This window comes from Chelonia mydas, chromosome 4 (assembly GCF_015237465.2).
Source record: "Chelonia mydas isolate rCheMyd1 chromosome 4, rCheMyd1.pri.v2, whole genome shotgun sequence".
NCBI lineage: Eukaryota > Metazoa > Chordata > Testudines > Cheloniidae > Chelonia > Chelonia mydas.
Window position 1 is genome coordinate 75,542,906 of NC_057852.1, and position 72,089 is coordinate 75,614,994.

Below are 72,089 nucleotides of genomic sequence, written 5' to 3' on the forward strand. Positions count from 1 at the left end.
TGTGACAATCCACAATATATACTAGTACAAAATGTAAAGATTTTACAAATCACACAAGAGGAGCATGGGGCACAATACACAGAGTCGAAAATATACAAAGTTAAAAGGACAAGCACAGCAAACTGTTCAAGCTGTAAATATATTCTCAGGGAAAACAAAATAAACAAAAACAAAACAAAAAAACATACAAAAGTGCCCAAACGTGAATATGCCTAACCCAAGTAATCATGTGATCCTATTACTGTAACCCTCATCCCATCTCCATGGCTGACAACCCCAAACATTCAAAAATCATGAGATTGGCCCAGAAACCATGATATATATAAATATATATATATATTTTAAAAAAAAGACATCACATGGTGTTTTGGCAGCTGCCATTTGATTTTTGAACTCCCCATTTGCCCACCCACAACGGATGTGACATTTAGTGTCTCCCACACTCCCAAATGTATAGAGTAAGGTGATTTTGGTCCCCAAATCTGCAGGAGCTCTCCCTGCCTGCCTGAGCCTGCCAGATGGTAAGGAGCTCCAAGCTCCTCCACAAACCCCCAAATTCTAATTAATTAATTTTTCCCCTCAGCCCTCCAATTAATAATTTACCCTCCAGTCCCCACATTAATTAAGCACCCCTCAGACCCCAAATCTGCACTTCTGCCAGCCTCACCTCTGCTCTCTTGCTCCCCCAGGCCTCGGGGCGGCAACTCCTGGGGTTCTTCACTCCCCTCTTCTCCTCTCCATGCCGGTTGTTGCCAGGACAGACAGAGCACAGGGGAAGAAGCAGAGGAGCCATCTTAGTGCTTTTAGAGGGGAATGGAGAGGAACAAATAGTAGAATGATCCATTGTTCACATGAGGGGAGTGCAGAGGAGGGAGCAGAGCCACCCAGAGTTGCTAGATTCTTTCTGCTTCCTCCTAACTACCACCATGAGAATGGTGTGGGCTTCTCGCTTCCCCTAACCCAAAACTTCTTTTGGCTCCTGAGGTGATGGGGAAAGCTCAGCCTGCCTGCTGCAGCAGCCCTGACTGGCTGCTATGCCCCAGGTGTGAACAGGTATGGAAGGCAGCCAATCAGAAGGATCTTTTCCCCCCAGGCAGGGTTGAAACGTCTAGTGTCACTGTGAGACTGGCTCCAATTGGCTCCACATGATGTCATTGTGAGACTGGCCAAACTCAGCAACACTGTATCCCATCCCTCATATCTGTCATCCTTGATTGCTGTGTCAAGTACAAAATGTTTTTTGCTTGGGTGGTTGCGCTCTCGGAGCTTGGGGCAGCAAATTTTTTGCTTTGGGTGGCAAAAAACCTAGAGCCGGCCCTGTGTCTTCCTATGGCTTCTTTGAGTGACCATCACACTTCTGGGCACTGTAAAATAATGAGGGATCTGAAAAAAAGAAAACCAAAATTAAACTGATGAAAGAGAATTCCATCATTGCTTCATCTACTGAATTCAAGTTCTGCTACCATGCTCTTGTATAACTTGCTTATGGAGGTGAAAGTGAAAGTAATAAATAAATAACATTTACCTATGGAAGGCAGCCAGTTCTGTTTAATTTACAGACAGTGTATAAGGAGCTATGAATCATGTCAGAGATTTAAAAGGATTACTGACAGAGAAGAGTGCAACCTTTCTTCTGATACAACAGCTGCACTGAGAAATTTCCATAATAACAGTTGCTTTTAATTACATAAAGAACTGCAAAGCCCTTTTAGCTTCATATCAATAATGCAGCTTTGATTCTAAAGTTGCTAAAGAGATAATCCTGGGCCCTTTTGTCAGGGCCATCTTGTGAATAGCATTATTTAAATCCTAGTGTCTTAAATCTCTTGAAATGGAAAAAGAAATAGTAGGTTCCCCCCCCCCCCATATGGAGGGCATAATTATAAATAAGGGCTAGGAGGTATATTTCTTGTATATGAGATCTCCAAGAAATACTATGGATACCTAAATAAATACAATAAAAATAAAAAACCAAAGACACTCCATAGGTACCAGGCAAGTTTAACCTAAACCACCTATTCCAAATCCTCTGACAAGAAATATGTGCATGTCTAAAATTGGCGCAATTTGTTAATAAAAATGAGTGGTGGTTTTTTTAGGGAGGTCTTTTGTTTGTTTGTTTGGGTTTTTTTGTTTTTGTTTTTAGTAATTTGAGATCCAAAAAGTCAGTGAAAAACCTGCTTGCTTATCTTCCATTCTTCTAGCTCCTCTCTGTGATTGAACAGTGGCCTCTGACTGCCTATTACCTTATTCATTCCTCATTTTCTGGGCAGATCACTAGTTCGTGAAGATAATTAGGGACCCCTGCTATTCCATCTAAGCCTTGAATCTTGAGGCTTATTAAAATGGAGTGCTGTACACATGCAGGCAGCTGATAAAGGCTTGTAGCAAGCACCGAGAACCAGAGTATTCTGGTAACAGAGAGGGAAAAAGAAGGTGTATATGCTAACCAGAAATTGCTATGGACCTCATGGGCAGTGGGTATAATAGGCCAAGGGAGAGGCTTGGGCTGTGGTGGCTCCGCCTCTTCTCCCTGCTCCTCCCCTTCCCCAGCGTCCCCACCGGCTACTGCTGCTTCTCTCTCATCCACTCTCCAGAGGTTCCTGCCGCCCCTTGCTGGGGGAGGGACACACATAGTGAGCGTGAGGGACCAGGGGAGGGGCCTAGGCGTGGGGCAGAGCATGGGGGGAGTGTGAGTGGGGCCATGGGCAGAAAAGGCGGGATGGGGAGCTAGCCTCCCCCAAGGGAAGCTTCACTCCCCACCCTTGATGGACCTCCATGTTTATATTTTGCAATACAATCCCCAGTTGAATATCAATAAAGCTCTATTAAAGTTTGTTGGATCTTATGATATATGTGTGCTGTTACTTTAAATATATGCTTTTCCCCATGGTTTTTCTGGTGAGTCTGAAAGCTCAACCTTTCTATTCCAAGTAGAAACAGCAGATTCTTCATCCAAAGTTCTTCTTCTCCCATCTCTTTGTATTTTCTCTAGAGGATGTTAACCCTCTGATATAGAACATTCAATATAAGTGAACGCAACTCAGAACAGCACTATCATTCACCTGGAATGGTTTGAATATTATGCAAGTTTGCTGCATAGAGTGGTTGCTCCCTGTTTCCGCATCTCTCCAGCTAGCAAAGACTCATTTTTCTATATACTGTCTCTTTCAGCATGCAGATAGCCTGGAGGAGCTGCTTGTTTCTTAAATGGCTTAATATTTTATCCTCTGAATTAAATTATTCCTTTGTTGATTTTATGTGATAGGCTTTTTTCCAAGCATAGGGTATAACTCCTAGTTAATTTGGGTGGCGCTATTGTATGTCAACAAATCAGGGATGCAGCCGGCACTGGATTGGGCCTCAGGATGCAGCAGAAAGTCAGGACGCTACTCACAAAGCTATTCTGTGTGCTTTGTCCATATGTATCCTGTGGACCCTCAGTTTCAATAATTCTGTTGATTGCACCCCAAGGCAGTTGCTCATCACTGTTAGCTTTCCTTCTCCAAATGAATTTACATTGTGACCCTGAATTAGACTATGGCACTGTGAACAACAGGTGGAGGGATCTGTGCTAATGGGCCTGTGGTGAGTCAGATCCCCATCCCAGTCAGAAAGGAGTTAATGAGCTCCTCTGGGCACAGTGAGCACTAACCCCCAGGCAGCTGTGAGGCCTGTCAAGTCTGGAGGAGGCCAGGCCCTTAAAAGGGAGGATCCCTGCTCAATTGTGGGTGATACTCTAAAGGAGCAGGACTGTAACTCAGAGCTTCTGGGCCTCTAGAACATGAGACTGTAGATTAGGGAAATGGCTGAAGGGCTTTGGCCCTCTCAGAAAGGAGAAGAGCTCGTATTCCCCTCACCTCCGCCCCCCTTTAGCTTCTGAAGTCCTAGGACTCTGCTTTTTTGTGGGCCATGTGTAAGGGAACAGATGCCCTGACCATCACAGCTGGAGGTCTGTGCCCTCTGAGATTGGAGCAGTGCCCACCCTCTCCCCAAAGGTGTGTTAGAGAGGTATAGCCTACTACAGGATCCAAGTATCTAAATGCAGGATTGGGAATTTATTTGGGAGGAGAACATGGGGCCTTTGTCACTATTTTTTTTTTTTAATCTTATCTATGTTTGTTCTGAATTTCAAATTATTTTATTTCTAAATCTCATTCAGCTCATGACCACCCATTTTAAAAATTCATTTATAATATTAGAACAAAAGAAACAGTCCTTTGAGGCCTAACACATTTCCAAGAATAATTTTGGAAGCACACATGATCTTGTCTAATATGACGATGCAATTTAAGAAGATCTCTGTCCCCATAAATGAACATTTTAGGACATTCCTCAGGGAATTCATTATGTATTGAGATATTTCCTTTCTTCAGCTCTGCTTTCTAAACCTAGGGAAACTACCTTTAGAATAACATATGGTACGATTCCATTTATAATGACCTGCGATGCTTGGATCCATCCAGTCAAAGATTAAGAATTAGGAATATTAATATATATCTATTAAAATTTTGTCCAGAAACAGCGTTTGTTGTTCTTACCTGACAATTCTCCCAGATTGATTCTCATGCTGCTCTTTCTAATCAGAAAATATAACAGTTTAGGAGTACTCTTTAATAAAAGTAAAATATGATTTTAAAAAGACAAAAGTTACCACAAAAGCAACTGAAACAACCAGAAAAGGCTGGGAGGGTAGGAGGGGAATACTTTCTTTTGATCTCAGGATTACAACCCTGTGTTGAAAGAAAATTAATATCCAAATGCCTCTAGCAACAAGTGGTAGTGCTGTACAATGTTTATTTTTAGAATTTCCCAGGTAATATAGGAACTCTCATTTTGTTTATACTAGAGAAATAACACATTATGTAGTCTGGATAAAAGTGGGATTAACCAGGTCAACTGACCTATTCCAATAACGCTCCTGGAAGGCCCCGGCGCCAGACCATTTAACTACTGAAAGAGCTATATTGAGAATTACAACCCTGGTATAGAGAGACTCTTCAAGTGTGGTTTAAATAGGGAAGTGCCAATATCCTGATTCAAATAAAATTAAGTTGACATAAGATTTGATCATATTTATGAAAGGTGGCTTATGAGGCCCTTACTTATACCCAAGCAAGTTTTAAGTTTATTTCTGAACGAGCAAGTCTTGTCAATTATCAGTTTCAAACAAGATGGATACAGATATTCTGTCTGAGTGTTTTCCTAATGAATCTAAAATGGTAAGGATACAATCAAGCCAGGTTTCAGATCTAATATCTAAAAAGCACTCAGTCTCTTGGGGTTCACACATAACCAAAGCGTGCCAGACTGAATGAACATCAGTTCAAATATCCTAGTTCAGCAAGGGGACAAAGGAGGTTTACATAGCACAGAGGTCCTTTAGGAAATAAGTACGATTCTCAATGTTTGAAAGATAATTCACTGCTAATTATGCCAGTTTTATATGCTAAGGTTACCATACTGAGAACTATCTTGTGAAACAAGAATTGATAAGGATTGCCAGGATGGTTATTGATTTAGTAAAGAAAAGACAGAAGCTGAGGTAGAGACATGACTTATACCTATAAATATGATTAACCCTTTACTTAATACAATAAATTAACATTCCATTACTGACATGTCAATATTTAGGGGTCTGAACAATGTACTCACTACTGGTGAATAAGAAGATCTTTCCGCGCAAGTGTGGTAGCTCTATCCCTGCAAAATTTCTGCAAAATTTAAGATTACACTTTTAAAAAAAAGTACCTGGTTCTCATAATTGACTCATCCATTGGGCCCTACCAAATTCACGGCCATGAAAAACGCATCACGGACTGTGAAATCTGGAGTCCCCCGATGAAATCTGGTCTTTTGTGTCCTTTTACCCTATACTATACCAATTTCCCAGGCAAGACCAGCATTTCTCAAATTGGGGGTCCTGACCCAAAAAGGAATTGCAGGGTGGGTCGCAAGGTTATTTTAGGGGGATCGTGGTATTGCCACCCTTACTTCTGCACTGCTACCTTCAGAGTTTGGTGGCCAAAGAGCGGCGGTTGCTGACTGAGGGCCCAGCTCTTCAGGCAGTAGTGCAGAAGTAAAGCGGCAATACCATAACATGCCATCCTTATTTCTGCATTGCTGCTGGCAGCGACTTTGCCTTCAGAGCTGAACTACTGGCCAGCAGTCACCACTCTCCAGCTGCCCTGCTCTGAAGGTTGCGCCGTCACCAGCAAAGTGCAGAAGTAAGGGTAACAGTACCACAACCCGCCCCCCTACAATAACCTTGTAACCCCCAAAAAACTCCTTTTTGGGTCAGGACCCCTACAATTACAACACTGTGAAATTTCAAATTTAAATAGCTGAAATCATGGAATTTATGATTTTTTAAATCCTATGGTCATGAAATGGACAGTGAATTTGGTAGCACCCTACTCATCTGCATCTCTTCTTCTCCTGCATTTCTTCCTAAAATCGTATATGTCACTATAAAAGATAATACACACAATTTTTATAAATAAATCTTTTCAAAGTGTTTTAGTGGACACATTGGATTTTGGTGTTATTGAACATGTAAAGTTTGATATGTTGCAATCAACCTTTTTTAAAAGATGGAAGAATATAGTTAGTAAGAATTTTTTTAAAACTTTCATTTTTAAGCATAAAAATAATTTGAATAATATTTGCTCGGAGGGTTCAAAAAACTAAAAATTCTTCTGTACTATAATAAATGTGTTCAGAAAATATTTTGGTTAAAAACATTTTTTTAGTGCAGCTATCAGGGGTATGAAGACAGAGTCTGTCATAAAACTGGAGCTGCAATATGAACAATGGAGCCGTTACTGAGTGGTTCCATAATCAGGGTAATTTTTAGTAACCTGTAATTCGGCAACAGTTTGCCCAGTTTTCTACATATATAAAGAAACAGTAGGTGCCTTTCTGTAATTAATCTAGTGCTAAAAATTAAAAGAAAAACAGCACCATTGCTAAATAAACCATACTGCCCTGTACAGTTGTGACTAGAATTTTGGGCTGCTGGCTCCAAAACAAGACATTAAGATATGAGCTATTGTTTATTATTTCTTTTACCATAGTGCCCATGAATACTAGCCGTGGACCAGGATCCCATTGTGCTATCATCATCAGGGACGTAACTTCCTTGCAGTTCAAGCACCATCCAGTTTGATCTTTATCTGTATGTCTATCATTGGCAATCTTATTGTGTCACCAAACCTGTGTGATCGCCGACCATTTGGGGACATTCCTTCATAAATGCTCTTTCCTAATTAGTTGGTCTTCCATCCTAATAATATATTCAAACCAAGAAAGCCACTGAAACCAAACCACTGCTGATGGAGGTTGCTGGTGAGTTCATCTACAAATATCATCATTGCTGATATTATCCTGGCACTTAATATGAAGCAGCTGATGAAGATGACAAGCATTGAAAAGGTCAGTCCAGTGCTTTTTAGCCTTCCTCAGTGTGCACATTTTACTGCCATACAATAGAGCTGTTATAACTGTAATCTAGCTTTGTAGTAAGCTTGATGTCCTGATGCATTCACAGAGCCTGCTGAAGGGCCCAGAACATGGTTCTGGCTGCTGCTAAAACAGCGTCCACATCTTTTGAATATTGTGCTAGGCACTGTGCAAATGAGGTATCCTATCAGTTATAGCAGGACCAAAAGTAGGTTTTGTTAAAACTCTTTGAACGAAACCCTGGCTTCACTGAATTCAATAACAAAACTCATATAGACTTCAATGGAGCCAGGATTTCACCCTAGATATTTAGTAATAATATCAAACCCTTACATATACTGCTTTACTTCTTCAAAGAACTGTACAAACATAAACTAATTAATACTCTTTAAGGAAGGTAAACAAATATTATCCCCATGTTACATATGGGGACTTCAACAGGGAAAAGATTTTACCTAAAGAGCAATAATGACTTGACCAAGGCCACACAGGGAATCACTAGCAGCTGGGATTAGTCCTGCACTGCATCTCAAGTGTTATATTGTTAATCATGAGTCCATAGCTCAAGGAGGTGGTTATGACAACCACAAAATAGGAATAACTTTGTATTACATAACTGAATGCATATTTATGTTGTATGGGTTTCCTTGCGGGCCCTTGATCAGGGTGGATATATAAACCATGACTTTTAAAATTAAAAAAGAAAGTTCTTGTCTTTAATATATCAATTAGAATCCTAAAATTATGTTAATCTGGGGCCAGATATTCAGCAGGTGTAAATTGTGATAACTCCAGTGACTTTAGATTATCGCTGTTGTTTATAATCCATTGATGCAAATGAGTTTTATTATTATCAGTGTAAAGTCATATTGAATATCAGATGATGATATCATGTTAGTTACAGTTACATTTTATCTTGACTGCAACATTTAAAAAATACAGACTAGCCCACACTCAACTTGAAAATCACAACAGAGTTAAACTCTCTATTTCAGCCATAGAGATTTTACTGTAGTTTACTAGGAACTTCCTATCTCCACTTTTTAAAAAATTTATTTTACAATAACAACTGTATTAGCCTTCAACAACAGAGTAAGTCAGAATAGTATAGTTTCTGTAATAGAATTAAAATGGCTTTCCACAAACAGGGGTTCATACCATACATGCTGTCATTCATATTATGGGCTAATAACCAAAGAGTGATTTAACTTTGCATCTCTGTGGACTGTACATAACCTTCAGCCAAGCAGGGCAGGTTCATGGCTCCATGAGCAGGGTAAACTGCTTTAACACCACAACTTTGGATTAATTGCATTAACAGACTTCATTTAGAAGGATTTGGGAATGTTTTTACAAGGTTTAGAAAGGATTTCAGTAGGATTACATGGTATGAAATGTTGTGTGTGTTTCACCCCTCTCATAAGCTCCCTAGGCAACCATGTAATGGATCATGTCAGCCTTGCTTATGCATTCTTATCCAACATTTTTTTTCACCCACATGAATGCCTGGTTTCACTATATACTTTCACCATCCCAGAAGAAAAAAGTTATGGCCATATGAAGGATCTCACTGTTAAAATTGCCTTTATGACTGTTAGGTTTGGAAAAGTCAGTTCTGTGTGTGTTGTTTTCAGAGAAATAGAAGAGATTATAAATTATTTTTAAATGATATTAATTTAGATTTGTTTGTTTCAACACATGTCCCTTTGCTTCTCACTACTTCTTTTTAAACTTTTGATAAATTGTACTTTTTATGGATTTTTAATTGTTTTGTTCTTAGGACATTGATGAACTAGAGAGATTCAAAGTAAGGCAGTGGAAATTATTCCAAGGTTAGAGGAATTATCTGGCTTTATTCTCCACTATGTTACATGAGTTTTATGCCCGTGCTACATCAACATAAAACGTGTACAACAGAGTGGAGAATCAGGCCTCATATATAAATCTTGGGAAACAGACAACAAAAAGGGATACATACATTTTCTATATAAGCCTGGGAAACATGATTTTAAAAAAGAAAAATTGTGTTTTTTTTCCCCAGTGAGCTCATAAATGGGATAAGATACTCAAGGTTTGTTTTCAAAAACCACATGTATGCAATTGTGTGTACAAAAATGTTTGTGCAGTGTATGCCTAATTTCTGCATGCAATTATTACAAATGCCTACACAAATTAGGTAAGTGCATCCAATTTCCAGTTAGATACATAAATGAGTATTTGCACAGTTGCACAATTTTCACACACAGTTACAATAATTGTGTGGAATTGTATGCACATTTGTGGAATTCCTCACTTGCAGATTTAAAAAAGTAAGTCCTAAATGTTTGCTGAAATAGTAAATATTTAGATTTGCCACCAGTTTCCACATCTGTTATCACAGTACCTCTGAATGATGTGGTCCTGCTGATATAAGAGCAGAAAGGAAGGATAGTGTTATGTGAAATGGCCAAACAATTAAACTTGGTATTTAAATTCTGCAAGTAGACTTACCCTTGGGAAGGGCTGTTTCTTTTTTCCACTGGATTTTGCAGAGCCAAAATACAGTGCCCTGTCTCTGTTCACAACAATATTCTACATTTTAACAATGGACCACAGAAAAAGTTGTCAAAGATGTTTTATTTGTATGTTGTTCAACTGTGTTCTGATAATACTAACAATCTGGGGAAAAAAATACCCCCCTCTGTAGCCCAAGTAAATGGCATGGTTAACACTTGAGGACCACAATTTTGAATTTCCTAACATTCAAAAGTATTGCAGTTATCACAGCAGCTAGGATGATTCCACTTATCACCCTGTAAAACACAAACAATTTTACATGTTTGATCTTCATACACCTCCAAGGTAATTAAAAAACTGTATGACTAGTATTTTTGCTCAGCTGCTGTTTATAAAACTGCTGTCATTGATGTACTTGTACTTTTCACCGTGGAACAAAAACACAGAGATTTACAAAGTTCAATATTTAGCATTTGTTTTAAACCCAGCGTCTGTTGCAGTGCTTTTTATTACATCCCTTTCCTTTAAGGTATTTGTATCCTTAAATGTTTCTCTTAATGAGAACAAACTCCAGACTGTTTACAAAGCATCACCAAATAATATAATACTCACTAATAATGGTTTGGATACATCTAGAGTTCAATTAGAAAGGGAATTAAAGTATATCTGAAGGGAGGGTCACTACAGATCACCTTGTTAAAATAAAATTAATTAATGTATGTGAGAAGAGTAAGAAAGTAAAGATATCCTTATTAAATGGTTCTTATTGAAGCCATGGATACACCTACTTCCCCTGTAATTGGATGTGACAGTTAAAACCTGATCTGTTGTAACATGTCACAACAGGATAGTTAGTGCCATTTATAAAATGTCCAATTATAAACTATTTTTCAGGGTGGGGGGAATTACATTTTGATTAGCAAGTAAATGGGAGCTGCTGGTCTCAATACTTTTTAAGATGCTTAAATATTAATTTAGGAGCCTAACTTTTTTTTTGGTAAATCTTGGCTGGAGCCCCAAAGTAGGGTGCAGGGAAAGCAGAGGTGGGGGGAGAGGGGGGACGGGAGGGAGGAAGGGGCCTGAGATTCACACATTAAACATTGGTGGTTGCTTCCTCTGGCTAGTGAGTTTAATTCTTTGGCCAATAATTGTCAATTTGTCAAGCCTTGTTTTTTCAATCAGTAATTAATCTCAATAACTTCTGAATTAGCATGTTTAATAAACAACCAACTATAGATGTACATAGCTATGTATACCACATCATATACTTTTTAATTTTCTGGGCAACATGTTGTATGATTTATTTATAGGGGATATTTTTTATCTTTAGTTGGGCTTTGTATAATATCTGACTATGATATAACGTTGCCTACAATGGCTACATAACCTTGAAGTAAAAGAAAACAGACAGCATAACAAAGTTATCCATATGCTATCTTTTCTGACCTGCTTCTTTTGGAAAGTACTGTACTTAGCAATTTATTCAAGCATCCTTAGAAAATTATAGGTATATGCAGGGGTGTGGAGAGGGTTAACAAGTCTCCTAAGGTATGCACAAATGCATGAGCAGTGTTGCCTCGTGTTTAGCATAGAGGACTAGAAATCAGAATTCTTTAGTTCTGTTCCCAGGTCTTGTGCCAGGTCACATACAGTCCAAATCATGTTAATAGTTTCTAAAGTATATTTTCCCTTAGTGATTATTAAAACATATGTGGGATGCTCCTGAGATTGCCAGGGATTTTTTTTTAAAAAAATACACATTTAAAGTTTGCCTGTCAACACTCTTGATTTGGCTATGAAATTCGCCTTTCCATGCAGGTGTCTCATCTTCTTTTCAGAGGGCCCTGAGATTGTGTGGATAAATACGTGCAATAGCAGTGCTTATGTAACCATTCAGGGATTCGTGTGATAATATCTGGGAATCATTATTTAGGATACACCATTACAATGAAAATAGGAAAGAATTCATGAGAGAGCCACAGATTGGGGGGAGAGGGGGAAGAAATGATGTGTTAGGTCAGTAGCTCCAGTCCTTTTTTCTGGAAGCTTTCATTGTGACAGATCAGCAAATGCCTGAATGGATGTGCCTTCCTCACCATGTCCCACTACAGTTTCCACCTTTTCTCATACTGATGGGGGCCAAGACCCAAAAGCTGGATGCTGGCTGATATGAAGTTCTGGTGATGGGAAATTCAGATCCTGCATTTTGGTTTGTACCTTTACAGAGACAGGGAGCATTTAAAACATTTGGATGCTGGCCTAGATTCCAGCTGGGGCTGAGGGTGTGCAGACTGGGTTAGGCACAGGTTTGGAGTTGAAGCCTATTAGGCCCCTTCATGGGTGATAGGGATGGAGGGATAGGGATCCCATTTGGTCCCTGTGCTCAGATCCAGGGTAGGAAGCCATTTTTGACCATTGCACAAAGATTAGGGTTGCCAGGTGTCCGGTTTCAGACTGGCATGCCCATTCAAAAAGGGACCCTGGTGGCTCCAATCAGCACCGCTGACCGGGCAGTTAAAAGTCCGGTCAGCGGCGCAGCAGGGCGAGAGAAGGCTCCCTGCCTGCCATGGCTCCACGTGGCTCCCGGAAGCAGCAGCATGTCGCCCCTCCAGCTCCTATGCATAGTGGTAACCAGAGGGTTCTGCACGCTGCCCCTCCCCAAGCACCGGCTCTGCAGTTCCCATTGGCTGGGAACCATGGCCAATGGGAGCTGCGGGGGTGGTGCCTGTGGATGGGGCAGCACGCAGAGCCACCTGACTATGCCTCCACGTAGGAGCCAGAAGGGGACATGCCGCTGCTTCCGGTAATCGCCACCTGTAGCCTGCACCCCTGACCCCTCCCCATGCCCAACCCGCGCTGCCCCAGCTCTGATCCCCCTCCCACCCTCTGAGCCCCTCAGTCCCAGCCAGGAGCATCCTCCTGAACCCCAAACCTCTCATCCCCAGCCCCACCCCAGAGCGTTCACCCCCAGCTGGAGCCCTCACCCCCCTGCCCCAGGCCTGATCCCCCTCCTGCCATCTGAACCCCTCAGCTCTAGACCGGAGCCCCCTCCTGCATTCCATCCCCCTCATCCCCAGCCCCACCCCAGAACCCACATCCCTCACCTCCCTGCACCCCAACCCCCTCCTACACCCAAACGCCTCATCCTCAGCTCCACCCTACAGCCCGCACCCCAAGCTAGAGCCCTCACCTACCCTAGCACCCCAATACCCTGCCCCATGAAAATCAGTACTGGGTTTACCATGGTGCCAGAAGGGGCCCCGGCCAGCCCGATCCCCCGGCAGGAAAGCTGCCCCTGCCCCTGTGCCGCCCCCCCCCCCCATTCCCACCCCTGCTCCTCCAAGCCGGGGGAGGAGGTGGAGCGGTGGGGAAGGGGCATGTGATGGGGAAGAGAGGGGGGAAGCAGGGGCAGGGGGGAAGCTGGAGCCCAGCATGTAGCATCCCCTTGGCAGAAGCTGGGGCTCCCGTTAAGCAGGCCCATCGAACCCTCACTCTGAGAAGCCCCACCTCACCTGCATCTGTACCACCCCGATGAGCCCCCCCAGACACTCTCTCCACTGAGCCCCAACCACCTGCACCCCACCACCCAAATGAACCCCACCTCCCCTGCACTGTCCTAGACCCCTCCTGCTGAGCCCAAAAACCTTCACCTGGATCCCTTGCTGAGTGCCATTGCCCCTGCACCTGGAACCCCCGCAATGAGCTTCTGTGCATCCAGATCTCCCACTTAGCCACCTGCATCCAGACTGCCCCACAGAGAACTCTCTTACCCCGACCTGGATCCCCCCACACTAAGTCCCTCTGCACTTGGATCTTGCTGCCAGCCTGAGCCTGCTCACCCACACCTGGTGCACCTGGCACAGGGGGGCAGGGCCCTAGGGTGTTTCAGGGGCAGGCCTGGCCCTTGCACTGTGTCAGGGGCAGGTGTAGCCTCACTGCCAAATCCCTGTCCCAGGGTGGGGTGGGGGGAGGCTGCAGGGTAATCTCCCACCTCCATGCAACCAGTAGCCTGTGCTCCCCACTGCTATGTTGCTGCCTCCACATTTATTTATTGACAAATAAAATTTGCAGAATTTTAAAATATTGTGCACAGAATTTTTAATTTTTTGGTGCAGAGCCCCCCTCAGGAATATGGAGTGCTGTGCGGCTGTGATGGTGGGACTGTGAGGAAGGTGGTGGGCGGTGGGGAGGTCTATGGGTGGGGGGTGCTAGGCGAGCAGTGTGGTGTGCAGGGTGCTGTGCAGTTGTGGTGGGAGGCCAGTGTCAGGGAGGTCTCTGGGAGGGGTGTGGGCTGGGCATAGAGCTCTGTGGTGGAGGTCTCTGTGCCAGGGGGCGCTGGGCATAAGGATGGGGCGCTGGGCGGGGGGGCAGTGTGGGTGCTTGCCCGTCCTCAAGGGGAAGGGGCCTGCTGGCAGCACAGGGATGGGCAGGCCAGTGGGTGTCTGGCAGCTGCTGGTTTGTAAACAGTGCCCTCCTGCTGGGCTGCCCAGAGCAGGGCTGTTCCTGCCATGCCCTTGCCTCATTGCCCCCCAGCCCGCCCTCCACGCTGGAGACTGACCATCCTACCCCTTGGGGGCCCACAGATATGTTTAGTGCTAGGTCCACAAAAAGTTAACCCTGCCCTGATGAAAATGAGTGAGGGGGTTGGAGGGGTGAGAGCAGGTGGGGGACATGGAGTGAGCAGGGAGTGGCGACTCGGAGGAGGGGCGGGGCAAGGGTGTTTAGCCTGGGGCAAGTAGAAAGTTGGGAGGTTCCCTAACAGAAATAGGGGATGCGGCTGCGTGTGTCTCATCTAGAGGGATCAGGCGGGCGTCCCGCTTGGCCCCACCCAGTCCCAGGCCGCGGCCCTCCTCCTCCTCCTGCAGGCGCTGCGGAGACAGGGGCGGGGCAGCCACTGAGCGGGAGATTTGAGCGGCTCCGGAATGGTGGAAGGTCCTGGCTGCGCCCTACACGGGGAGAGGATCCGGGCCCGGGTGCGCCAGGGCCAAGCAGTGCGGGGCGTGCGGGGCAGCGCGCTGCTGCCAGCCCGGCCTGCGGCCCTGGGCCCCGCCGCCTGCACCGGGGTGAGCAGCGGCTGCGGCGGGAGCAGCTCGGGCGGCGCGCGCCAGACGGTAACAGCTGCCCCAGAGCGGGGGGGGGCGGCACAGCACAGCTGCTCGGCCCCCCAGGAGGGAGGCGGCAGCCACACGCCAGATTGCAAAGGGGACTGGTGGGGCCACCCCTGGCTGAGCCCCGCATCGTGGGAGCAGCTAAAAGGGGGAGCGACGCGATGTTTATAGACGCGGGGGGAGCTCCTGCCAATCCCTCTGGCCCCCTATGTAAATAAAGTACAGCGGGAGCGGCTGTCCCTTGCTGCACTTGTGCATGGCTCTGGCGCTTTTCAGTGTCCTCATTGACTTCCTTTGACTCTTTCGAGCGCCGAGCCCAAGCGCTGGGCATTTTACCACACATAACATACACGCCCTTACACAAGTTTCTGAATTTTTTCATGGAATGCTGAGCCTTGTTCCAAGGTCTCAGGACGTGCTGCTCCCTGGCACTTGAGGAGAATCTATGGTGCTTATGCAAGAAAGCCTGATTTCATCCCCCAAGTGTAAATCTTCTCTATGGCTCCTCCAAACAGTCATTGTTTTAATAGCGCCCTCCATCTGTCTTTGGGCACAGAAAAGAAAAGGCATTGCAGCATTGTAATCTTTCAAGTAGGCTGATACAAGGACTAATTCTTTTGCTGCTTCCCCACTAAATACAGTCAGGGTAAAAAGAAAAGGAGTACTTGTGGCACCTTAGAGACTAACCAATTTATTTGAGCATAAGCTTTCTTGAGCTACAGCTCACTTCATCTGATGCATATTGTAGAAAATACAGAAGATGTTTTTATACACACAGACCATGAAAAAAAATGGGTGTTTATCACTACAAAAGGTTTTCTCTCTCCCCACCCTACTCTCCTGCTGGTAATAGCTTATCTAAAGTGATCACTTTCCTTATTAGGCTCTAAGGTGCCACAAGTACTCCTTTTCTTTTTGCGAATACAGACTAACACGGCTGTTACTCTGAAACCAGTCAGGGTAAAGTTTTCAAAAGTACATGTTCATTTTCAAAAGAGATTTAGGCACTTTAAGGGCCAGATTCTTAAAAGAATTCGGGCACCTGAAGATGTGGAGAGATATCTAGTGGGGTTTTTGAAAGTGTCTGTACCCCTGATGGACCATTAAAATTATTTCAGTGGGAATTACATTCCTAGGTGTCTTTTGAAAATTCCACTGGGTGCCTATCTGCATCTTTAGGTACCTAAATACTTTTCAAAATCTTGCCCTATGTGCCTAAATCCTTTAAAAATGAAGGTCAGGCTCCTAAGCCACTTAGTCACTTTTGAAAACTTTACCTTCTCTGTTTAATGCTAGGAAACCAGATTAAGTGGACTTAATTTTAAATAAATGTTGAGAAGGCATTTGTTGCAATACTGTGCTGTATCTGATATAAAGGTTTTACACCAATACAAGTGATGCAGTTGACATTCCTTTTAAGCGTTGAAAGAATGCAAGAGAGCTTTACTAGATTTATAAAAATTCTCTTATAGTTTTGGGGATGATAAAATGTGCCTGACTGATCTGAACTTCAAGCAAGATCATTAGTGTAGCTGACATACTTTGCTTCTGCAAAAATCATTGCAGAGTTAACTACAGCAGAGGTTTCTGGCAGTTGTTTGAGATTTTTCACATTTTTTTTTTTTAAATCAGTGTACCATAATATATTCTTGTCATCAATATAATAAATCAGCCACAGCAAATCTGATGAATTTGAAGAGAAAGAGCAGGAGAAACATGAACCCGTGTAGGAAATAATGAAGGAAATCTTTTCAAGTCACTTTTTTGTCTAATCAAAAAGATGGCAATTGTTTTAATATCATTTGAGTTCAGGAAACCTACAAGGAAAATTGTAGAAGTTGTTGCTGGCATTGGTTGCTTTTTAATTATATAGGGTTCAGAAGTGTACAATAAAAAGCTTAGAAGGAGAATGATACACATTAGCCCACAGAAAAAATACTTCCAGAATTACTTAGTTTTTTAAAAAACACATTAACTAGACAAACTACCATATATACTCGTTCATTAGCCTGTTCGTTTATAAGCCGACCCCCCACGATGGTTAGGTAAAAATAGCTAAAACTGTCTGACCCTTTCATAAGCCGACCCTATATTTCAGGGGTTGGCAAACTTTGGCTCCTGGCCCGTTAGGGTAAGCCACTGCTGGATCGGGACATTTTGTTTACTTGGAGCATCTGCAGGCATGGAGCCCCTCAGCTCCCTGTGGCCGCAGTTTGTCATTCCCAACCAGTGGGAGCTGCGGGAAGTGGTGCACTTCCCACAGCTTCCATTGGCTGGGAATGGTGAACCGCGGCCACAGGGAGCTGAGGGGCTCCATGCCTGCAGACACTCCAGGTAAACAAAATGACAGTGTATTAGATATTAGTTTAAAATGATCAAATTTTGGTGTAGACCCATTTATAAGCCAACCCCTGCTCTTTGATGTGTCATTTTTTACCAAAAATATTCGGCTTATGAATGAGCATATACGGTATTTAACCAAATAAAGAATGGGGTATCTGCTTTCCACGTACTCAGTATGTAATATCTCTGCTAATTTTTATCCATTTTTGTTGCCAATATAAAACTATTCAACAGCATACAAGTTGTGGGGTTTTTGGGATCTTTTGGAGAAAAACCCCACAAGTTGTATGCTATTGAATCTTTTTGTAGAAAAAGATGTTAAAATATACATGACCAGATCTGGTTAATGAGATGTGAAGATTCAGTACTCCATTCCTGATTGCGGAGTTGGCTTTTTTTTGTCAGTTTCTGCACAAGTGTGGGAAACTTGGTGCTTCCCTTACGTTCTAAGCAACGGTAAAGTCACAGAAGGATTTTTTTCTTATGTTTGATATGTAAGCCTACACACAGATTAATGTTCTGTATTAAGGTTCCACGGCAGTGCTCTTGCCCATAACTTTAAAAAGAATGTAGTGCAGGAGATCATGTAATCAATTAATTCTTATAACCTTCTGGTTTCAGGACTTAAATAGTATTTTTACTTTTTGAATAAATTATGCTCTCATGAGTTTAGCAAAGGGGAAAAATAGTAACAGTCATATTCTCAGCTGGTGAAATTCATCTCAGGATGAATTTTCTCTCTGGGCAGAGGACCATCACAAGGTCTGTTCTCCACTTAGTCCTTGTGATGGTCCTCTGCTTCGTGGCCCATGCAAGGACTTAAGTGAGGCATAAAGGGCCTCTGCTTTGGGAAGAATGGAAGGCCTTATCTAAACACAGAAGTTGAAATGGTTTAATTTAAATTCTTTAAAAAACCCATTTAATTGAACCTCTTTTGTGAGTGGAAACTCTTGTTCTGGTTAAACTGATTGCTAATTGACTTAAGATAAACTATAATGAACTTTACATATCTCTAAATAAGTGTCTATACAGGGATTTGCATAGGCTTAAATATATTGTTTTAAAAATTACACCTTGAGACTGATTCAACAGTCTCATAGGCAAAGGCTCATACATTTTCTTTTTTACTTTTCCCTTTGTCAACAGGCAAAGTGATACTGAATACAATAAACAATGGGCTATCCAACTTATTTTGATTGAATAGGTACTTTTATAATTATCGTTAGGAATACTAAGTTACAGGATAATCTATATATAACTTAATTATTTCACAAAGCTATTTAAAAAGAAAAGATAGAGTGAGAAATAACAGTCTTGGTCCTGTTAATAACTCATAATTTTGACACTTCTGTATATATCTCAAAAATAGAGAAATGATTTTAAAATAGTATGGCAAATGAATTGACTAAAATGTCAGCATGGAATTGCTTTAACAGAATAGTTTTTTTGTTAATAAGGAGCAATTGTACCAGACTGACAAAATAGCTGGTCATCTAAGGCAGCAAAATGTAGGTCTAATTGTGTATTCTTTATACAGACTTGAAGTTTTGCCTCAGACCTGTTCATAACTGACATAACTGTTCACTTGGGCTTCTGTCTGTTAGGAGTGGAAAAATGTTAATTTTCTCATAGTAGCACTGGCTTTAGAGATTTTGCAACAATGATGATAGAAGACCTGGATACTTGTGAATTACAAATGTGGCTTTGAAACTAGTCTGATTATGGTAATGCTTGATCCATACACCAAAACATAAACTCTGGAATGCTGTCACTAAAAAGTAGTTCCCTGAGCCAAATTAATCATTAGTGTAAGTACTTATGACTCCATTTGAATAAATGGAGTAACACTTACTATGTGAGTAGTTTCAGAGTAACAGCCGTGTTAATTTTTTACTCAGATCTTTAAAATGATCCATTCCCTTCATTCCTTCACCAGTGTCCCCTTCCCAACACCCTTTTTTCCTAGCTGTTGAAAATCTGATCCTTGAAAAGAAAAGTACTCCTGTGGGGCTATATGCAGATTTTTGCTGGACAACAAGAAGTCTCATCTAGTACACAGAACATATATCAGCATTGTCAGTGGCTCCAATCAGAGGCATTTTGAAAAGGTTTTTGCTTTTAAAATACCAAAAAATGGTATCTCACACTTTGTCCAACAAAATACCCTTCTCAGAACTCCTGAATGGCATTGGTGATTTGGCAGGACACTCTGTAAGTGTCTATAGAGATTTAAGGTGACATTTTATCTGTCAAATTATGTTTTTGTACAAATAATGAATTACTTATCTTTTTTCTAGGATAATATTTTCTGGAAACCAACAGAGCAGAGTAAAATGGGCCAGTGTTTGAATAGCAGTTTACTTTGCAAGTAGTCCCATTGATTTCAGTGGGATGGTTGGAGGGATAAGGTTGTACTCAGTATGATTAAGGGTGGCAGATTTTGTCTGTATAGTTGGGTATTAACTGATGACTGCAAAATTTTGATATTGACTTTAGGACTGTTTCTTTCCTAAACATGTTTTTTTTGTGTGTGTGTGTGTGTGTGAATTTATTTTCAGAATGCTGTGACTGGGAATAAAACCTCCTGCCAGGATTTCCTGAGATTGCTGAAAGGATGTGTGTACACTGGTGTAGAAACTCTGGGGAAGGAGCTTTTTATGTATTTTGGACAGAAAGCATTGAGGTAAGAGAAATTACAGTATTCCCTCTGTATGTATTCTCTAACCATGTACATTTTCAGGGTTTTTTTCCTCAGTACTATCATTTTCAATTATGTGAAAGTTAATTAGTATTGTAGAGAAATTTCTCTACGCAGTTTGTATCTAGGTGCTGGATATACTAGACAGATGACAGTGTGATTCTGCTTTTCCATCATGAAAGGAGGTGATAATGATAACATCACAACCTACTGCTTTATTCTCCTGAAAACAGAGGGTAAGTGCCACTTTATTTCATGAATTGTGTTAGGTATTTCTTAAATAAAATATTCTTAATGAAACTGCAGTTTGTTGTAGGCAGAGCTGGTAGCAGTGCCTAGAGTTACAGCTGCCTAACACTTTCATTATTAGCCCCATTTTCAGTTGCTTATAACTGCCAAACTTTAACTGTTTGGGCTGAAATTGTGCATTCTAGGTGTCTGTCTCAGGCTGATGTTTTTCTGGAAAGTTTAAGTGAAAACAATTCAGTCATTTCTGAGAATGAGGTTAGGGAGAAATAGGTAGCTTCACCAATGTTAAAGACACTTTTTTAAAGAGCTCTAACATTTCCTTGTGGAGTCAGGACTTGAACTTTGGCAGGGGAGGTCTTGTGGTCAGAAAAGTGTCTTGCTGTTCTCATAAAAATCCACCCTGATTTGGCTGAGTTATATTGCTCTAAAAAATGACCATTTGTAGACCCTCAGTTGACCTTGTTAGAGGCTTGCTGATAAAATCTTAGAACATTCCATGTGCAGTGCTGATGCTCTGCCGCACAGAGCTCTCTTCAAGCCAATTGTACTGAGCAGGCCCCACGCCTTCTACATGGTAGGCTCAGAGCTAGAACTGTGGATGGGAACAGGCATTCAATAACAAACACTCCCCTCACTCTTCAGTCTAGGGGAAATTACTAGAAGGAGATCATTAGCTCTAGGCTCAGCTCTTCCGCTGACTGGAATGTTTAATTCTGTGCACTTCACAACCCTTATTACTGAGCCAGACCTCAGGCAGGCAAGTATTGTTTCCTAATTTTATAAATGAAGGAACTGAGAGGTTGTACAAGGTCACTTCTGGCAGTGCTAGGAATAGAACCCAGGGCTTATCCACTTAGCCATACTTTCTTTAAGAATGAATGCATCAAATATATGTGCCTGCCTGTGATATCTAAGCATTAGACCACACTCCCTGCCAGCCACAAGACTAGAATTAGGATTTCCGATTCATAAGAAAAAAAGAACGACCATATTGCTCCATCTACCCAATATCCTGTCTTCCAGTAGTGGCCAATGCCAGGTGCCACAGAGGGAATGAACAGAACAGGTAATCATCAAGTGATCCATTCCCTGTCACCCATTCCCAGCTTCTGGCAAACAGAGGCTTGAGACACCATCCCTGCCTATCCTGGCTAATACCCATTGATGGTTGGACCTATCCTCCATGAACTTACCTAGTTTTCTTTTTTTTAACCCTGTAAAAGTCTTGGCCTTTACAACATCCTCTGGCAAGGAGTTCCACAGGTTGACTGTGCGTTGTGTGAAGAAATACTTCCTTTTGTTTGTTTTAAACCTGCTGCCTATTAATTTCATTTCTCCACGCCAGTCATGATTTGATTGATCTCTATCATATCTCTCCTTCGTCATTTCTTTTCTAAGCTGAAAAGTCCCAGTTTTATTAATCTCTCCTTGTACGGAAGCCATTCCATACCCCTAATTATTTTTGTTGCCCTTTTCTGAACCTTTTCCAATTCCAGTATATCTTTTTTGAGATGAGGCGACCACATCTGTATACAGTATTCAAGATGTGGGCATACCATGGATGTATGTAGAGGCAATATGATATTTTCTGTTTTATTATCCATCCCTTTCTTAATGATTCCCAACATCGTGTTCGCTTTTTGAACTGCTGTGCACATTGAGTGGATGCTTTCAAAGAACTATCCCCAATGACTCCAATATCTATTTCTTGAGAGTTGTAACAGCTAATTTAGTCCCCATCAATTTATATGTATAGTTGGGATTATGTTTTCCAATGTGCATTACTTTGCATTTATCAACATTGAATTTCTTCTGCTATTTTGTTGCCCAGTCATCCAGTTTTGTGAGATCCTTTTGTAGCTCTTCGCAGTCTGCTTGGGACTTAACTATCTTGAGTAGTTTTGTATCATGTGCAAATTTTGCCACCTCACTGTTTACCCCTTTTTCCAGATAATCTATGAATATGTTGAATAGGACTGGTCCCAGTACAGACCCCTGGGAGACACCACTATTTACCTCTCTCCATTCTGAAAACTGACCATTTATTCCTACTCTCTGTTCCCTGTGTTTTTAACCTGTTACCAGTCCATGAGAGGACCTTTGCTTTTATCCCATGACAGCTTAGTTTGCTTAAGAGTCTTTGGTGAGGGACCTTGTCAAAGGCTTTCTGATAATCTAAGTATTCTATATCCAGTGGACATTGTCCACATGCTTGTTGACTCCCTCAAAGAATTCTAGTAGATTGGTGAGGCATGATTTCCTTTTACAAAAACCATGTTGACTCTTCCCCAACAAATTATGTTCATCTATGTGTCTAACAATTTTGTTCTTTACTATAGTTTCAACTAGTTTGCGCAGTACTGAAGGCAGGCTTACCAGCCTGTAATTGCTGGGATCACCTCTGGAGCCCTTTTTAAAAATTGCTGTCACATTAGCTATCCAACACTTCTAGTCATTGGCAAAGCATGTCACATTCCCTTCTAGTGGCTGGTCCACATACAAGGGAACAGCATACTGTTGCTCCAACTTCTCTTTTAGCTCAAGTGGTTGAGTTCTGTGCTGTGGATCTAAAGGTCTTGGGTTCCACCCATACTGATCACTGATAGAATTTCTGTTGATTCAGTTTGCTTTAAAAAAAAAAAATCACACACCTAGAAAATGACATACAAAAACATTAAGGTGGTAGAGTAAAGCACTCAAAAGTTAGGAAATAAATGACAGAATTGTGATTGTCCATATAAACTGGACAGTGATGAGGCGGAGGGTTGTAAGAAGAGAGAGAATATTTTCTTGTGGCAAAGTCTGAGAGTTGGCAGAGCTGGCTTCTAGTCCTTGCTTTGCTCCAGACTTTCTATTTGATGTTAGGCAAGACTGGATGATATTACACATGCACAAGGAGGTCAAATCAAGCTCTCATAATCAATATTAATTCTGGTACTTCTTAAATGATGAGTGTTTGGCTTTGCATTCTTAACATTCCTTTTGTGTGTAATAAACAAATACACTATGGTATTCCCACCGGATGGTAACCAAAATGAGCCCACCCAATTTTTTAAAAAAAGTCTTCCACAGACTTCACAGCACAAAAAGTAAGACTTCTAAAATTGGTAACACTTACATGACATTTGTTGTAATTTTCTAAACTTTAATGGTTTGCTCATAATCAATATACTAAAGAGTCTAAAAATACTTTATGTAGATAACTCCCAATGATTTCCATTCAAATAGTGGCTACTCAGCGCCTCTGAAAATTGGGCTCATACTGTTTAAGGATCTAATTATAGTTCTCCCTGTTTCCAGTGTAGCATGCAATATGTGCATTGCAAATGTCTACTGCAATGCACGTGAAATGTGTCAAACCTAAACTAAAACGTTTGGGGTGACTCTTTTGAAAAACAAGCAGAAAACCTAGTTTATATGGTCTGTAGTGTAATATAAACAACTAGAGTTCTCAGATATTTAACATGAATATGAAACATGCATTAACTAAAATTTTCTTTATCAACAATACCATTTTGCAAAAGTTATTTTCATTGTATGTCTATTAAAAAAAGAGAGAGTATGTGCCCCCATTGTAGTATAAGAATACAATCCTATGGCACTGCAGGATTTTAAGTAATCTTAATTTTTAAACTACCTTTTAAAATTAGTTACTGAAAGTATGTGATCAAAGCTTTAAGTATAACAATTACAATTATGTAGATGCTTCATTTAGCCCTTTCTGTTACTTTTGAATCCTGGTCTGAAAATTAAAGGATGTCTAACACTGGAAACTGATGTTCCTTGTTGTTGTTTTTTTTAAATGTTTGTCCACTCAATCACATCACTAACTGCTCTGGACTGCCTTTATAAATTGCACTTATGAAATTCATCCTGAAGCTAGCAGGCAGACATTCCTTATTACCATGGAAAAATGACCGTAAAATTGTTCTTTTAAAGCTGGACTGTGTACAACTCTAACACAAGTGAGTGTGCAAGGGAGGAGCTGGGAAGGGCCCAAGGAAACACTTGCTCTTTGGCCAAGAGCCAAACACTGTAGATTTCTGTCTCCCTCACTTCAGGGAAAAGGAAGATCTGACCATGAAATCCTCTATGCCGATTGAATGACTTATAAATGAACAAGGTACATCATGGATAACAATTAGCACATGAGGGAAATTTAATTTTTTGTTGAATTTGTGATCCCCCTATTACTGATAAATGGGACAGTACAATCCACTTCCTGATTAATGAACAATAATGTCAGGGAATAATTCTTTTGAGGAATTTCTTTCATCTGAGAACAAGCATCCAATAGTAGTAGTAATAGAACAGGTGCAGTGAATTCACCAAAGGCCACAGCGTAAGCAGAATTTGAACTTATCTGCTACGTTTTCCTTGATTTTGTATTTCCTCTTAGTTGATTTTTGAGGATTACCATTAGATATTTTTGTGTTATGGTAGTGTCTTTTAAAAGTAAGAAATAAATTAATCAGTTAAAATCTGAAGAGGTGAGTGGTGGGGAATCTTGTAAATTAGCACAGTTTGTAGATGCATTTTACCAGTGACTAGAGACTAATTTGCTCTAGAGTAAAGAAAATGACAGTTAGGGTTGTGAGAGATATATACAAAAGATGTTCCGACAATCTGTTTTCTTCAGAATAACCCTTGAACCTCACCTGAATAAGTCCATCTGGAAATCTTCAAGAACCTATAAAAATACAGATATTTTTATTTTCTTTAAAAAAGGCAAAACCTAGACACACTCCCATGTGGAAAGGATTCTGATTTGTAGAGCCCAAATAAAATGCCATTAAAAGCAGTGGAAAGATTCCCATTGATTTCATTGGGAGTTAGATCCAGGACTTTAATGCACCCTTCTAATAAAATTCTGTTACCAGTTTTTTTCTTGTTCCTATAACATAGTTTGTGCTGTTACTGAGCAACTATTTTCTAGGAACTAATGAGAGCTTTGCAATTAAAAAACAAACAAAACCTCCAAGAACTTAAGTCTTGTACACAACTGAACAGTTACAACAGCTCAGTTTTTTTCTATTAAAAAATATTGAGCTTTTTAACACTAGCTGTCATCAAACAGCAGAACCAAGATTTCAATTAAAGTAGGTCCATCCTACTTTCTGCTTAATTAAAATGACAAAAATGCTATATTTCATTGTTTCAGCACATCAGGGATAATGAGGCACGCTGGCGTGGAATTTGTAAAGTTCTTAAGGCTTTTAATAGAAAAGAAATTTATGCATAGAAGTGATTGTGAAATATTTTATTACTGTAGCTATAACTGAGAAGTAGTTGTGACAGCTAATCGTTGTGACAGTAGTGTACCTTTAAACAGGGCACTGGGCCTCCATAAGTGAGACACTTAATTACAAACATGTACGTTATTTTTTTTCTTATCAAGAACTTTTGGGAAATGTTAAATGCATTTATGATTGATAGCACGACACAGAGTTTAAAGCCTACATTTAAAAAAATCCCCAAAACTGCTTAATCTTGTGCAATGCTATAATATCGCACCAGAGAATTGGAAGCATATAGCAGTAACAACTACTTCCAAAATAGTTATATTTATTAACTTAACTCAACTCAACTGAACGATAAGAAAAAGCTTCTGAAAGGCACAATATACTTCTTGAGAATCAGTTTACAATGCTGCTCTTCTTTTGGATTTGTAATCAATTACTAACAATGTAGTTTGTCAATATTTATTAATTGATACACTGTTGCCTTTAAGTTAACTGTAAATATTTTTTTTAAAACCATCCTTCCAGTACTTATGGAAAAATAAGAGTAAACAGATGTGTGGCATTACAGGGGACGGATTAAAAACAAATAGATGTTTGAGATGTTGTCTTTGTTCCAGGCCTTCTCCCCCTCACCTCCCCCAAACCATAAAATAATTAACCTTCCTCTGGAAAAAAAAAATGTTGTTTTTAAAGGAGAAGCTTAGAAATAAGACTTCCCTTTGAGGACATGGGGTATATACGATATGTTTGGACTAACTTGTGAAGGAATACTTTAATCAGGGCTGCAAATCAGATTTACTTGTCCTTTGCTCAATACACTGATACCAAGTAGAATATTGCATCAAATTCAAGATCTCTGTCCTCATTTTAAAAGCATTGAATGATCTGCACTTGGGGTACCTAAAAGATATATCAAGCTCTGGACAACTCCACTCCTTTGGCACGTTGCCTCAAGAGTAAAACTCATCAGTGAAGGAGGCAGATCTTTCTGTGTGCTGGCTTAAGACTGGAATTTCTGCAGTGTCTAACAACCACCTCAAACGTCTTCACTTCATATTTTTTGTGCCTTCAGTCCTCAACCTCACCTTAACTAATAAACACCAGCACTTATTTTTAAATAATAATTTTTAAGAATTTTAAAAACCTAAACAATCTTTGCCCTGGCGAGAGGTGGGAAAAACAAAGAACCAGCTACGCACAGGACAGATGCTAGTCATATTGTTTTGAGGACAACTGGAAGGTGCTCGATATGGTGAAAGTTGTGGTAGTGAAATAGCTGGCAATTTTGTCTTCTATATTGGATCATTATACTTGGCAGAAGAAGTGCTGATAGAATATTCTTTGAGAAGAACATTGTTCTTGTTTTAGTGAGTCTTGTTTTCTTTCTTGCTGACTCATTTTAAAATTAAGTGTATTTTTTCCCATTGTCCCTGGAGGAGCCTGCCAGGGGCTGTAAGAGTGCAGAAGTACAGGTGAAGAAACTCCCAGGATGCTGCACTGTATTGTTGCACAAACATGTTTCAAATTTAAATCATTAACTGAATGATTGGTTATATAAAGATCTAATAAAGTCACTATATCCTTGAGTGCTTCTTAGTTGCTAGTAAACACAGTCCTTTGTGGGAGGAAAGAGAGACCATGTAAACAAGCACTTCATGTCACCCTGTTGCTGCTAATGATAAGAATTATTTTATATACTTAGTGAATTTAATTGCCAACCTAGAAAATAGACTACTAACATGCCTGGGAGTGTTGTTAAGATGCAGATTTTTTTTTTCAGAAATGTGTTTGTCGCCTAGGGTTCACTTTGGCATGAATGGTTCCATGTGTATTAATCCAACTGCAAGCAAAGACCGAAATGGAGCACCACCAATTCTGGAAATACAGCTTACTGATGATATGGTTTGTTTCTTTGACGCAACAGTAGAGCTTAGGTAAAGTAAAAATTGAAGCATTTCTTCAGTGTTCAATCTGTGTTCTTTTTATAAAAATAAGGTTTTCACCATATAGTTGAGAAAAGATTATTTTGCATTTATATAGTGGTTTTCATCTGAGAATTTCAAAGCACTTCATAAAAATTAATTAAATATGCCTCCCAGCTTTAAGGAAGGTAAGTATACCTCATTAAAGCTCCCAATGTCCTTACTGGGTATGTAAGTAATTTTAATTACTTTGTGAATACATAACTGAGGTACAGAAAGTGACTTGCTTAAAGCCATCTAGAGAGTCAACAGCAGATTGGGATTCAAATCCGTGACTCCTGATTCTGCTCCCTGCTCTAACAACTGAATGTGCCGCCTGTATTTTGCCCTTTAAACTCCCGCTTCTGCAATCAGATTTAGGCAGGTGAACTTCTGCTTCCGCATGTATCTGATTGCAAGGTGAGGGTCTGGGCCTTTAATGGTTACTGTATATTTCCTATACTTAGAAGTACATGGTAGGTTTTACCTTTTGCTTCAATATTTCAGAATCTATCTATCCCAAAAAAATGTAGGCAGGTATTTTTTAGCAGTGCTTGTGACACATGTTTTGGGGCATATTCCCAGCCATTGGTGCTGTTCTTCTCACCTGTGTGGAAGCTGTAGAGGAATAGCATCTTTGTGAGGTTTTTCTGTAAAGCACTGTGAAGCTTTCAGATGAAAGGCGCTGTATAAATCCAAGGTGATTTTAATATATGTATTTTCTATTCTAGAATAGGTCTTAAATATAAATATGTGTAAATCTGGGCTTTCTTGCATCTATTACTAATTTTGTGGGGGTTTTTCCTTTAATTTATGGATCAACTTAATTTTAACATGTAAATGTTTATCACATTAAGGTGCTGGTCTCCTTCTGAGCATTCACAGTGTAATGTGGTGTTGATATCTTAATCCAATAGCTTTCACTTCTGGACACTGAATTTTTTTATTTATTGTTTTATTTATTAATTCCATTCAGTATCAGCTGCCCTTTTTGTAAGTAAAACTTTAAAAAGGTATTTTTATTTTTATTTTTTTACACTTTGGCTAGAATGAAAAACAAAAATCCTGTCTCAGAACATCAGGAATATTTGCATTTGGAATGACACACACAGTTTTTAAATGGTGCCATACAGATATGTTTGTTCATAAGAATGGTGGGCATTCAAATCTGATTTAGGTCATGAATGAAATGAATCTGATGGTTCCTCTATATCCCAAAACTGTTTTGGAGAACCTGTTCATGAAATAAATTGCACTTCTGCGAACTGTGTTTTGTGCTGGAGCTGCATGTTTCCATGAGAGATTTGGGGCAAATTTCCCTAATGCAGATATCTAATCTATCATTCATATTTCTCCCCTGTCACCACAGTATCTGAGCATAGACACTCAGTCTTTAATTTATTTATCCTCACAACACCCTGTGATGTGGGGCAGCACTAGTATCCCTGTTCTACAGGGGGGGAACTCAGACACCCAGAAAATAAGGGCTAGACTCACAAAGGGAGTTGAGCATTGTGACGCTGAGTGTTGCAGTGCCTAACTTTTAGGTGCCTAGCAAATCACAGGAATAACACTGCCATTCACAAAGCCTGAGTTAAGTGCGTGGGCTCTTCATATAATGAACGGGGAGAGATAGGCACCTTAGACTGCCATTGACAAAAAACAGCACTCTAAGTGACTTCCTGCCTAAGCTAGTGAATGGGAGATGCCAGTGACATGGGTGTGTCCTAAGTTTCGCCCCTCTCACAGAGATAGTGCTCTTCTGCAGATTGTATTTAGGTGCCTATCTCTGCTTGTGATTCTCAGTTATGAAACCTCTTCTAGAGTTAGGTGCCTAAGACATTTCCTGCAAGAAGCTGGGGGAGGAAGAGCTACCTCATAACCAGAGGTTAAGGTACTCACCTGGGATGTGGGTGATCCTTGGTTCAAGTCTCCCCTGTGCCTAATGAGGAGACGGGATTTGAACAGGGATCTGCCACTCTCAGAGGAGTGTCCTAAACACTTAGCTGTAGGATATTCTGATGTATGTCTCCCTTAGTCTTGCCTGGAGGTGCTGTTCCACTTGTAAATAAATAAATATTAATTGGGCCAGAGAGAGAATGAGAATGACTCTGTTGCCTGGTGCTTAGGACACTCACCTAGGAGGTGAGAGAGACAGGGTCCAGTCCTCTTACTCCAGTGACTCTTTCTTTTATGATTTATCCACAATGGAACAGCTTCACTGGGAAAGACTGAGGGAGCCCTATCTCAGAATATCCCATGCACAATGCCCCTGAGAGGTGGCAGATCCCTGTTCCAATCCTCTTCAGGCAGAGGAGGGACTTGAACTGGTGTCTCCCACAACCCAGTGGTGAGTCAGTTAGGTGAGCACTCTAATCACTGGGCTAAAAGTTATGAGAGAGCACCTCCTCTTTTACTTCTCTTTCCCCCCTCCTCTTTTGTGAGGAGTTAGGTGGCCTCTAAACATGCCTACTGGATCGAGGCCCACATGTCAGTTAGGTAGATGAACAACTGTCTTCCCCTGGTTTGTGAATCATTTGGGGTTCAGGCAGGAGATAGGTGCCGGGATGCCTAGAGGCAGCAGTATATATGCTCAGAGGCAAAAGCTTAGGCACCTAGGGAACTTTTTACTGTAAAAGCTTAGGTGCAGAGCGAGTTCAGGTTTCCCCAGGGTTAGGCTGCGACTGAGAAAGAGTATCTTTATGAATCTTGCTTAAAGGATTTTGCCACACAGGAAGTTTGTGGTATAAAAAGGGATTGAAACTTGTGCCCTATCCACTGGACTATCCTCCCTTATAGTTAGTTACAACTGAGAGTCTCTGCTTAGGAAATGCATTTAACACTGTAAATGCTCGGCACGGACTGAAATTATTCTTAGAGCTGACCTGAACAAGGATGGGATGCTTGCCTATGCACATGGCCTGGCACTAGTGTATTCTATGTATGTGTTATTAAACCACCATATTTTTTAAAAAGGGTAAGACTTCTGTGTTTTTCTATGCATGTCACGAGTATCTGCGTGGCTTTTTGATCTCTGTGTAATGTGCTAGGGCACTCATAAATACTACACATTGTGTAAGTACTGTCTAGTTACAATGAAAGATAGATTATTTTGTATTTTGTCTTGTCTTGCAGGAATGCTGCTGAAAGTGAACAGAAAGTAAGAATGATGGAAGACTTAGATGTATGCTCTCCAAAATTTAGTTTCTTAAGAGCAGAAAGTGAGATTAAGCAGCAGAAAGGTCGCATGTTATGTGATGTGTTGTTGGATCAGGCAGTGTTACCTGGAGTGGGAAATATCATAAAAAATGAAGCACTCTTTGACAGTGGTCTCCATCCAGCTGTTAAAGTAGGTGAAATATTTTCATGGATTCCCTTCTGTACCAATTGCAAACAGCTATTAAGACCATAAACATGTATCTACAAGATATTTTGGTCTTGTTCAGATTTTTGTAGGGAGGAGCTTGTAAGGTCTTAATAATCTTCTACGCCCTCCATTTCCCCTAATTAATGCCACCCTGGATTCCAGTGATCTCCCAGACTCTACTGTCATGCTTGACCATCCTGCCCTAGGAGGGTTAGTGTGGCACTCTCTGGAGCCTGTCAGCACAGCTGATGGGTTGGATGGGAGAGTTGCTGCAGCAGACATGCTATCTCTTCAACTCACATCCCTTCTTGACCAGAAATTAATTTAATTTTCAAACTTTGACCTGCTGTCTTGAATCATGTTGTGCTACTATGAAATTGCCATGCCAGCCCATTATAAAATAGATTAATAAGCATATAACAGATTGTTCTCATTTTGCTTGATAAATTCCAACACAAAAATCTCTGGACTCTAGATAGTTTAAATTACAACATTTTCTTCATCATATTCAGTTACTTGAGTCCCTCAGACTCTGCTCTCAAGCTTTTCCCATGCAGTGCATTCACCATACCTCATGAGACTCTATCTGATTTGAGGCTCCAGACCTTCCTCAGATTGTGTAGGCCTTGTCTTTCATGACAGGTGTGAATAAATATCCTCAAAACAATCTAAGACCACCTGGATTCTTAGCTAAAACAAGGTTGATCAGAGTGAGTGAGAGAAAATCGTGATAACTCAATGGAATGAAAACATATCTAGCCTTAGACTGTATGAAAGCTAATTTAGGTGAGTTACAAATTTAGGCCTTGATCCTACAAAATGAACTCCTGAAGCTAGTGAGGGGATCTCTCGTTCTCTTCGCGGGACTTGGGCCTTTTTGGTTAAAGACTTAAGTATTCCTGTAGGAATGGGCTTTAGGCCTTGTCTACACTGGGAAACATTACCCCAAAATTCCCACTGGTTCTGTCACTGGCTCATCTCAACCAAGGTTAAAACCAGTGGGAACAAGTCTCCAGAAGTTGGGATCAATTTTACCACTGTTTCAGTTAGAGCAAATTTAACTAAAATGGTGGTTAAAAACTGTTTAGCTACCAGAGCCTTGTCTACACTCCAGCTCCCGTTGGTTTTAACACTGGTTCAACTGAACTGGTGGGGGGAATGTTTTCATATGCTTCCCCAGTGTAGACACAGCTCTAGAGTTCAGGTATTCCTGTCCATTTTTCAGGTACTTTTGTTCACTCCATTGTTAGTTTTGCTCAGGGTTTGAGCCTTGGTGCCCCATGCAGCTTCCACATGATAACTCTGTTCACCAGCTAATGACAGTCACATTCAGAATTGGAAACCCTTTGCCCCTCTCTTCACTTGCTCCCTATGGGTACATCTATACAGGGATAAAAAACCTGTGGCATGGCCATGGCTGCCCTGGATCAGCTGACCGAGGCTAGCGGGGCTCCAGCTCCAGGGCTGAAAAATCGCTATGTAGACTGTCTGGCTTGGGCTGGAGCCTGAGTTCTGAGACCCTCCACGCTCATAGGGTCCAGCCCAAGCCAGACAGTCTACATAGCGATTTTTCAGCCCTGGAGCCGGAGTCCCGCTAGCCTCAGTCAGCTGACCCAGGCCTCCCATGTGTGGTTTTTTTGTTTTTTTTTAATCTCTGTAGTCCCACCCTAAGTTACAGGGGAAACAGAAGTGCTGTGGGGTGTGTCCTGGGAGTTAATAAATCTGGGCTCTGGGGGAGAAGTGCATTTCAAAGTTCAGCGACCCATAACAGAAAATGTGTGGCTCTAGGCACTCTCCTGATTAAACTGAGGAGCCTTTAACTCAAGTGTGTCCGCAGAGATATGCACTGTTGTAGCTGCGTTGGTCCTGGGATATTAGAGAGACAAAGTGGGTGAGATAATATCTTTTATTGGACCAACTTCTGTTGGTGAGAGAGAAATTTTCAAGCTTACACAGAGCTCTTCTTGAGGTCTGGGAAATGTACTCCGTGTCACAGCGGAGTACAAGGTAAACAGATTGTTTAGCATGAGTAGTTAACATGCAGTTCAAGGCACCTTTCAAAGTGAAGTGGCCTGATTACACTTTTCCTAGCCATAGAAGGGGGGAAAAAAAAGCTTATGGGGGAGGGGGAAGGTTTAAATGGGTTACAGATTGTTGCAATAAGCCATAAATCCGGTGTCTCGATTCAGTCCATGATTTTTAGTATCTAGCAAGTTATGAATTTAAGGTGCCAGGCTTGTCTTTTGAAGTTGTCTTGCGGGATTCCTTTGAGGATGAGGACCGAGAGGACATACGTAGAGTAATCGCCTTGTCAAAAGTGTTCACCCACAGGTGATACGATGTTTTTGTCTTTTATAATTTTTCTGTGTGAGTTCATTTGAGAGCATAGTGATTGTCTCACCACATAGTTGTTATTGGGGCTTTTAGTGTACTGGATGAGGTACACCACATGTAGTGATAGGCACAAGTAGCACCCATGGATCTTGAAGTGTGTGTTGTGGGGGTGCTGATCATCATAGCAGTGGAGATAGATCTACAGGTTTTGCATCTGTTGTTCTGGCAGCATCTGGTGCCACTTTGTTTGGTGTGTCCTGGTCTGTAGGGAGCTTGCTTCTAATTATGAGTCTGGAGAGATTGGGGGGTTGTTTGAAGGCCAGAAGTGGGAGTTCAGAAAATATTTCATTGAAAATGGAGTCCCCATCAAGTATGGCTTGTAATTGTCTGATGATACCCCATAGGGGTTCTTGTGTGGGGTGGTAGGTGATAACTAAGGCTACGATTTAGTCACAGGTATTTTTAGTAAAAGCCATGGACAGGTTATGGGCAATAAACAAAAATTCATGGCTGTGACATATACATGACTTTAGTACAAATACCCGACTAAATCTTGGGGGCTGCTGCTGAGGGGGAGCGTGGATTGGGGGCTGCTGCTGCGGGGGGGCGTGCATTGGGGGGCTGCTGCTGCAGGGTGTGGTGTCCTGGGGGGCCACTGCTGTGGTCTGCCTGCTGCTGGGGGGGCCAGGGCCAGTGGCTGCTCCGGCCACCCCGGGGACCGCTGCCCACCCGAGCAGTGGCCAGTGCGGCTGGCTGCGGGGCCACTCCAGCAGCAGCCGGTGTGGCTGTTCCCAGGGCCACCTGAACAGCTGGCCATAGAGCCAGCTGCTTGGGCAGCCCTGTGGTCAGCCACACTGGCTGCTGCCGAAGTCATGGAGGTCACCAAAAGTCACGGAATCTGTGATTTCCATGACCTCTGTGACAGATCCGGAGCCCTAGTGATAACTAGAGGTATGCAGTTGGAAGGGGTTTTATTTCCATGTTGAAGCAGGTGGCGGAGATGTCAGACACGAGAATTAAATTCTCTAATACAGGATTCTAAATCATTGAGGTGTTGGTGTTAACCTATAAACTCCAGCAAGAAACCAAGAGGCAGCAAGTGCAGATTACCACATGAAACTGAAACCCATACTGGGGACCATTAGGTCAACACTGAAGTAAAACACTGACAATTTGTAGCTGTTTTGGGGGCAGCAGCACAAAGTCAGACACTGTAGAATAGTAAATAAGCATATTTGTGTATGTAAATATACAGCAGAGGAAGCAAAAAAGTATGAGAATATATGAGACCAAGTAGCTGTGTAATACCATGTTTGTTGGGGGTATCCATAGAGACACTCTAATTATAAATCTCTTTACTGTAGTTGCTCCAGTGTATTATAGTTGTATAAATCTATTTTTTTTAAACATTTTTGCCTTTTTCACAGGCTTGTCAATTGACAGATGAACAGACACATCACTTGGTGAAAATGACCCTTGATTTTACTCTTCTCTTTTATAAGGTGAGGGCGATAACTTCTAAGAGAGAAAATGCACTGAAACTTTGCACCAAAATGTGTAAGCTGTATGTAGCCATCTAGTGGAAACAGTAAAAAGATGCAATAAGTCATCATGCTGGAAGTGGGAAGGACTTTTTGGTTCAGGCACTATTAACTGTTTGAGAAAAAGCAAGCAAATAATGTGAGATATTTGAGGGTAATTGGATCCTCACTGCTTTGTTCATAAAGTTTGAAATAAGATGTGTGGTGTTATTTAAATACAAAGAGTAGATTTGACCTAGCTTTTTAGATTTTGAACTTACATTTTGTAGAAATTCACCAAGGCAGTCTTCTCATTCACCCAGGGATGAGTGGGGCTTTAAAACCCTGAATCCATTGAAGCCAGCAAGAGAGAGGTAGTCTTGTGGTTAAGACACAGAACTGGGAGCTAGGAGATGTGGATTCTGTTCCTAGCTGTGCCAGTGATTTTTAGCATGACATTGGCCAAGTAGCTTACCCTTTCTGTGGCTTGGTTTCTCAATCTTTAAAATGGGTGTAATATTCTGCATTTATACAGCATTTGCTGTTGAAGGACCTCAAAGAGCTTTTAAAGAATGAAGTAAGCCCCTAAATCCTCTCTAAGATAGCTCCTGAGCTAACCCATTTTGCAGTGTTGTTAGTAAGAGTAGTAACATTTCATCATTGTTTCTAAAATGGCAAATACTGTGGTGTATACAAATTCCCGTTAAACTTTACATGATGCAGATATTTTTGGTCTTGTTTTGTGAACACAAACATTATTGGGCATTCTTAAAACCATTACTGAAATAGGAAGGAATGCAAGTATTTAAACAAATGTTACAAATTACAGAAAGAACTGGCTGGTAATGAGAACATAACTCTAAATGTGGAACAGAAATCCAAGAAGAACTGAATTATGAATATTTGAATGAAGTGGTATTCATATTTGAATCTGATGCAAAGACAATCAAAGAGTATTATCTGTGTAACTTTTTTTAGCTGCAAAGTTGTCAGTTTGTGTGTGCGCGCTCTCTCTCTCTCTTTATATTGGAAGATACAGAAGTCTTGCATTGGATCAAATCTCTTTCTAATCGCATTATAAAAATGTTCTATTTCAGTGCCGCAAAACAGGATCAGCCCTCTACAAACATTACAAGGTCTACAAACGCCCTAACTGTGGTCAGTGCAGCGGAAAGATCACGGTTTGTCGTTTAGGAGAGAATAACAGGGTGACATACTTCTGTCCTCAGTGTCAAAAGGATAAACCTCAGCTTGTTGATGTTAGGTATGGCATTTGCTTTATAACTCTTTAAAGTGTGGCCCTACTCTGAAAAGTGCTGAATAGAACTGCTCCCTGCATGTATTCAAAACTCTGTGTGCTGCCTTTACTGACAAAAAGGGGCTTTTATTGTTTTTTTTCTTGTGAGCACAGCAGCGCTAGCTCAGCTAAGAGAGTGAGCTAAATTCAATTCCTATTTGTACATCAGCATAGTTGTTGACTAAATTCCACAGCGTTTCAATTATTGGCTAAATTCCAATTCGAAATACCCTATTCAAACCTTTTAAAATTATTTGAACCATCAATTGTTAGCCTACATAATGTGAATTTACATAACTATGTGAATATATGAGTTATCGTTACTCTCGCTCTAGTTGTCCATCAATCCATCTTTTACTCATTTGTGTCATCTTATCTTAAATTAGATCCAGATCCTACAAATACATAAGCAGGTGCTTAACTTTATACCTATAAGTCCTGTTGATCCCGCTGGGGTTACTTGTGTAAAGCTAAGCACTTCAGTAAGTCTTTGTCGATCAGGATCTTAGATCATAAAATCTTCAGGACAGGGACCATGCCTTTCTATATACAATGCCTAGTACATTGGGGCCGTGGTCCTGACTGAGTCCTTTGGACACTACCACAGCACAAATAACTAATAATCCATTGAAGGCAATGGGACTTCCCAAATGTCACTGAGAACAGATTTTGAAGTCCGTAAGGTTTCACGGTTTGGCTTACAAAATCCTTAACTAATGCTGATGTATATGAAAGAAAGAACCCTACTTGACTCTGACCCCAGGTGACTGGGGTCACAGTTAAGGGGAAAATAGTTTTACTTCTAAGCTAAGCCATTTGATATAGAAACTGTTGAAAGATAATACTATAATTCTACAATAATGTTGGAACCTCACAGTGCTTTTCAGAACAGAATCACACTTCAGCATTTGAGGAACTTTTAATTAATACATTATTTTATTTAAATAAACTCATTAACCTTTTCGTGTCTTTTTAAATAGATGTTTTTATAACTTATGGTTGAAAGATTTGGGTATAGTAATTTTTTTTTATTTTCAAAAATGTGAGTATAACTGACATACTATACGAATGTACAGTAAAAGTATTTAACAAAGAATTTTATGTAAGATTCAGGTTTCACAGCTGAAATATATTTTAAGTGAGGAAATGGAAAATGTTAGAGAAGGTGCCTACAGAAAGTTCCCCCTGCCACAATGTACATATGTAGTATTTTCTCTTCCTGTTTTTCTTAAAGAGTAAATCTTGCTGCCCTTACTCAGATGAGTTGTTGCATTGAAGTAAATAGTTGGTTACATGAGTAAAGTGAGCAAGACCTGGCTTAACTGTTCCTTAATATATTATTGTTTGAGCCCAATCCTGTTCCCATTGATATTAAGGGGGAGCAGTGCCGAGCCCACTGTTTAAACAGATTTCACAAAGTACCCAAGATATGTAATGTGGCTGAGTCAATGTGGTGGTAGAAATCTTAACTTCTGTGCTTTCATACCTTTTTATTAAAACTGTGCAGCCTCTCTTACTATGACATAGGTTTTACATTAAATTTCCTTTGTTTTGTTCCTTTGTTTGTTTGCCAAACTTGACATTTTACAGAGGCTAGATTTCTAGGAAATGCGGAGCATCTACCCTCTGCAATTTGGGCCATTTTTAAAGTGAATCAAGTTGGGCACCCAAAGCTCATCTTAACTAATTCGCCTCTCACAGTTTGTATGGTAACTTCCAACTTGTGTATGTGTGTGTGTATATCTTACTATATGTTCCATTCTATGCATCCGATGAAGTGAGCTGTAGCTCACGAAAGCTTATGCTCAAATAAATTTGTTAGTCTCTAAGGTGCCACAAGTCCTCCTGTTCTTTTTGCGGATAAAGACTAACACGGCTGCTACTCTGAAATCCTCAATTTTGAAAATCTTGGTCCGTCTTCTTACTGTTACCAGCTAATTGTTCCTAGTTAACCTTTGCCATTTACACGCTGTTGAGTTGAACAGGATAGGGAGGGAATGAATTCACATAGTTGATGTTGCTATTGGTTGGCTGTGATATATAAAAGTGAATGAACTCGGCAGCAGTGTGTTATGTAATTTGTTTCGGCTTTACAGTTATAACGAATAAAATTATAGAAACTTATTTTTTAAATGAAAACTTTGAATGTACAATATATTATAATGTAGCAAAATTTTGCAGTCCTTGTCAAATCATGAGAATCTACGACTCTTTATTTTAATCATGCTTGTGATTTTCTCCTCATGAGTTTTGGGAGAATTTTACTCTGTGTGTGCCATTGAGACATTTTCAGGCTTAGACAATTGTGATAGCAGCAGTCTTTCTACTTGGAAAGGTGGGAAGGGAGAAAATACATTGATATCAAGAGGAGCAAGGGATACAATTTTCAAGTGCCTCATTTTCACTAAGCTTTCAGTTCCTTATAGTGCCTTTGAAAATTTTACCCAAGACTTCATTCAAATAAAAATTTTAGCTAAGATTAGAGAACATTTAAATCCCGACCACCATCACCTTCTTCTCAGGCAATTATAACTCAAATAGCTGAAGGGATTTTGCTAAAGGTGTGTTTGGATTTTTTTAAACCTTTGAGCACAGATCAAACAAAGAAAATTTCAGCCTATAAGATACATATTTCACATGCTGATAACTTTCTGAAAATATGGGGAAAAAGAGTTATAATGAGAAGTGACTAGCAGCAGGTTGGAGTGAGAGTTGTGTTCTGTGGCGTCAGGTAAACAGAGAATGATACAGAAAAAAATCTGCTTTTTTTCTCACCCCCCTCCTAGAACAGACTGATATGCTAGGACTCACAGACAACAATAAAAGTAAAGCTGTGCAATATTGTGCTTTTAAGGAAACAGTAAAAGAAAAGAAAGCAACATTACAATTTGTCATTTGAAAAAGCTATCTGGTAAAGGTAGCCATAGACCAAAATAATCTCCCTTTTCTCCCAACGCTATTGTTGTTCAAGTGTCAGAGCACACTATATTCCATTGCTTTGTGTTTTCTACTAGACAATACCTTTCCCAGAATGAAAACACACTTATTTCAAGTGTCAAGGATTTTATGAAAAGGCTGATTTACTGCTCCAAGATGCTCTGATTTTTAAGGCCAGAAGGGAGCATTGTGACTTGTTGTAGGTGACAGTCTGATTAAAGTATCCTAAAGACTTAAAGGAATTCTATTAAATGTTCTTTACCTTATCAAATCCAAACAAGTCTTCAGTCTTTAAGATAATGAAATGACAAAACTCCAGTGAACTAAGAATAAAAATATTTTAGATTACTAAGCAGTCTTCACACCTAGAGCTGTCACAGATCCAGTCAAACACCTGTCTTGGCCACTCACCAGACTGCTGTTAGGAAATCCAACCGCTGAATCCCTGGGTGTTTTAAGCCTCAAGAGTCTGAAGAGAGTCCAGGCACTGCTCTTGTCTTGGGGTCCTTAGACATACTCTTGGGGTGCAGATCCTATGTCTAGTTCCCACTTATGAGAGCCACAATCATACAGCGAGCTGCCCACTCCTGGAAGGGTGCTGACACTTCAGGCTTCCTCCTGTAGCTTAAACACATCTTCTTCCAGAGCTCCAACACCACGTGGGTGTTCTGGGCCCACAGTTTACCTCTTCAAGGGACACATGAATAGTGTAACATGTAACATTGCTCTTTACCTAATTGTACAAGAAATACACAGGTCTGTGCAAAAATAATAAGCCATCACCACTACCAGAATTGTTTTTTGTGAGAAAGCAATTAGGTAACTCCAGTAGCAGGTTCATGGCTGTAAATCCCATGAAGAGATAGGGACTTCCCTCCAGCCCAGACATAAGTGCATAAGACTCTTTTGAGGGGTGGGACTTAATACCCGCCCCTCTCCTTGGCATTTCCTGTTGGCTAGGTTAGGCAGCTCCACACTCATCTGGCTGGTTTTTTTGGATGCCATTCTTAGGCGCATGACTCTCTCAATGCATTGTACAGGGAGCATGTCTGCCTCGAGGCCGTGGATTCCACTAGTCAGTAGAGTGCCTAAATGTTAAATATTGCAATGTCAAGTCTAAATCCCCTTTTTGGATCTAGCTCTTTGAGACTTCTCTTCCTAGCTTGCCCTCTCTGATTCATCCACTCCCTCTCACCTGGCCACACTTCCTGGAGGGGTCTCTGTCATCCTCCTATGAGTCCTTTTTAAAGTGAGCTCTAGCTCACGAAAGCTTATGCTCAAATAAATTTGTAGTCTCTAAGGTGCCACAAGTACTCCTTTTCTTAACACCACCTTGGTGTCTTTGTTCTGCAGCTGGTAACTTTTCAATCTCCAAATCCCTAGTCCCCAGTTGAGGGAAGTTATAGAGAACTGATTTCCCTAGGATGCAGTTACTTTTCTGGTCTCCCCAGAAGGAGAGGTGCTGATCATCCTTATCAATTGGCTATAGTCCCTGGGCTGGGAGGGACAGTTTTAAAGGCTTATCAGCAATGGTGGGTACATAAATCTAGATGCATTCCATGACACAGCAGTTTTCATTGTGACAACTTCATAATATCAACCAGAATTCAGATTTTGTACAGACACATTCCTCAGATTGTCACTAGAGCTGTTCTCTTTTTTCCCTACAGACAATTTCAATTTTTGGTGAAAATTCAAAAACCAAAATTCTTCATCCAAAACCAAAAATAGTTTGATTTGGAAATGCTGCCATGGTAACTTACAGGAGTTGTAGTTAGGGTGCCTCATGCTTTCATTTTCCTCTATGAACCAGGCTCCTTGGTCTGACTACATGTCCCAGGATGCAATATGGTCTCTCCTCTTGGAGAGGAGAGGTGATGTACCAGGGAAGTCCCTGGCCATGGTGCATCATGGAAAATATAGTCTGGCCAGGGAACTGGACTAATGCAGTGGAAAGGGGCATGAAGCAGCTAACTAAAACTTTCAAGAGGCATCTCAGTAGCATTTCCAAATTAAAAAATTTCTAATTTTAGATGAAATATTTGTTTTCTGATGAACCTATGTTTTTGGTGGAAAGACACTTTTGCAAAAAACTTTTAGTCAAAAACCCAATTTTTTGTCAGTTTGATGGATTTTTTTTTACCAGCATTAATAAAACCTTTTAAAAAAATTAGTACCTATTGTATTATTATCTGCTGCTGAAGTGGCTTCCCAGAATCCACAAGGTAATATCAGGGGAAGAAAGAGAGGGTGAAACTTTTTAAAAGTAAATAATTCTTACCTCTCACAAAATTGATAAATTTATAAAATACAATCCTAGGCATGCTGAACATGGTAGCAGAGCTCAGAGGGGCTTGCTGCTTGTCACTAGCAAAGCATTGTGAGAGACAGCCCAGGTTGGACACTTAAGAGGACACAGCAGTCCCACAGTCCTGGGCTGCACCCCAGGGATCCCATCACAGATACCAATCCTTGAAATCCTGTTACTGTTTCACATCCACCACTATAGTACTGAAGTGTACCAACAAAAGAGAGTAGAGTAATGTATCATGAAAACAGTTGCATGTCAGATTTCTGGAGATGAATTAAGATCTATGTACAACTTGGCACATCAATCAGGAGTCAGGAATGTGGTATCTGGATTTACAGCTATGACAAAAAAATAGGAGATTTGATTGTTTAATGCTCTGATTCTGAACAGGTTCCTAAATACTAAACCTATTTCAGCCGTATGCATAAAACTGATATTGTACGAGACTGATTTTTATATTTAATATTTTTGTTTCATTTTCAGTGAAAGGTAAGTAGATGCTTATGCTTCTTATTTGTAAGTGTTAGATTCCCATTTCAGTTTGCTGTTTTGAAAGTAGTGTGGTCTAGTGGCTATCCCAGGATAATGGAGTAAAGAAATCAAGGTTGTATTCCCTACGCTAGTAAGGATTCACTGTATGATCTTGTTCAAGTCTGTGCTTTAATTTCCCCATTTGGTTAATTGTTGATGAATACTGTGGCGGGGGAAGGAGAACAAGAATTGGACTACTGGATACTGCCTCCCTACATGCTCTTTCTTATTGCTGCTGGTTGCGAGAGGCTATAGCATGATGATATAGTACATAGTGTATAATAATTAACGGCTGTTAAAGCACTTTGAGATCCTCTGAGATGCCATTTTAGTTTGACCTATTTTTTTTTTTATTGGCCTATTCAGCATTGAGGCGGATTTGTCCTTTGGGTAAAGGAGTTGTCTGTCTAATCCAAGCTATGATATGCAGTTGGAGCCCTGGGTACCACTTGTTCTCCAGCCCCACATCTCCCAATACATGCTGGATGCAATCAATTTGTGGAAGAAACTTCACAAAAGGTTAACTCTGTTTTGTTTTGTTTCACAGCAAACTGCCAACTAGAAATAGCTTAATTTGCTGGGCTTATGGCAGGGGGTCATGTTCTAATGAACATGTAGCTCAGAAACCTGAAGAAGAGTGGACATGTACTCTCTGCACTCTAATAAACAAACCTTCTGCTAAGATCTGTGATGTTTGTTTGACTTCAAGGCCTGAAGGTAATGATGGCTTTTGTGTGCTGGTTTTGTATTCTGTTTACAGTATTATCATGTGGTAGAAAGTGGTATTTTACCAGTACATTGAGAATCTGTTTGTTGCAAACTCCAGTCTTAGTTTTAATTTTTAAACCAAACTTTAAGGCCAGATTTTCAGTGAATTTCAAACCAGAATATAACCTTGCAGGTTATTTTTACATGAGTAACTGCATATCTGATTATTACCTTGTTTGCATGGGTGTAGATTTTGCACAAGAACACAGAGGGGCAACTTATTTGACCCTTTGAATCCTGTAATATTTGCCCACTAATAGCCTAATTTTATGAAGTGCTATGCATGCTTAACTCCACTCTGTTCAGAGTAGGGATGACTCTTGGCTCTGCTAGCTCCCTCTTGTAGGCAGGGTGGCTCCTACTACAGCCACGCTGCTTTTGACTAGATCTCCCTGAAACTGCTCAGTAGCAGTTGTGGATGGGACCCAGACAGTGTGGGGAAAAGAGCTCTGAAGTATATTACCTCCTGCCTGGATTAGTCTGGAAATCTGTGTACCAGGCAGGGATGGTGAGGTGGAGAGCAGATATCCCTGGGCTCCATCGCTTCCCAGGTCCAACTCTAGTGCATAGGCCTGCATAGAGATATTATGTGGGACGGGAGCCCTTCCCAGTTCTTCCATGTGGAAAAGGAGATCTGTGTACAAAGGGAACTCTGAAAAACAGCCTACGTTAAGAACCCAACTCAAAAATCCTTGGGTTGCTACATGTATTCTAAGAAGCTACATCATAAGACAAAATGTATTTTTAAGGAAGACTGCTTACACCACAGTCGCATGTGCCTCTTTACCTCAAAAACACTTGCATCTGTTACTCTACAGTATGCTTAAGCTTCCTATGTATATGTGCAAGAAATGTAAAGGGTAAAGAATCATATAGATTGTGGGACTTGTGTGTTAAAGTCCCCTAGGTAGTTTTGACAATGTGTTTAAATCCCCTAGTCGATTTGAAAAACTTAATCATAGTGCTGATGTTTGTTTCTACGATACTTTTTTTTTTTAACTGAGGCTATTAATTCATTCTGGGTGTCTTTTTGTAGTGGGGAGTGAAATGCTTTGACTCCTATGTCATGTTTAGTTGGCACAGATGTCTTTCCCCAGGCCAGGAATGAAGAAAAGTGTTTATCTCTGCAGCTAGCACAGATTTCTGTTGCCAGCAGAGGCTGAGCTTGCTGGTTCTTTTCCTCCAGAATCCCAGTGTGAGAAACCTGAAACCTGTCCGCAAACTCAGATTTGCCAATTAACTTTTTTTTTTTTAATTTATACACCCAGCTGATTTTCTAAAACTTACAGCAGTCTCTCTACAACAAAGGCATTGTAGCCTAAGGCTTTAGAACAAAGTCCTGATTATTCTGTTTCTTTTCCTCCACCTCTTCCCCATTCCAATCATGTAGCACTTACGATATTATCAAAGACTGAGGTCTGGAACTTGAGGATTTGGTTAATTCAGTGAAACATCTTTATCTACAAAATTTCAATTACATATTTTCTGTTTAAATCAAATTTTCTTCATGTTGCAGAAAGTAGTATGTAACGTGGTTTTTTTTTCCAATGTAGGGCTTTATCAGTTACCTGTCTTTATAGACATTAAGATTCTTGGTCCTTTTTTTTTAATTTGTTCAATTTTATATAATTAATTTCTCCCTGGAGTTCCAGTTGTGAACAGTATTCTACACTTGTGTAGTACTGTTACCTGCTGTTAAACAGCTACCATGTTCGACTCCAAAAGTGGCTGAACTTCTGTGATGGAGGAAAATTAATCCTGTGTATATCTAATCTGTGAAGTAGTCTATATAAATGTATGGCGGATGTTAATACATGCAGTTTATATATAAACTATAGACAAACTTTCACGCAAATGGCTAACCAAGAATTTTTTCTCCAAGTTTCAAAGGTAGAGAATGATAAAGATTCTACAGCCTCTAATAGCAGCTTAATCAAGTACCCTTGTAACTGCTTTGGAAAGCCAAACACAGAAATAAAGGTCAATAGGAAAACCACATTTGGAATGACAACTCTAGTTTTGACAGATCTCAGCAGTAAATTCACTCCGTTAAAAAATGACAGAAGTGATAGTCAAACGCCAGATGGGAATTCTTACTGTGACTCTCCAAGAAACTACAACTATTGCCAGAATAACACCTGCCAGAGGAGTGGAAAAAAGTATGAATTTCATTCAGCAAATTCACTCACTGCAGTAAATACAGCATCACCCTCCCACCATCAGTCTGATTCTTCTAATCCAGTACAGAAGAAACAGAAGATTGATCATTCAGGCTCAGATTTCAAAAGTAACGTGAGTTTGTCAAATAGGTATGTTATTTTCCAAAACTTAAACAAGCTTTTCATATAAAGTACATCAGTCTTGTATAAAAATAAACTTGCAAACTGGAAATTAATGTAAGTCTGTGTTTGGGGGAAAATGTGGTTTTGGCCTTTGATGTTTTACTTTAAGAACCTAAGCCAATTCACTTATTTCTCTTGTGCTGGTGTGATTGAGCAACACCAAAAGTACTTGCTGTAACTTCAGAAGGCTCCGAGGCAGAAGGGAGGAAAGCCCGGGGGGAAACATTGGCCTGGAGAGCACTGGAGATGGGGCAATGTGTTCAGTGGAAATGAGGCAAGTCAGAGAGTTGAGTGAGAGTTGGGGGATTGGGGAGGGAGAGAACAAAGCCAAAATGGAAAAAATCACAGAAAAGGAATAAAATAAGAACAGATTAAAAAAAAGCAAAAGGAGACAGCAAAAGGAGATTAGGGTATGATGATGAAAGTGTGCCCATCTGTTACCGTTAAAGGCTGGAAACCACTGATTTGGCGGATTCTGATACATTGATGTCAAAGCCTAACACAAACATGTTTCACTGTCTGCAACCCTGTCTCCAAAGAGCCAGGAATTAGTGGCGAGCATTGCAGGAACAATGTGATTGGATGCTTTGCTGGATGAACCAGTGCTTTCCACATCCAAGAGCCCAGTATGTGATCACACTGTAATGAGAGAACTTTGAACAGTATTTATTTAAGTATTGCTTCCATTCCACTGACATTTCCAGAAATGATAGTGATAGTAATTAAAAGAGATGGGATGAAATATCTTCACATTTTTGGGGATTGAACTATGGGATATTATGAGTGAGTCTCTCTCTCTCTCGTTAGAGCCATTCCAGAACAATTAAATAATTAAACATTAACTGGGCCAGAAAGAAAAGCAATCACTATATAGTCCAGTAAAACGAGGAGATTCTTCCCAGTAAAATTGGGAAGAAATCTCCCTATCCCACAAGGGTGTTTCTGGCACTTGGATATTATATAAAAGGACCCACACAGGTAAAAATGAATGTAGCTTACAAACACTGTGACTTTTTTTTTTTTTTTTTTAAAAATTCTCTTTCTAATTTTCAGGTTAGGTACGCTACATAGCGCTGCTAGACTTTCAGTTTAAGGAACATCTCTTCAATGCAGCCCCATTCTGATTAGCATGAGCATTCTACTGGGCACAATCAGAACACATTCATCCAATACAATACATACTTCCAGTGGCACTTCCACTCAAGTGAATTGTATAAATTTCAATTTCCTTTGGTTTGGTTTGTTTCATTTTTCTTTGACTAGTCACAGTAATGTATCCTGAACAGCAACTGAAAATGGGCTACTCTAGAAACACTGGAACCAGTCACAAAACTAGCCACCAGTGCTCTTTTTCCCTGGTAATCTCTGGTCTCTGTGCTTAATTGGTCTCTGTAATTATATTATTCAGTGCAAACATCTACTGGACCTTGGACCCTGACTTCTGCCTAAAATGAAAATATCCTTAATTGCCTTGGAGTGCAGGAATTCATTCATTCTTGATTATTAAAAAAGTATAACGGTACCAGTATTACTTAGATTAAAAAAAAACTAAAATGATCATTTAGGCAATTTTTTATTTTAAAACGAGAATTAATTTTATTGCGAAGATTATCAGGCCACTGCAGTTATTTCATTATATTTTGCACATTTAAAAGCCAGATTCTCAGTTCTAACTGGTTAGAGAAATCCATCCAGTGATGAGCATGGAGGTGCCTCTTGAGCTCCTTTGTTAAAATTCACTACCAAATTTAAGAGAAGGTTGGAGTGATAGTTCTGCTTCCCATGGAGTTATTCCATCTTTGGATCCCTGCCGGAGGTGAAAAAACAAAAAACACAACTTCTGAAAACCTCTTTTTTAATTTTATTTTTCGGCTGCTATTGCTGCTGCCACTACCTTGGGAATGGACAAAATTATACTATATTGCATTCACTTGCCAAAAAAATAAAAAATAAAAATGGTTCTACAAGGTCATAAACCCTGCTTCAAATTGCACAAGTTAAACATTGGCCTGTTCTGTCACACACATTCAGTTTAATTTTTCCTGGACAGCATAAAACAAATATCTTTCAGTACAGCTTCAAGGGATGCAGTCAATTTGAAAATCACACTTGTTTGAAAATTTGTGACCTACTCTAGTTAAGAGAAATATCTAAGATTACTAAAATGGAAATGAGTGAATGGGGAAAGTATTTCTCTTCCAATTTGTTTACTTTGTGCATTTGACAGCACTTATGTCCAGACTTCAGAGGTGCTGAGCAACCCAGATTCCCATTGAAAAAAAATCAAGCTTTTAGCATCTGGTCAGTTTCATTGCAGCTTGATGATTATCTGAACTCAGCTGTGGTAAATCAGCATAGATGAGTCAATGGAGCTATGCTGATTTACCCCAGCTGAGGATCAGTCCCATGATCTTCTGCACTAGCAATTTACTTCATTCACTTCACCTTGCTGAAAGATCTATAACACATTATCAGGAGGCAGAAAATTCATTACGAAAAGTCAAGTTGATAGAGTGCCTTTTAACTTGTTTGCCAGGTGGTGGTTCCTCCTTCCTTGGTTATCTTTGAGTATTTTTTTAAATGGGAAAACAAGTTAATGAAATAGACTCCTCCTATTTGCAAGTACATGTGCACTTAGTACATGGGGCTCATCACCCCCTAAAGGGAGGGGGAAGACATTTTTCATGGGACCTCATTAAAAAAATGACCAAATGACACTGAGTTATAGACCAAACACCAAAGGTAATTTCTGCCTTTTGCTTAAATATGTATATTCCCATTACCTTAATATTGCAAAGCAATTGGCCAACAATCATATTTTAAATAGGATTAGGTCAGAGGTTCTTCTGTACTAATGTGATTGTATCCAAAGAGACCATTAGGTTCATCAGTGATTTTCACCAGTCTTCCAAACCAGAGGTTCCAACATGAACCTCTGTTGGAAAATGAATGTTTGTAGATGTTCTCCACATGTACCCATTTAAAAATAAACATTGTGGGTTGAGCTCTGAACAAACACAGACCCTGATAAGACAAAATGCAACAGGTTGGAAGCAACTGAGGTGGTCAAGGCAGAGAAGGGAGACATGGTAATGGGAACACAAGGTTATTTGGATAACTTGTGTTGCGCATAATATGCCTGAAATTTCCTGATCAGATTTTTGCTCTTTAAGATAGATATGAATGAATCTCTTACATTTTCACCCCAGTTTACATCACTAGTGGAAGGCTGTTCCACTCCGTAAACATGACGTGTAACCTTTATCTGTTAAAACAGATTTTTTTTTTCTCTAAAATACTTTTAAAGAAAACTCACCTTATTTAAACTGTAGGTAACTAAGAAATATGCCCTTGTGTGTTGAATTCAGATATAATCTCCAACTATTCTTAATAATAACAGCAAGGGAGAACAAAGCTTCCCTACCAGCTTTACAAGAGAAGTTTCCGCTCAGTCAGCTAGACAGTTCCTTATTGGAATATGATTGGGATCATTACAGTAGTTTTTATCAAAGAGCATGGAAAACTGTCTCTAAAGTGGACAAGTAGGTAAAGACCCTTATGGCCTTGTCTAAGCTATTTGTGATGGTTTTCCATTGCATGAGAGACTGAGAGAAGATTGTAAATGTAAACATTCTTGCTGTTGAAATTCAGGATGTCTTAAACTAGATAAAATGCCATCCATAGTGGAAAACTGGTATATATGTAAAAGCCCTGAGGTAAGACAGCTTCTAGATTTAGATTGGAATTTACTTCATTTTTTTAGAAGTTTAAATTTAGCATTCAATGTCAGTGAAATCCATCCATTTTATATATAAAGAACCAAAGGGGTGGATTAGAAAAATTCTATCCAGCTGTCACTCTGTGCAAAGATACATTATTGACAATCCTGTTTTACAAGCCAGAGTGTGTGTGTGGGGGGAGGGGAGGGGGGGTTTGGTGGTGCTAATCCCTTTAAATTATTTAATATTTTAATCTGTCATTACAGTGAACATCGAGTTAACATGACAGATGGTATTTGTACATTAAATGCGGGCAGTCCTCGCTGCAGTAAACACAACCGCCCCTGCAGTCTCAGAGTTGTGAGAAAGGAGGGAGAAAACAAGGGCAGACAATTTTATACTTGTCCTCTACCCAGAGGGACTCAGTGTGACTATTTTGAAGTAAGTACAAGACCTCGGGCCTTAGTTATAAGCTTTCCAATGAAACAAATAAAACTATTATTCATCAGTCAAAACCCCCTTTTTTGCTTTAACTAAATCCTTTTTTTCCTCAAATATTTTTAAACATTTTAGAAAATATTAATTATCAGCTTAATATCTAATGTACACAAGTTAATATAATTTCCTATTTATTAAATAGAAAAAAGTACCATGGAAAATGGATGAGATTCTGGCTAACAATTGTTTTGTTTTGTACCTGAGGAAGGTTGGATTGTTGTAGGTTTTAAAATTACTGTTATTCAAAAGTAATGTCTGAGGGAGATCCCACTTTGGCTACATCTATGCTATCTGCTAGGTGTGTGACTTCTCCTGCTTGCATACATATACTCATGCTGGCTCTCATCAAGTTAGTGCAAGTATAAATAGCAGTGTAGCCACGGTGGCAGCAGAGGGTATGTGCTTGGTCTGGTTAAGCCATACCTCCGCAGCCAGCACCCATACCATCACAGCTACACTGCTATTTATACTTGTGATGGCTCAATGCGAGCAGGGGAATCACACCCCTAGCTCAGAGTGTAAACCTTGCCTGTACACAGTTCAGTAGTAATTGAAATATTAAAAAAAAATTCCATTGTAGTAGCTTTGAAGAATCAGAGTATGCCTGTATGCATATTTGCAATCTTCTATATCTGAGCACTATAGGAAAATGAAATTTTATCTTTGATACAATTTCAAAAGTACCCAAGTCCCACTAACTTTCAGTGTGACTTAGGCTACTAAGGGCCAGAATTTCAAAAGCATTTAGGTGAGGTGCAGGTAGTTACCTAATGGGATTTTCAAAAGTGTCTTAGCAGGGTAGGCCTATAACTCCCAGTTCACATGCTTGGTTACTTGAGGCTATCACTTGGGTAAAGCAAATGTGTGTACCACCTCCAGAGTGCGGTGAATTTAGACACATTGTTCTACTGCAGTTTGTACATGGGGTCGGGGGGGAGTGGTGCATTCAAGTCAGTGGCTTTAGGACCATGTGATCAAGAAAGATCCCTCTCAAATGTCCCATGAGTCTATTTAGTAACAGCACTTGCTTCCGTTTGTCATTCTTAGTAAAATGAGGAAATTGCAACTTAGACCTATGGGTCTATGCATGTGACTATCAGACCACTGAGAAGAACTTATAACACAATAATTCATTTGAAACACTCATCATTCAGAAGAAAGGTGCATTTTAATACCAAGTTGAAGTTTTATGTAGATATAATTTATTTACTGTAAATTCAATTATAGCTATGGAAGTCAAACTACCGGACTCTTAAGAAATTAAATAAGCGGTTTTAAGGGGAGCTTTTTTTTTTGATTGCCACTTGCATAGCTGAATCAAGTGGGAGGGCTTATCCTGTACGTCTGAATTTTTGTCATTGGTCCATAAAAAGGAATTTGACCATTAGACACAGTAACAACCATGGTAAAGTAATAATTTCTCTTTACAGTGGGCAGACTTACAGTTTCCATTCTGCCATCATGCGAAACGCTGCATTATGAGGACAGTGTTGAAGATTGGGGCTAATAATGGAAAGAATTTTTTTGTGTGTCCTTTTGGGAAGGATAAACAGTGTGATTTCTTTAAGTGGGCAGAAAATGGACCAGGAATGAAGATTGTTCCAGGATGTTGAGATTTTCATCTATAGTGACATTGGTCTATTCATACTGTGTGTACTATAGTTCTCTGCTCCAAAGGATATTATTTTAGGAGATTCATTCTCAGGTGACATTTCACAATAAAAAAATGTGCCTAGATTCTATTTGCAAAGGAAAACTGTGAGGTGGGGTTAGAGAAAATTTTATTTTCTGTTCATTCCTTGTAGCTGTAGCTGTTTTATCTAACTGTAGCATCTTTCAGAATTAGCAACTAACATACCTGGCATTCTGAAAATTAAACAATGGTAACATATCATTAGCATGCTAGTTTCCTGGGAGAAGACCTAGTCTGAAGGGGAATAATGTATCTGTCATTAAGGTGTAGCTGTCGCAGTTCATGATGTATTGTAATATTCTGTCAGTGCAATATTTCTGGTTTTGATTGGAGTCTGTCTGTTCCTTATGTAGGCGTGGTGTTAATTTCTCAGCATTTCAGATGTTCAAATATTTATTGTTATATGTGATTTCTGAAAAATGTAACTCCTCTCAATATATTTTAAATAATTTGGTTTTAATATAACTTCTCATATAATGGAAGGTGAACATTTTGTATTCAATAAAATTTAAGAAAAAAAATCACTATTTAATTTTATTTATACAGATCCATGTTTAATGGTTTGTTATGAGGATCAATGTATTTGTACACTCAAATCTAATCATACTTAATGAGTTCACTATTGTTGGCTAGACTAGTAGTAGAAGACACTAACATTTGTTTTATAATTTTACAAATCTCTCTAATACATATTTTAATCTGTTTTAATGACTCGAGTGCCACTTAATAGATCCCCGAAAGGATGTTACTAGTGTGCTATTGTATAATAATACTAAGGACCATAATTCTGTTGTGATTCACAATCAGTGTAAATCTGTTAAGCAACAGTGCTATTTATTCTTAACAGCTTCTGGAAATTTATGTTTGCATATATGGCTTTGTGGCTGCTGTCCAGGATCATGGAAAAAAGAAGAAATGAAGGGGGGAGGAGTGGTAATCAAAAAACCTTACATTTCCTTACTAAAATATGATCTGCTGAAAATAGTAAGCAAACTAAAAGCTAACTAAAGGCTCAATTATAAAACCTTGTGACCTTTGTCCCATGAAGCACTAATGCATCTTTATAACACAATGAAAATATTGAAATTACATAGAAAATAAGAACACGAGTACAAGGGTTATTTAGATGACAGACTACTAAAGGGATAATCTCTTCATTTTACAGAGTCTCCCTTACAATCTGAAGTCTTGTAAGGGGTAAAACCTAAAGCCTTTACATGTTTTTCAAGCTTTGTTGTCAATTTTACTTTGTGCAACCTGACTGAAGTGCAAAATGAAAACAAGTCATTTGTCACTTTCTTGGTTCTCCTGCACAGTCATAATTCTGCAATGTTTGAGTTGTAAACACTTCAAGGAAATGACTAAATTCAAAATAAACATTTTTCAGATTTTTTTTTAAATAGTTGCTTAAACTAGCTTATATTAAATTCCTTTAAAAAACCCAAAACACTACTTTTTGGCACTGTCCATCTTGCTAACAGGGTTGGCCTAGAAACTAGAGCTGGATGAAACTTTTCAAATTTTCACATTTCAAAAAAATGATGAAATGAATTTTGACAAAAGGGCAAAATTTGGACACTCTTGAATTCTTTTTAGCCAGTTGTTAAAGCCAAACAAGTTGTTAAATGCTAAGCTATACAAACTGAAACAAATGCATCTCACCGTTTTTAGGTTACAGGATTATAGCTGTTTGTACCTTTATTGCAGAGGTTTTTTTGTGCCCTATTCCAGCAATTTGGGAATCCATAGAGAAAAATATATCAGACTTGAAAGGCTAACAATCTGATCAAAGAGCAGTGAGCTATATAAGACAATCAAATATTAAATTACTTTTTAATCAGAATTCCCCATTGAAACAAGTGGTCAGTCCTGCGTAACCTCAGGGCATGATATGCACCAAGCATAACATCAGCAGATCAGAAAAGGGGCTTCTACTCTTTAAAACGTCTGATTTTTAGGATATGATCCAACACCCAGTGAAGTCAATGAATGGACTCCTAATGATTTCAGTAGGTTTTGGATTAGGCATTTAATACACATTCACTGTTACTGCTATTTGGACAACATTTGGAAAAAGTCTCTCGCTATAAATTGCAGAAAGCAATTTAGAAATCAGAGCAAGAAATATGTTAAACTAAATAGTTTTCATGGTTATTGGCTCATCTCTTTAATAATGAATTTTCACAAAGCCTGAATAATTTAAATGTATTAGAAATAAGTTACTGCATTAAAAAACTGCATTCTTTTAAAATGGTAAATGGTACATTTTGTATCAAAGCTTGCAGTTAATTTTTTTTATTATCATAAAAAAGCAAGCTCTGCTGAAAGTGTATTTCCAGGACTTTCCTGTTAGTAGGCAGCAGTGAGTATAACAATTAAACATATTAGCTCATGAAAGCCTCATGCATAGACTCAAATGTAGCATCAAAGGGATGCCCTAGGATGGCCTACTAAGTAATCAGAAGTGACTGCAGATGAGTAGCTTGTGAACAGCTGCAGAAAATCAAGTTTTGTTTTAACTCTGAGACTTCACAACGACCAACTCTGTGTTTCTACTGAGGGACTTCAGCACTTATGTACATAGGGGAACAATGGAGATACCTGGAGGGGAGTGATTGGGTGGTATGGCCTCCCTGGCTTGGACCCGAGAGGTGAGTTGGTATTGAATTTCTGTGCTAGTCATGGATTGTCCATAACGAATACCATGTTAGAACACAAAGTTGCTCATAAATGTACTTGGTACCAGCGCACCTTGGGCCAAAGATCGATGATCTTGTCAGACCTAAGGCCATATGTTCTGGGCACTCGAGTGAAGAGAGGCAGAGCTGGCAACTGATCTCCACTTGGTGGTGAGTTGGATTCAACTCATGGGACACCGGCTGGTTAGACACAGGAGGCCCAAACGATCAGTATGGGTCACCTGGGAATGTCTGGTGGAAGACCTTGTGCGGAAAGACTTCAGTTCCCACTTCCGGAAGAACTTCTGCATTCGGGGGAGGTCTTGCACATAGCGTCCGAGTGGACCATGTTCAGGGCCTCAGTTGTTGAGGCAGCCATGAAAAGGTGTGACCTGAAGGCAGTTGGTGCCTGTCATGGTGGCAACCCTAGAACCTGCTGGTTGACTCTATTGGTGAGGAAAGCTCTCAAGTCAAAGGAGGCCTTCCGAGCAATGCTTGTGAACTGGACTCCTGATACGGTTGAGAGGTACCGGCTGACTAAGAGGGCTGAGGCTGTGGCAGTTGTTGAAGTGAAAGCCCAGGCTTGGGAGGCATTTGGAGAGATCCTGGAGAATGACTACCGGATGGCCTCAAAGGTGTTCTAGCAAGCCATTTGTCACTTTAGGAGGGGTCGGCGGGATGTTTGACAGGTTGTACTCAGTAAGGGAGGTGAAATGCTGATCTTGACTGAGGAGATTGTCAAGAGGTAGAAGGAGCACTTTGAGGAACTCAACCCGATGGACATGCTCCCCTTCTAGGAGGCAGCACTGGAAACCTCCAGTGAGATCAGATCTATTTCTGATGCGGAGGTTGATACAGCGGTAAAGTGTCTTCATAATGGTAAAGCAGCAGGGGTGGACAAGATTCGCCCGGTGATGTTGAAAACCCTGGACAATGTTGGGGTGTCATGGTTAACACACTTTCATTGGTGCGTGGAAGGCAGGTGCAGTATCTCTGGACTGGCAAACTGGGGTGGTGGTCCCAATCTTTAAGAAAGGAGACTGTGCCCCAACTATAGGGGGATCACACACAGCCTCCCCAGCAAAATCTATTCCAGGTTGCTGGAGAGGAGGTTATGCCCATTAGTTGAACCTCAGATTCAGGAGGAACAATGTGGATTCTGTCACAGCTGTGGAACAAAGGACCAGTTCTTTGCTCTCTCGCAGATACTTGAGGGATCATTGGAGTTTGCTAATCCAGTCTACCTTTGTTTTGTAGACCTGGAGAAGGCATATGACCGCATTCCCAGAGATGTCTTGTGGGAAATGCTGCAGGAGTTTGAGGTACTGGTGCTGCTTTTGCATACTAAGCGGTCCCTCTAGTCTCTGAATGAGAGTTGCGTTCATATTCTTGGTGTTCATTCCAGGTGCGCCAAGTTCATGTCTTGTCCCCACTCCTGTTCATGATTTTCATGGACAGGATATCAAGGTGCACATGAGCTGTGGAATACATTCAGTGTGGGAACTTGGAGGTGGCATCTCTGCTGTTTGCAGATGATGATGTCCTTGCTTTTTCAGACTGTGATCTCCGATGCGCACTCAAACATTTCACTGCTGAGTGTGAAGCGGCTGAGATGAGAATCAGCACCTCCAAATCAGAGGTTGTGGTCCTTTCCCGGAAGAAAGTGGACTGCTCTTCTTCGAGTGATTGCTCATATCGATTCCAATTAGGTGTGTGCATGCCATGTGCATGGCCGTCAGAAAGTTTTTCCCTAGCAGCATCTGTCGGGCCAGCAGTGGAGCCCCCTGGAGTGGCGCCTCCATGGCGCTCAATATACGACGCTGCTGACCCAGGGTCACCCAGTTCCTTCTTACCGTCCATGACGGTCATTGGAACTGTGGTGTCTTGCTCAGCAAATTCTCCACGTTTCCCTACCTTTAGTTAGATAGTAGTCGTTCTGGTTTTGTTGATAGTTCTTTCTTGTAGTTACTGGTAGTTGGGTTGTGGGGGGGTTACCCTGCACCCCAACTGTCTTTCTTTGGGGCTCCCATAGAATATCAGGGTTGGAAGGGACTTCAGGAGGTCATCTAGTCCAACCCCCTGCTCAAAGCAGGACCAATCTCCAATTTTTGCCCCTGTCAAGGTTTCTTCCCCACTCTGAACTCTAGGATACAGATGTGGGGACCTGCATGAAAACCTCCTAGGCTTACTTTTACCAACTTAGGTTAAAACTTCCTCAGGGTACAAACTATTTTACCTTTTGCCCTTGGACTTCCGCTGCCACCACCAAACGTCTAACCGGGTTTATTATTGGGAAAGAGCCGTTTGGAAACGTCTTTCCCCCCAAAATCTTCACCAAAACCTTGCACCCCCCCCTTCCTGAGAAAGGTTTGATAAAAATCCTCACCAATTTGCATAGGTGAGCACAGACCCAAACCCTTGGATCTTAAGAACAATGAAAAGAAGCATTCAGTTTCTTACAAGAAGAATTTTAATAGAAGAAAAAGTAAAAAAGAATCACCTCTGTAAAATCAGGATGGTAACTACCTTACAGGGTAATTAGATTCAAAACATAGGCAAAACCTTAAATTACAAAAAGACACAAAGACAGGACTATCCATACCATTCAGCACAGCTTATTTCCTCAGCCATTTAAAGAAATCATAATCTAACGCATACCTAGCTAGATTACTTACTAAGTTCTAAGACTCCATTCCTGTTCTGTCCCCGGCAAAAGCATCACACACACAGACAGGCAGGCTTTGTTTCTCCCTCCCCCCAGTTTTTGAAAGTATCTTGTCTCCTCATTGGTCATTTTGGTCAGGTGCCAGCGAGGTTATCCTAGCTTCTTAACCCTTTACAGGTGAAAGGATTTTTCCTCTGGCCAGGAGGGATTTTAAAGGTGTTTACCCTTCCCTTTATATTTATGACAGGCCCGATCCCTAAATGCCCTCCTTCAGAATTGAACACTCAACCTTGGGTTTAGCAGGCCAATGCACAAGCCACTGAGCTAACCCCAAAGTCCCATGCCCAGGTCTCCGGGATTTAAGCCCTGCAAGTCCTGCTCCAAGCCCATGCCAACAGGTGACCCCCAATACTCTTCTCTGAAGTGTCCGGGGGAGGCTCACCAAGCCGAGAAGTGCAGGATCTGCAAGGGATTTCGTCTTCTGACTAAGAAGGAGCGGAACTTTCACCTGAAGCAGCTCCTTATGGAGGCAGCTCTTAGACCCCAGCCTCCTTCGGCGTGGCAGAACCTGGCACCAAGCTCTTTGGTGCGCAGCATCCCAGTGACGGTGGTGGAAGTGGCACCGCGGATGGACTCTGGCCGAGACCCGCAGCACCGAAGCTGGCAACATCAACCCGGCACTGTTCCCACTCCCTGGCATCGAAGTGACACTGGCAGCCAGAGAAGGGTGGCTCTCCTTTGCAGAGACCCACCCCCCTGGAGCCGGCCTCTTTAGTGCATCCAGGGGAGGAACCGCCCAAGAGAGAAGGTCGTGGTTGCGGCACTGTTGTCTTTGGCCCCGCTGGGGGAGCCATTGAGTAAAGGGCTGTTGGACTCCCCACCTCGTGGCATTGTGGTAGTTCAGCTGCCGTCCACCCCAGACACCTTGGTTCTTCATCACCATGCAAGGTTCTTCATCACCATGACGGCACTGGGGTCTCCTTTGCTCCATGCCAAGTCTCCAGTGGCTCAGCAGATGGCACCGTCTTGAGGAAAGCCGGCGTTGATCCACCTGTTGGCTCCATTGGGCGAGCCTAGGTACCACCTTGAGGTCCCAGCACTGCTCCCCATCGAGGCACAGGTTGTACTCGCGGCACCGTTCCGGATCGCGTCAGCGCACCCAATCATGGCACCGCTCCGCTCGCCAGTCGCCTTTGTAGAGCAGGTCCCAGACCTGGCACCAATCTAGGTCCTGGTACCGATGCAGGTCTTGGCACCGCTCCCCAGCCTTGCGGCACCGCTCATTGGTGGATATTAGCTCGGCGCCGCCCTGGTCCTCGCAGTCCTGATCTCGTTCCTTGGGTTCGGAGACAGTCACGCTTTTCAGGTTGGGACCGCCGCCAGTTGGACCGTAGCCACCCTGATGTGGGGGCAGGACCATGGCTGGTGCACAGACAGGGCCCCACCCAGTGGCCCTTCTGGACCCCGTGGGTGTACCACCAGGCCCAGGGTGCACAGTCTGGAGCTTCCCGGTTGGCCACCTCTGAAACAAGGGTGCCGGAAGCCTTGGCCAGTCGGTCCGCTCCTTGGGGTGTAGAGGAGACGTCGTGCCCCATCCCCACCTTGGAATCCCTTCCAACTCTGGAAAGCCCCCTTGGAAAAGGGAGATCGGGATGACCCTCTCCCCCACTTGGCCTCTTTGTCCTCCTCCCCTGACTAGGCAATCATAGGCACCTCCATTTCCGGGCCGCCCCACATAGACATCCGCATCCACCAAGACCTACTGCGCAGTAACCCAGTGGAAACACTTCAAGCCCCAGCAGCCGCAGCAGTGCTTCTACCCTCCCCAGCTGAGGCAGGACTTTTACAGGCGATGGGGGCGGAATGGCAGAAGGAAGCCCTCCAACCCCTCACCTGGACAAAGCCAGGGCCCGACCAAACCGTCATTGGGTTCCAAGCAGGCCTTCTGAAGAGACGCCCGAGGACGGCGTACCAGACTTACCCCAGCCTCTGGCCCATTCTGGACAATTCAACAAATTCATGGTAAAGTTTAAGTTCCGCATGGTCTCCCTTGGCACCATTATCCCTTCCTTGGATCCTGGAGACTGGTATGCTGCCCTCGACATGAAGGACAAATACTTCCACAGAGCAATTCATCTGGCGCACAGGCGCTAACTGCACTTCATGGTCAACCGCGAACATTACCAGTTTACAGTCCTTCTGTTCAACCTTTTTAACAGCCCCCCCCGAGTGTTTACCAAGTGCATGTTGGTCGTGGCTGCCTTCCTCTGTCAATGGCAGGTGCAATTGTATCCCTTCCTTAACGACTTGTTACTTTGGGGCTGCATCAGAGAACATGTGCAGTCCCAACTCCACCTGTTCAGGTGTACGTTCGAATGGCTGGGTCTCCTCCTCAACATGGAGAAATTGACTCTGGAACCGACCCAGAGGATAGAATTCATCGGGGTGGTGCTGGACTCTATTCAGCCACAGGTCCTCCTACCGGACTCCTGCTTCCGGGCTATCACGGGCATCATTCAAGGCCTTCAGCAATTCCCGACCTCAAGAGCATGAGGATGCATGAGTCTCCTCAGCCACATGGTTTCATGCACGTATGTGACCCGACACACCAGGCTCCAGCTCAGGCCGTTGCAGGCCTGGCTTGCCTCAGTCTACCGCCTGGAGTGCAACAGCTTGAATTCAGTGGTCACTGTAGCAGGGCAGGTCCTCGCTTCTCTCTGTTGGTGGCTTGAATCCCAAGTGGTGTGAGGGGCGGGGGGGGTCCCCTTCTACTGCCCCCAGCCTTCCTTGTACCGGGTAACAGATGCGTCAGCTCTAGGGTGTTGCTCATATCCATTCCAAACCTGCCCCCGCTTTCTTTCTGTCGGAATAGCTGGCAAGAAGGAACTGAAGGGGCGCTGGGTCGGCAGGGTCATATATTGAGTGCTATGGAGGCGCCACTTCAGGGGCCTCCACTGCCAGCCCGACAGATCCTGCTCGGGGAAAAACTTTCCGACGGCCGTGCACACAGCGTGCGTGCACCTAATTGGAATGGATATGAGCAACACATCTCAAAGAACAAATTACAAAAGATGAATAACTGCTTTTTCCCTCCAGTTAATGGGGGAGTAGCTGCCCTTAGTGGATGAGTTCAAGTATCTAGGGGTCTTGTTCACAAGTGATGGCAAGCAGGAGCGTAAGATCAACTGGCGGATTGGTGTGGCGGCAGCAGTGATGTGGCTGCTGTACCGCTCCGTGGCGCTGAAGCGGGAGCTGAATTCAGACAAAGCTTTCTATTTACAGGTCACTCTCCACCCCTATCCTCACCTATGGTCATGAGCTTAGGGTAATGACCAAAAGGAAGAGATTGTGGGTACAAGTGGCAGAAATGAGGTTTCTCCTTAGGGTTACTGGGCTTACTCTTTGAGATGAGGTGAGGGGCTCAGGTATTTGGGAGAGTCTTGGCGTAGAGCCGCTACTCCTCCAGATCGAGAGGAGACAGTTGAGGTGGTTTGGGCACCTGATAAGGATGCGCCCTAGGAAGCTTCCATTGGAATTATACCAGGTATGTCCCACTGGGTGGCAGCCCCGAGGCCAAACCAGGACACTTTGGAGGGATTATATTTCCCAGCTGGCCTGGGAACACTGGGGAATCCCCCAGGAAGTGCTAGAACCTGTTGCGGAAGAAAAGGAGGTCTGGTCCTCCCTACTTTACATGCTGCCACTGCAACCCTCACCAGGAAAAGCAGCATAAAGGAAAAAGAAGAGGATGACTTCACATAAAAGGGAGATTTTATATAATATTTGATTTTTACTAGAAAAGGCTCAATAAAACAGGTAATTCCAAGCAAGTTAGCAAGAAATTTCAGAAGTCTTATGAACTAAAGTGATTTTTGATACAACACTGTTATTTGAGCCAAAGAGTTATCTGATAGAAAATGGAAATCTAGTTCAAGTAAAGCCAATCAAAAAGAAAAAAATGGGCTGGTAAAATGTATTATAGGTACTGTGAAGAGCAAATAGCCAAAGGCATAAAATAAGCTGTTTAGCTCAGAAGCAGAAAACCTGTGAGAAATGGGAGCAACTGAAGAAAATAGGCTATTTGAGATGCAAACTAAATGTATTTAGTCTTCAGTAAAAAGGATGCTACTGAGATACCTATTTTTCATTAATTCCTCATACAAAAGCTTCACTTAGAAATGACTTTCCCATTGCCTCCATAGACCATTGAAAGTAATTAAATAAGGTTTGAGACACCCACCTCTTGACCCTATTCTAATGTTGACACAGCATGTTCCTACTGACAATTCTCTATCATCACAAGGAACTTCCTACTGTTCCCCTCATTGATAAGGAAACGTTACACACAACACATTAATCTCTCTAAGTAGAACCCCAGTCCTTAATTACAACCTCATGCTTGCCTCATAAAAATACCACACACTTAAGCTGTTTATACTTTAATTGAATACTTGAAGTTTATAACTAAAGTTTCCAGAGCCTGTACTTGTTGGTGGAAATAGTGTTTTGGGGATTTGGGTAGTTATTTCCTTGCCTTTTAGGGTGTGTGTGGTGGGGGTGAGGTGTATCTTGGTATAAATCACCTGAATCTCTTTTAAACAAAGTTTTGGTTCATGGAATTTCCTGGGTTTTTAAAATGGCAAGCATAGGAAGGTTTAAGGGGGTAATGGGGCAGGGATGTTGTCCTCCCCAACACCCTCCCAAGTATGTATTATGGCAAGTGGAGGGATTGAAGATGTTTGCAGTGTGAGGAAGGGGAGACTAGTACTAGGGCATGAATTCTAATCCCACCTACTCTTTTTCCAGTGCTGGTCATATTTGTGTGTTTCACAGCCCTTATACTCAACAATACTTAAAAGCCCCACCTTAGGAGGCAGTCAAGTATGGTGCACCCCTTTTTAACAAACAGGATATCTACTAGATTGCAGTCATTTTTAGCAGAGCTAGGAATTAAATGTAGGTGCATAATATAGTACACCCCAATTTCAGCCTCTCAGAAAACATTTTACATGCTTGGCAATGCTGTCTGAAACCACTAAAGTGAGGCCTTCTAGGGTTCATGCCCTGCTGACAGCTCGTTTGGGGGATTTTTATGTTTGCATTAGTGTGTTTTTGGTTTTTAACCTGGTTTATTGTATTTCTTAAACACGTTTTCACTATGAAACCTATTACTATGTCAGTCATGGCAAAACATGAAACAAAACAGTTTTTTTTAGATTTTAGTACTTTATCAGAAATTTTGATTGCTTATGTTACGTGCTGGTTTGAAGGTTGCAGAATATCATAGCAAAGCCTTGCGTGAAAGGGGAGCCATCTTTCTCAAGGGTAGCTTGTGACTTCAGTCCCACTGAAAACAATAAGAAAGGATAGCCATCTTTACTAGGAGTCCCTGAGGAATCTGTTTCAACCTGTATCTGTATACAGATAGGAAAAATGGGATATGCTGAAAATGGTGTATCAGGTTGTTATAACTATTAGCCCATTGTATAAGCTCCTCTAAATAAACACTTCCTTTTCAATGAATGTGATCTTCTACTGCAGTAATACTGTAAACAGAAGTGTAACTAATTTTTTCAAATGATCTGACTGGCAGTGTCACTCTTAAAGGCCAGTCATTCAGCCTTGTGCAGGAAATATTACTCTTTCACATTTTAATAACCACACAGATTTCCTTGTAAAGCAGTGTGAACTTTGCTAAGATGCTGGGTAAAATTGTTTGAGGATAAGAGCTAGGTCACATTGGAAATGAGAAGTAGAATGTTTAAATCCAGAAAATGCTAATGTCATACCCAATCCCTGTTTTATTTTAGCATGTTCTCTATTATTTCATGTTGAATTTACAGGGAAGTAAATCTTTGGCTTTGAAAGGAATACTTGTTTCCAGTGTATGACATACTGGACACATTTTATACTTTAGTCTCAGGCCTTTATCCTCTTATTTGGATAGAAAATAAATGGTAATAAAATCAAAGGGCCATGTACTGTTTCAGTCCATACACATAACTCCCATTTGATGTTAATAGGTATTCCACAACTGGATTGAGGGTAGTCAATGGCTTTTAAATTCATAATTCACTAGAGGTAAGAGAGGCAACTCATAAGATACCCCCAGTATATATTCAAAATTTAAGAAACTGTTAAGGCATAATTGTGACAAAAGGTTTTTTTCCCCATTCTACTGCAGAGAGATTCAAGTTTGAGCTATATATTTTAAAAAATGACTTTGCATGCAAAATGCAAGTAGCTCAATGTTTTTCTGTATCTAAAAAACGTACATGAGAACTCAGCATGTAAACCCAAGGATGAGAAAATTTGTGGCTGCAGTTTCAAGGCTTAAAACCCTTGAAAGAGGGCATGCTTTTATCTGTTAGCTGCCCATCCCCATAGTATCCAAGCACCTTTCAATTAAAATCAAAAGCAGGAGCGAAGTCTCTGTTTCACTTCATGGAGTCTCTGGCCCACCTCCCTTTTCCCAATTTTGATTTTGTAGATTTTATGTCTGTCACTTGCCTTACAATTAGAGGTGTTTTAAATAAAACCTTTGTAACTTGTTCTGTAGGAAGCAAGAGATTAAAAACCATAAACCCAACAACAATACATCAAAAGCAATTTTAATATTTTCTACTGTTGGAAATATACTTACTTTGCTCTAAAAAAACAAAAGCAATTGACTGCTGCCATACTGTTGCTTATGACCTCTCCTATAACTTCCAAAACACTATCCCAAACAAGAATTACTGTGGCACCTTAGAGACTAACAAATTTATTTGGGCATAAGCTTTCGTCGGTGAAAACCCACTTCATCAGATGCATGCACTGGAAAATACAGTAGGAAGATATATATAGACACAGAGAACATGAAAAAATGGGTGCTGCCATATCAACTGTAATGAGACTAATCAATTAAGGTGGGCTATTATCAGCAGGAGGAAAAAAAAACTTTTGTAGTGATAATCAGGATGGCCCATTTCAAACAGTTGACAAAAAGGTGTGAGTAACAGTAAGGGAAAAATTAGCATGGGGAAATAGTTTTTACTTTGTGTAATGACCCATCCACTCCCAGCCTTTATTCAAGCCTACTTTAATGGTGTCCAGTTTGCAAATTAATTCCAATTCTGCAGTTTGTCGTTGGAGTCTGTTTCTGAAGCTTTTTTGTTGGAGAATTGCAACTTTTAGATCTGAAATTGAGTGACCAGGGAGGTTGAAGTGTTCTCCAACTGGTTTTTGAATGTTATAATTCTTGACGTCTGATTTGTATCCATTTATTCTTTTGCATAGAGTGTCCAGTTTGGCCAATATACATGGCAGAGGGATATTGTTGGCACATGATGGCATAGATCACAGTAGATGTGCACAGTAGATGTGCAGGTGAATGAGCCTCTTATGGTGTGGCTGATGTGATTAGGTCCTATGATGGTGTCCCTTGAATAGATATGTGGACAGAGTTGGCAACGGGCTTTCTTGCAAGCATAGGTTCCTGGGTTACTGGTTTTGTTGTGTGGTTGCTGGAGAGTATTTGCTTCAGGTTGGGGGCTCTCTGTGAGGACCGGCCTGTGTCCCAAGATCTGTGGGAGTGAGGGATCATCCTTCAGGATAGGTTGTAGATCCTTGGTGATGCGCTGGAGAGGTTTTAGTTGGGGGCTGAAAGTGACGGCTAGTGGTGTTCTGTTACTTTCTTTGTTGGGCCTGTCCTGGAGTAGGTGACTTCTGGGTATTCTTCTGGCTCTGTCAATCTGTTTCTTCACTTCAGCAGGTGGGTATTGTAGTTTGAAGAACGCTTGATAGAGATCTTGTAGGTGTTTGTCTCTGTCTGAGGGATTGGAGCAAATGTGGTTGTATCTTAGAGCTTGGCTGTAGACAATGGATCGTGTGATGTGGTCTCGATGAAACACTAACCCAGGAACCTATCCTTGCAACAAAGCCCGTTGCCAACTCTGTCCACATATCTATTCAAGGGACACCGTCATTATCTAGACAATGAAATGGAGGGACTTCTATGCCCAGTGGTAAGAGGAGGGTAGGAGGAAGCTGTGTGAAGAAAAGAACCCAAGGCTGTAATACCTCATGGAAGGTTTGCTTTAACACAGCCTAAGGTAAAGAACTGGGAGGAAGGAGGCAGACTGCAAGTTATACACCATCTATGACTGATATATCTTTGCCTCCTACTCCCTAATAGATGGTGCTGTATTTCCTGCATAGGAAGTTGCCAGGTACAACTGGAGAAAAGGGATGAACAACAAAACAAGCTTGCATATACAGTAATTCATTTCACTGTACCATGTACATAATGAGTACTTTTCCACCATCAAATAATGTCATTAAGTTATTTTAAAAGAACAATTAGGAAAACGATTATGTAAATTCAAACACGGTTTTTTGAATGAGACAGGAGTAAATCTTTTGCTCTTGCATATTAAAACTTATTTTTACATTATATCACACATATAAATGGAAATGATTGCTCACTGTGCTTTACAAGCAACATAAGCTGTAAAATACAACCTTACATTTTAAGTGACTTATTACTTTAACATTATGCTTTAGTCATTGTATAGACAGTGAAAAGCTAATTATTTCAAGTGGAATTTTGAAGGTAAAGGTGGTAGATTTCAACTTCTTACAGTACTTCCAGCTGAAACAGTCTTGAATGCAAAAGTATAATTTACTCTGATCAAAACCATAAAAAACTCCTTATGCATGTTCTGTGCTTAATCTATGAACAGTATAAAAGTGATTTTTAAAATGCTGTACGTTCAATAGGAAAGGAAGCTGAAAGGACTGAATGAGAAACCAACAGTTTATTGAACTATTTTAAATATCTGCATGAACAGAAGTTTGACATCCACCCTCATATGGGTTGTCTTATTGCAAGACTGTTTTGAAGTCATGTTCATGTTACTTGAGATACTTCAAAAGAAAGTATAGAGTTTAGAGAGAGAACTGAAGCTTACTGGAAATAGGAGGGAACACAGCCATACTTTTAAAACATTTAGTATTTTTGTAGGAATCAGAAAAATATAATGCACATCTTGTATTTTTCTCATCATTGTTCATTACAGTATATTCATGTGTAAACAGTATCTTTTCCCTTCTATTCTCCACCTGCTTACATTTTCCTCTTCTCTTTTTTCAAATTACTTGGTGAAGATCCAGTGTTTTGACACTGCAGCTCTTCACCATAGAAGCACTTGTATCAAGCACTGCACTTTTGTCTGACTAGGATGGGGTAGAACATAACCTCAAGGAGGGTTTTGTTTTGTTTTTTAATACTGTTACTTAATATGACTGCCATCAGAATAGACAGGAATAAGTTAACATGTTTAAGATCATGGTTGTGTGCTACCACAACTTAATTTTCTAGCAAAAAGAATCATGCAGGAAGATAAAAGTAGCTAATCCAAAAAAACAAAATTGTTTACTTCTACGTTTTGTGGATAAACAGCAGTGGGAAACATAGCAAGTCCAGAATAGCTCATTCAGGTTGTAGAAAAATGTCATTTTTAAAAGTTTATCCATGTGTGATGTTTTAAACACAATTACCGCAAGTCAAAAAGAAACTCAAAATGTAAAACCTAGAAGGTTATGAGGTGCTCAGATAGTATGGTGTTGGTAGTTCAGATAAGCACATAGGAAGAACATGGAACTTTTAAAATTAGTATGACATGTTTGTATTTTCATTGTTCTGCTTATGTCAGTGTACCATGAGTTTAGAAGACTGTTCTTCCTTTGGCATAGTACAGCTCTAAAAGACATGTAATAAGCAACTTTTCTTTTCAAATTCTTCACTGAAAGTCTTTTGACCTTTATATACATACTAATCCAATGTAAAGCCTGTGATGCATTGCATGGGGTAGATTACCTTATTTTTAATTGATTTCATGAGATTCTTCACTTATTTTTATATTCAATTGGTATTTATTACACATACTACTTTAAATCAGTTAAAAGGCATATTTTATATACATCCATTTTCGCTATAACTACCTTTAATGAAACTCTCTTAACAATAATGGAGAATGCAGCACTGACAGCTTTTCAGATAGAGATTTGTCATCAGAGATCAGTCCCTGTGAGAGCACTATTAATCCAGCAAAACTAAGTTGCTTTGACCAAAATAATAGTCACAGCGTTCATGGCAATGTTTCAGTGAGTACCCTTAAGCAGGCTCTGATGGGGAAGAATCTTTGAATGACAATTTGAGTGAGTATAATCCCTGTTTACTGACAGTGTAAACCAACTGACTGAAGAATTTTTGATGAAGAATGTCAAGGTTTCTTCCCCACTCTGAACTCTAGGGTACAGATGTGGGGACCTGCATGGAAGACCCTGTAAGCTTTTTTTACCAGCTTAGGTTAAAAAATTCCCCAAGGTACAAACTTTGCCTTGTCCTTGAACCATATGCTGCCACCACCAAGCATTTTAAACAAAGAACAGGGAAAGAGCCCACTTGGAGATGTCTTTCCCCAAAATATCCCCCCAAGCCCTACACCCCTTTCCTGGGGAAGGCTTGATAAGAATTCTTACCAATTTGTACAGGTGACACAGACAGACTAACCCTCTGTTTCTCCCCCCCACCCCCTTCAGACTTGAAAGTATCTTGTCCTCTTATTGGTCATTTTGGTCAGGTGCCAGCTAGGTTACCTTACCTTTTTCACCCTTTACAGGTGAAAGGGTTTTGCCTCTGGCCAGGAGGGATTTTATAGCACTGTATACAGAAAGGTGGTTACCCTTTCCTTTATATTTATGACAAGGAACTTTCAGCTAAAAGTGAGATTCTTCACGGGGAATGGTAATGCCAATGGCCTCAAATAGCTCACTGCCCTCAGGGTTCCCATCCCTCTGCTACCTCTTTTTTAGTGTGCTAGAGCCTTAGCAACCAATGGACACTCATTGTGAGCACACTTGTATTTAATGAGTTAGGCAGAGCCTGACCATACTCAGTGTTCAGGTGCCTAAATGGCAGGTTTAGCCGCACCTCTTTTGAAAATCCCATTTGCTGCATAAACCCTTGGCCACAGCTGCAACATGTGAAAAATTATGTGTATCCAGAAATCTCCAGTTACACCTAGAGCCCTTGCCCTGTTTTTGAAAATAGCAGAGATGCTGACTCCATGGGTGCTCTAGGGCAAGAGCACTCATGGAAAAAAAATTAGGGGGTGCTTAGAACCCACCAGCAGCCAGCTCCTCCCCATCCCTCCCCCCGAGCTTCCTGCCCACCACAATCAGTTGTTCCATGGTGTGCTGCTGGTGCTGGGGAGAGGGAGAGGAGGTGGGTTGGGCTCCAGGGAGGACGTGGAACTGAGTGGGAAGAAGTGGGACAGAGCGGGGACCTTGGAGGAAGGGGTGGAGTGGAGGCCTGGAACAGAGCAGGGGTTGAGCACCCCCTGGGGAAAGGAAGAAGCTGGCGCCTGTGATATAAAGTCACATTAAAACACATTAGTATGGGCTTGATCTCACAATTAGTGGAAAATCCAGCTCTGGACAGCAGGCTTATTCTCCTTCCCCAACCCTGCAGGAAAATATGAGAATTATATGCATGTAAAATATACCATTCTTAAGGGAAATATTTCTATCTCATTTGGGTAGTTTATATATGGTTTATGTAGAGACGATTAAAGGGAGAGACAATACAGCTCAGTTGAAAGGATGAACCTGCTTGTGGCCTTTTATAGACCCCAACATTTGCCAACCTTGTTCCAGGACAATTTCATGGGGGTGGGAGGGAGAGAGAACTACCAGCTGGTCCTAAAGCCCTGCTCTGACAAAGGAGCAATTAAGTCAAGCTATTTTTCCTCTATCTTCTTCCTGAACTGGAGATATGAAAGGCTTTTTTTACTTAATACATTTTACTGATAGTGTCCCCCAGTACTAGTGAGAGAGTTGTGGTGTTCTTAGCTCATCAGATTTAAATCACATTAACAATGCAAAGACAGTATTTATTCAAAGATTACAAAAGAGGAAGTAAATAGATAAAAACATTTAAAAGGACATTTGTTCCCTATGATAGAGGTTAGTGAATCTACCTCTGCTAGGGGAAAAAAATACAGCAGGACACCTACAAATCTCCCACTCCCTCTAGCCCCTCACCACTTTCCTCCAGCCCACAGCAGATGCAGTCTCTGACCCGCAACAAATATTGTCTTTACTGTAGTTTAGAGATGTCTGATTTGACAGCTACTTGTATTTCCTTTTCATCTACAATACTTCAAAAAACAGTGATTCTGGCTAAGAGTAAACAGCAATGGCGAATTCTGGATCAGACATACTATAGGTCCACTAACAACACTAGTTCTTTGAAATGTCACCACCAATATTGGCTAGACACATCACCTAAAATAAAGACTGTAGCCCAAATCCTCAAAAAGGTACTTAGGTTCTTAAGTTCCATTGATTTTAATGGAATTTAGTAAGCTAAATACCTTTGAGAATCTGGGCCTCTGTACCTGCCAGCCTCTTCCCTGTGGAAAGGGTGGCCCTCTGCTCTGGTACTCCATCTACCCAGGGATGAGCATTCAAATAGTTTCTGTGTCTTATACCAGACTTAGACTTGAAACAGTTGCTTAATTTTCCACCACTTCTTACAAGCACTGCAGGAGTCTTCATACATAGCTTTTGTAATTGCAGTTATCTTATTTAGAACTCCATATGATTTTGCTACTTTTCATTGGCTTCATGAAGGCATTTGATTTCAGTTTGGAGGAAAGCATTATGGAAACAGCCAACATCTTTATTCTCCATTCTGGTTTTCTCTCGCCCACTACCCCCCACCCCCAAATCAACCATCAGAGTGTAAATATCTGACCAATGCAACTTCAGCTTGCTCTAAAGCTGCACTGTTCCTTGCCTACTACTTCCTTTAAAACTGGCCTTAATCTGTTAATTACTTTCATCATGATTTTTCCCAGTACTGACAAAAAGCTTATGCCTCTAATTATTTAGATCAGCAGGATTTCCTTTCAAGATTGGTACAACTATTGCCTTTAGACAGTCATCTGATACCTCCTCTTGCTCCCATACCTTCTTATATATATTTTTATAATACTTTGATAGTGGTTGGCCTGCTGGTGTTTAGCAGCTCAGCTGTTACACTGTCTGTTCCTGTAGCTTTCCTATTTTTTTAAACTGCTTCACTGCTCTTTCAGTCTCTTTTGAAGGTGGTTCAGTGCTGATACCCATTCTGCTTTGCAAGGTGCCTTATTTATCTACCATATCTAAAATGCTTGCATTTGGACAAACACAGAGTTCAATGCCTTGTCAACATGCTCCTTCCATACTTCTGACACCTCTTCTTCATTTGCTGTCAGTTTACCAATAGCATCTGTTACCAGTTGCATCACTGACCTGATATTAAGTTGTGTGGAAACAATCTTTTGGTATATAATTTTCTGACTTTTAAAAAGATGTTGAGCCTTTCCTTTTCAAAACTTTTGCTCAGCTAGTGTTTGTGATTTCTTCACACCTTTACATAATGCTTTTACTTCTTAAGCTATCCCAGCAATCTTAGTTTGTTTACACTTTTTCTGTAGTGTTGTTTGCCCTGCTGTTCCTTGGTTGCTTATTCTTCCCACTGATTTCCTCCACTATGTTTTATATCACTTCCTTGAATATTTCCTTTCTGGTCTTTAGTGATATTTCTTCATCACCACAAATTAAAGGCCTGAAACACTTTCCAAGTGTCACCTTGCATGCCTCCCTCACACAGCTATTCTTGAATTTATCAAGATCTAATCTGACTCCAATTGCACCCATCTTTTTCATCGACTTTAAGTTAATCTTTCCTATTAATAGTTCATGATCACTGTCCCATTAAGCAATTCTGTAGATTTGAACATCTATGCACCTAGGATTTTTATACAAGAGCAAAGTTTAACGTTCAGTCTCCGTTTTGAAAATGATTTCATTCTTACAAGTATGAAACATACAGCAACCTAACAGAAAAGCAATTGAGTGCTATAAACTATTGAAATAATAAAAATTGTCACAAGACTTGTTTGGAACTGAGAATGTAAGACCTTCCATGCTGACAAGTTCATATTAATTGCAAATAATTAAATTCAAATAGCATTATAGTTCATTGACACCACTGTGTATTAACAAATCCCAGACTTCACTTCATGCACCTAAGAATTACTCCAAACTTTCATAATTACAAATGCTGAATTCTATCGTAACATTTCAGGTTATTTTCATGAGTAGAGCAGATATCACCCAGTTATAGTTATACCAGTGTGTTGCTCGGTATTGACTTTTAATACTTAAATTTCATTGTGTTCTTTATTGTGAACCTTTATTACAAGTATTTCTTTAGAGACTGGTCATCCAGCCATTACACAAGGAAAACTTCTACTAACAGCATATAGAGAAAGATTGTCTTATTTTCACACCATTCTGCTAAAACAAAAGATTAATCATTTTCTTTAGAAAGTGTCAGATTGTAAATTCTTTGGTGATCACCAAGACTGCCATTTTACTGTTGTTTAATGAGATAGGTATTTGTTTTCTGTATAGCTGACCTCTGATTGTTCCCCAGTCTGTATATTCTTTTTATTGCATCACTGCAGGATTGCTCTACTTAATTGTAATAATGGCTGGAAGAGCAGTAGGAAACTCTGCTAGAGACAAGGCATTCTTGGCAGAAAATGTGTGACAAAAAGAAACTGTCAATTCTATATTGCTTCTCAGTGTTACAGAAATGACTGTTGCAGATAGAAGTGTTTAGATAGGGAAAGTTTTTGTCTGTTCAAGCTACAGTATATATCCACCAGCCAAGCTGAGACGCATTTCTCAGAGGCCATCTATGATAATTTGCTTTGGAATTTTTCCCATTAGAGTGAATATCCAGGAACAAGACTAAGCCAGCTGTGTACTGTTGTAGTTTAAAATAGCATGTCAAACATAAAGGGAAGGGTAACCACCTTTCTGTCCACAGTGCTGTCCTGGCCAGAGGAAAAACCCTTTCACCTGTAAAGGGTTAAGAAGCTAAGATAACCTCGCTGGCACCTAACCCAAATGACCAATGAGGAGACAAGATACTTTCAAAGCTGGGGGCGGGGAAAGAGACAGGCCGACAAAGGGTCTGTCTGTCTGTGTGATGCTTTTGCCGGGAACAGATCAGGAATGCAGCTCAGAACTCCTATAAAAAGTTAGTAAGTAATCTAGCTAGAAATGCATTAGATTTTTCTTTTGTTTAATGGCTGGTAAAATAGCTGTGCTGAATGGAATGTATATTCCTGTTTTTGTGTCTTTTTGTAACTTAAGGTTTTGCCTACAGGGATTCTCTATGTTTTGAATCTGATTACCCTGTAAGGTATTTACCATCCTGATTTTACAGAGGTGATTCTTTTACCTTTTCTTTAATTAAAATTCTTCTTTTAAGAACCTGATTGTTTTTTCATTCTTCTTAAGATTCAAGGGTTTGGGTCTGTGTTCACCTGTACAAAGTGGTAAGGATTTTTATCAAGCCTTCCCCAGGAAAGGGGGCATAGGGGGGATATTTTGGGGGAAGACATCTCCAAGTGGGCTCTTTCCCTGTTCTTTGTTTAACACGCTTGGTGGTGGCAGCATAGGGTTCAAGGACAAGGCAATGTTTGTACCTTGAGGAAGTTTTTAACCTAAGCTGGTAAGAATAAGCTTGGGGGGGGGGTCTTTCATGCAGGTCCCCACATCTGTACCCTAGAGTTCAGAGTGGGGAAGGAACCTTGACATAGCACCTTCTTGTCAGTCTATTTTTTGGGATGACAGCACAATTATTTGAAACTAGAACAGCAGTTTTGTTTTCAAGTAGTGTACCACACACTGTAACAACCACCATACCAACAAAACATGTGTTATAAACAATACGCATGACATTGCCAAGTTAAAGTAAATCTA

The 72,089-nt window shown here is 40.9% G+C and overlaps 1 protein-coding gene across 7 annotated transcripts; it reads left to right on the forward strand.

Moving 5' to 3' along the window:
- Window positions 1-14,707: 14,707 nt before the first annotated feature.
- NEIL3 (nei like DNA glycosylase 3) lies at window positions 14,708-51,403 on the forward strand. 7 transcript variants are annotated; one of them, XM_037897573.2, is made up of 10 exons: window positions 14,708-15,020; window positions 19,967-20,091; window positions 27,398-27,532; window positions 30,695-30,908; window positions 34,688-34,762; window positions 35,878-36,044; window positions 42,404-42,573; window positions 44,507-44,933; window positions 48,952-49,126; window positions 50,614-51,403. In XM_037897573.2, exons 1-10 carry the CDS (start codon window positions 14,880-14,882, stop codon window positions 50,794-50,796), a joined length of 1,812 nt encoding a protein of 603 aa, XP_037753501.1. In that variant the 5' UTR covers window positions 14,708-14,879; the 3' UTR covers window positions 50,797-51,403. The 7 variants fall into 7 exon arrangements, with proteins under 7 accessions (XP_037753501.1, XP_043401953.1, XP_037753502.1 ...); XM_037897574.2 differs by having other exon boundaries at window positions 14,740-15,068; window positions 30,695-30,719; XM_043546019.1 differs by having other exon boundaries at window positions 14,740-15,020; window positions 30,695-30,719.
- The last annotated feature ends 20,686 nt before the right edge of the window (window positions 51,404-72,089 follow it).

Coding starts and splice junctions, on each gene's coding strand:
- NEIL3 (XM_037897572.2), top strand. CDS start 14,880: ATGGTGGAAGGTCCTGGCTGCGCCCTACACGGGGAGAGGATCCGGGCC. Junction 34,763..35,877: donor TTACTCTTCTCTTTTATAAG/GTGAGGGCGATA, acceptor GTTCTATTTCAG/TGCCGCAAAACAGGATCAGC. Junction 44,934..48,951: donor AACGTGAGTTTGTCAAATAG/GTATGTTATTTT, acceptor CTGTCATTACAG/TGAACATCGAGTTAACATGA.